This window comes from Helianthus annuus, chromosome 9, assembly GCF_002127325.2.
Source record: "Helianthus annuus cultivar XRQ/B chromosome 9, HanXRQr2.0-SUNRISE, whole genome shotgun sequence".
In the NCBI taxonomy this organism is placed as follows: Eukaryota; Viridiplantae; Streptophyta; class Magnoliopsida; order Asterales; family Asteraceae; genus Helianthus; species Helianthus annuus.
This window is the reverse complement of record NC_035441.2, coordinates 82,317,158-82,389,246: the sequence shown is the minus strand read 5'-3', so window position 1 is coordinate 82,389,246 and position 72,089 is coordinate 82,317,158. Positions and strand designations below refer to the sequence as shown.

At 35.3% G+C, this 72,089-nt stretch overlaps 3 protein-coding genes and 3 long non-coding RNA genes across 13 annotated transcripts; 4 read left to right on the top strand and 2 right to left on the bottom strand.

Moving 5' to 3' along the window:
* Window positions 1-3,430: 3,430 nt before the first annotated feature.
* Window positions 3,431-5,521, bottom strand: LOC110874449. The gene is made up of 5 exons (XR_002555960.2): window positions 5,458-5,521; window positions 5,293-5,378; window positions 4,711-4,912; window positions 4,537-4,620; window positions 3,431-3,561 (listed from the first exon to the last, which is right to left on the bottom strand). It is a non-coding gene; the product is annotated as an uncharacterized LOC110874449 (long non-coding RNA).
* A 6,441-nt stretch (window positions 5,522-11,962) lies between these two features.
* LOC110878002 (L-type lectin-domain containing receptor kinase IX.1) lies at window positions 11,963-14,203 on the top strand. Its single transcript, XM_022126249.2, has one exon. It carries the CDS (start codon window positions 11,979-11,981, stop codon window positions 13,995-13,997), a length of 2,019 nt encoding a protein of 672 aa, XP_021981941.1. The 5' UTR covers window positions 11,963-11,978; the 3' UTR covers window positions 13,998-14,203.
* Window positions 14,204-32,846: 18,643 nt separating this feature from the next.
* On the bottom strand, window positions 32,847-36,084 carry LOC110878001 (receptor-like protein kinase 7). The gene is made up of 2 exons (XM_022126248.2): window positions 33,449-36,084; window positions 32,847-33,362 (listed from the first exon to the last, which is right to left on the bottom strand). The coding sequence occupies exons 1-2, from the start codon at window positions 36,018-36,020 to the stop codon at window positions 33,001-33,003; spliced, it is 2,934 nt and encodes a 977-aa protein (XP_021981940.1). The 5' UTR covers window positions 36,021-36,084; the 3' UTR covers window positions 32,847-33,000.
* An 8,480-nt stretch (window positions 36,085-44,564) lies between these two features.
* On the top strand, window positions 44,565-45,871 carry LOC118482020. 8 transcript variants are annotated; one of them, XR_004866848.1, is made up of 5 exons: window positions 44,565-44,687; window positions 45,017-45,189; window positions 45,281-45,368; window positions 45,535-45,583; window positions 45,838-45,871. It is a non-coding gene; the product is annotated as an uncharacterized LOC118482020 (long non-coding RNA). The 8 variants fall into 8 exon arrangements; XR_004866847.1 differs by having other exon boundaries at window positions 45,535-45,606; window positions 45,838-45,852; XR_004866846.1 differs by lacking the exon at window positions 45,838-45,871 and adding an exon at window positions 45,807-45,834 and having other exon boundaries at window positions 45,535-45,606.
* A 189-nt stretch (window positions 45,872-46,060) lies between these two features.
* Window positions 46,061-48,010, top strand: LOC110877999. Its single transcript, XM_035976962.1, has 6 exons — window positions 46,061-46,095; window positions 46,436-46,654; window positions 46,728-47,244; window positions 47,479-47,531; window positions 47,683-47,752; window positions 47,880-48,010. Exons 2-6 carry the CDS (start codon window positions 46,436-46,438, stop codon window positions 48,008-48,010), a joined length of 990 nt encoding a protein of 329 aa, XP_035832855.1. The 5' UTR covers window positions 46,061-46,095.
* A 560-nt stretch (window positions 48,011-48,570) lies between these two features.
* Window positions 48,571-49,795, top strand: LOC118482019. Its single transcript, XR_004866843.1, has 3 exons — window positions 48,571-48,603; window positions 49,053-49,104; window positions 49,599-49,795. It is a non-coding gene; the product is annotated as an uncharacterized LOC118482019 (long non-coding RNA).
* The last annotated feature ends 22,294 nt before the right edge of the window (window positions 49,796-72,089 follow it).

Here is a 72,089-nt window from a genome sequence, read left to right as displayed (position 1 = left end):
AATGGTTAGACTTAGGGGCCAAAATGGTTAGTTATAGAGACTATGGGGGCATATATGTTAAAAATTCTTATTTTGGGCTAATATAGTAAAAGTGATATAACCACAGGGGCCAAAATGGTTAGTATTTGACTAGATACTGTTATTACATGTTTGAGTTTTACAATTGCTTGATCGAACCAGAATTCGCAAGTAATCACATGTTTCTCATCCGCATAACCAATCTAATTATTATGTGTTTCTAGTTTTCTCAACTTGATACAATCAGTTTAGTTTATTTGTAGTTTTCATCATCAAAACAAAACCACTGAATTTACATTTACAAAACCACATGCACTTATAGCCCTATCTAGGTTTTTGCATTTATAACAATCACACTAAACATGCACTTATAGCCCTAAACTATCTAGTCATCCCCTCTTAATATGACTCAGTTACAAGATGAGATTGGTGAGTAGTCAATGCAAAGCATGGATACAATGATTTAAAAAAATGTTATTGTCTTTTTTATGAATATTATTTCAGTATTGTATAACTATTATTTAAGTTTGAATGTTGAAAAACTCGTATATGTTTAATAAATCAGTTTATTTCAGCAGTTTGTAGGAGTAAAAAAAAACAAACAGTCTTCTTTTACCAGACTGCAGACATTTGGTCCAGTAATTCTGCTACAGATGTCTACAGATGTGGTCCACAGACTGCAGACATTTTACCTCAGAAAAACAAACAACACCTTAAACGTGACATCTAGGCCAACCTAATTATTATAATACGTAAAACTCAAACATTTTGCAAGCTCTGAAGGAAGTTTGTTGCGAAAGGTACAAAGAAAGAAAAATCTGCGTTTATAGTGTATATAGGGTGTTTGGGATTGCTTATTTAACTCTAAAAGCACTTTTTTCTAATAGTGCTTATTAACTTATAACTTTTTGAAAAGTAATTTTTTAAAAAAGTGTTTGGTTTAATTTTTGTGATTAGAAAAGTAAAATGACTAAAAATGATGGGATAAGTTTTCATGTTTAGTTGTTATTTTAATGAGGAGGGATAAATTGGTAATTTAATGATAAAAAAAATCAAAAGCAATTTAAAAGGTTAGGATATTATGGCTTTTGAAAAACAATTTTTACTTCTAATCAAAAAACCAAAATTAAAAAACACTTTTAGCATTTCCAAACATTTTTTTTAACTTATTGTCTTTTGGAAAAAACAATAAGTCGATAAGTCATTTCTAAACTTAATCCCAAACACCCTCATCATATGAGGTTCATTTATGTTACTTACCTTTACCAGTTCTTTTTAGCAATTTGCTCTTTCAAACTATCAATTTCACGTCATTGCATTAATGTGATAATTTTTTTAAGACTCCAATGTCATTGCATATTACTATATTACTGTGGACTATGTTTATCGATTTCTATGCGATAATTTAACACCGATTGTTTTCCATATGAAAATTCGGTCCCTAACTATCATTTCGCCACACATTCGTCGCAAAACTTGTTTGCGGCAAGCCTTCCACAAAACTGGGCGGCATCAAAACTTGTGTTTTATATAATGATATGCGAATGTACCTTTTGTCAGTTATGCGTTGTGATGTTTTTTCGTCTTGACGAATACCGTGTAAACTACATTCCCGTTCAAATAATTAGGTAAGAAAAATAAAGTAAAATATATGATATAGTTCGCATGTATATTGTACCTTTTAACTGTCGTATCTGCATTGTGATGTTTTTTTCGTCTTGACGAATACCGTGTAAAGTATATTCCCTTCAAATAATTAGGTAAGAAAATTAAAGTTAAATATATGGTCTAGTTCGCAGGTATATTGTACCTTTTAACTATTGTATCAGCATTGTGATGTTTTTTCGTCTTGACGAATACTGTGTAAACTACGTTCCCCTTCAAATAATTAGGTAAGAAAACTAAAGTAAAATATAAGGTCTAACTCACAGGTATATTGTACCTTTTAACTATTGTATCATTTTGCCGTGTTGAACGTTTCAAAGTCATTTTATAATATATTTTCTTGATATAATCTATAATTCGATTTACGAACTTCCAATACTTAAGAATATATAAACGATTTTTTATGATCTACGTACGATAGATGAGTTCTTTTTAGAAAGCTAATATGATTTGTTATGATAGTTCGCGGGTCAGAAAATTTAATTTACATTATCACAAAGTGTATAAATAATAAATAATATAAATACAAAAGTAACATATTGCATAAATTACTTATTAACAAAGTGAAAATATAATTAAAATGCATTTAAAGTATAAAACATTATATCTTTTACTTTTATTACGAATTAAGGTGTGGTATTTGAACTCATTTGAGTGAAATTTGATTGTGACAACAATGCAGTTGAGTTTTTAAAGTCAAAATAACAGAGTTTAGCTATAGATTGACAAACGTTGATGCACAATGAGTTGTGTACTATCTAAAAAAGAGGATTCATAAAGATTATACCCTTAATCTTTATGAGATCGTTCCTAGCATTTTTGCTTTTTCGGTTAAAGATCTTCTCGGCTTTCACTCGAATCTAAGGGCTTCGGAGAAAAAGGATGCGGTGCAAGGTATCATTTTGATTGTTTGTTGGAGCATTTGGCGAGCCAGGAACAATCTTATTTTTAATAATAAGCCTGTCAAGGTTGATTGTATTTTGAGTGAGGTCAAGGCTTTGGGATTTTTATGGTTTTCGAATAGGTCAAGATATAAAGGGATAGAATGGAGGGAGTGGTGCTCTTTTGTTAATATGTAATTTGTTTTTGTGTTGTTTGTGTCGGCCCGTCTTGGGCCGTCAGTTCTGTTAATGAAGTTTACTTTAAAAAAAAAGATTATACCCTTCATTGGCCATTTGGTGATCTCTTGAGCCATTGAGGACAGAAAGACGGTCATGGTATTGGGTCTGCTGACATCACCATAGATGATTGGTGGCTTAACACAACGGGACCCATATGATTGCACCCATCTGTTAACGGTGAAGGCAAAACCAGACAATTGGTCACCAAAGTACCCAACCATGTCATATCTCTTAAATATTATACTTAATTTTAGAAAATCATTGTAATCAATTAAAATAGATGGCATGTGGTAGTTGGTACATTCTTCCAACAGTAAGTTGCTTTAAAGTTTGTTTTACCCTTGTAATCAAATATATATATAATCAAATCAAACAGAGAGATTGGAAACCACATTTCAAATACATATATAACCTTCTATAAAAGCTATAGGCCACAGCAACCGTTACCACAGCGCCAACGACAGCAGCAACTGTAACAACATCATGTTTTCCCCATTTGTTTTCTCAACATATTAAACGCACTTACTTTATTTACTTCTTTTTTTGTTTCAGTTTAAGGTGTTTCGTCTCTGCAACATGAGAACCCGTTGGCACCTTGACAAAACCCTCCATTGTTTCTCTCTCTCTCTCTCTCTCTCTCTCTCTTCTATGGTGCTGCTTGCGTGGTGGCCCGCTTCAGAGACTTTTACGTCATTTCCGTTTGGGACTGTTCAATTGCTTTTCAGCTTTCTTGACCACAGGAACTCCCATTTGGCCCCTGCAATGGAGTCAAGTGACTGTAAATTAAATACTTTTGGCAATATGGGCGGGTTGGGTAACCCAGTCAAAACTGGTATGTTCGTACGCGTAATTTTTGTCTAAGATTATTGATATAGTTATCCAGTATTAAATGTTACATTAAGTCCACCCCACATTTCTAAACAGCATTTCTGGTCACCCAGGTATCAATTTGTTATGCTACTTCAACAGCTAAATTGCTAAAAAACGTAAAATAACAAAACTGCCCTTACTTCTAAGTTCTAAATAAAGTGACACAAACAATAGTTTGTTTAACATGTTAACATCTCATCAGGTGTATTTATGTCATTTTGCATGTTTGAGGGGATTTGTGTTATACTCTCATCAAGCAAGGTTTTGGCCTTTATGACCATAAACGAAACCATATAATCCATATTCATACACTTTGGGCAACTTTCAACCCCTTTTCACACATTTACTTTCCAGTCAATTTCCCAGATATATCCTAAGCAGTTACTGCGGTAAAATATCGGGTATCGGTCAACGACCGATATTTGAGATATAGGTTATCATGGTGGGATATCAGTAATTTTAATATCATGCAGATTTTAAGTATATAGCAATTTAACACTAACAATTCTATGTACTCTCCTGCCATTAACAAAATAACTTTTTGCAACTTACAAAACACTTACAGTTGTAGCAAGTAGGAACTGGTTAAGACTTAAAACACCAACATTTAACACTAACAATTAAGAATTAAAACAATAATAGCAACAATAAGAAGAAAGACGAACGGTAGAACTATAAAGAAAGGTAATGATATCGGGAATATCGGTGATATATCGGTCGATATCGCTGACAATATCAGTAATGATATTTTACACGGCCGATATATCACTCATATCAACTGCATAGGATAGATCACACGAAAATCTACAAACAAATGAACAATAACTTGCTAAATGAAAAAACAAACATAGTAAAATTGTACCTCCAAATCCTATCAATGATTTCACCCTTTACAATGTGATTATCAAGTAATTCAGGCACATCACTCGGGGTAACATAACCGTACCTGAAGCACACGAATTTTACAACTATTTAAACATTAAGGAAAACGAATTAAAAAAAACTTTAAATGAGTATAACAAACAAATTATCTTACCAATGACCACAATTTTTTTTTTATCTTGAACGCTATAATTTATCAAGTTCCCTATCAGTCACAGACACGTTATCCAATCCCCTCAATTCAGCCTCCTCTTTGAACTTTTTTATTAGAATTGGCCCACAAAATCCACACCTTTTATCTCGACTACTATGTGAACATACAAATACGTGTGAACCCGTCATTGTCTCCTGCACTCCTGCAGACCATAGTTTTCTATTCACAACCACTTCGTCCACAAAGCTATTAATGTCCGATTCTTTCAATCCACTTCAATCACAACAACTTAAGTAAGTAAAGTACTAAATCGCTTCAAAATTATAGAACAATAGAAGCTTGTAAAAGAAAAAATTAAGAAGTCATTCTTATCAGTAGCCACAGATGCAGAAGGGATTAAATACACAACAGAAAGCCTAAAAAAGATACCTAAACATGTTTTAATGCTAAATTCTATTTATATCAACAAAAACCAAAAGCTCACAGGCATAAACCTAACAATTAGGTCATAACTCATAACCAACAGTATGTAACTAACTAACAAAAATACAAAATCAAAACCCTAAGGCATTATAACATTACCTGTACCTAATCATTTAAGGAAAAAGCAACACATCTCCATCCGATAACTCCGTACCTTCACGTCCCTTGCATATCGTCAACAAAGTCTACAAAATCCAGATTAAATTCACAAATCTCGCATCGAAACAATATAGACACACATACGCGTAATAAAAGTAACCTAACCTTCACAGGAATGTCGTTCTTCCGAGCTTTTAGAGCTCCGGCAAGCACCTTCGGTAGCGGAAAGTCGTCCTTTCTAACTTGTGAAAAGTCATCTTCACCTTCAATTGCAAAGACCTGCCACCATATAAAAATGCATCACCAAAGAGTCAAAGTCAAAGACAAATATTTTCAATATCAAGTTTGATATGAATTTAAAAGGTCTGTAAATATAAGCTTCATTTAGTTTAACTTTATGATGGATATTAATTGATAGCAAAATTGATGTCAAATATCAGAGAAACAATATTAGTAAAAAAACTTCAGTAAAGTGAGAACTTTTTAGACAAAAAAAAGTCAAGCAAGAAAGATTTAGCATAAACGTAAATGAGAACTTACACTATGCAGTGTTTGTGTTTGTGGCACCAAAACATAGCTTGTGCAGAAGAATGGTTCACCATAAACTTGACATCATCTGAGCCTACATGATTTAGCATTAACTACCATTTTAAACTTCAGCAACATAAATGAGATTTATTTTATTAACAAAAAGCATGCAACAAACCAAGGGTGTCCTATAAAAGGAACCAAATACGTATGAATATGCAGAGCAAGCATGATCAAGATCAACAATTATCCACTATAGCTGCAATATCTACGATTAAATATCATGATTGCCAGTCACGGAATGTATAATCTCGGATGAAACTTTAACACCACCACTGCTACCATCCCCAGCGACTTCAACCGACATAATCTTGCTGTATATATACAAACCCAGTATGATATTAAAATTACCGATATGTGGTTTAGGCTTTAGCTTAATGAGATTACCGTAAGGGTTAACCAACTTTTGAATTAGGTGAATAAGTGTAGTTTTTTTGCAGGCGCCGCCACCGTTACAGACCTAATACCCCAAATACACCTCTAACATGACTTTATAGTGACCACTCGCCAGCAAAATGACACCAACGCTATTTTCAAGCGAGTAAAAAAGGCGTCTAATAATAATGCAATGACTCAGTGAATCATCCATAAAAATCATCCATAAAAACCGGTCTGTTATGATTCATTTGTTGCTCCACCACTGTCTACATACTTGTAGTCGTAAATCAATTTGAAAAAAATGTATTTCAAAAGCAGCAAAACCTTTTAGAAGAACAACAGGGGAAAATGCAAAAAGCTATAAACCACATACTAAAGTGACATTAGAAGAAAAACCAAATGATAATCACTAAGAAAATACAAATATGAAGCAACAGAATTAAGGTGTTGACTAATTATTGTTATCCTTATATGGCTAGATAATCAAACCAAAGCATATACATAAAACCTCTTACCTTAAACTACGAAAAGACGTGTACTGGTAACCGGTAAACTTCGTGAACAAAATGAAACCCGCAAAGTCAAAGTATGCTGACCATCATGCACAGAATATGAGAACATAATGCACGAAGGCCGCTAACCGAGCGCTTACCAACCTAAAACAAAGCCAGTTATGCAGGCCTTTATATAAAAGGAGTGACACTCCATTAGCATAACACCCCAAACCACCTCGGATGCCATGCCAAGGTATAGAATATGAGAACATATCTGCAACAGCTGAATACCTAGTGGTTTCCAAGTGAAAAGAAAAACAATAGAATAAGACAGTATCAATCACAGGACCATAAAACTGATTCATGTTAAAATAGATAACCCATACCTATCCGCGCAACCACTTGTGTCGTCGTAACCGACTACGGCTTAAATCGGCTTGCTTAAGAAGGGATGACATGCATACCTAAGATGCCAAGTTAGGTTATAATGTACGTATTTGCTTAAGAAGGGATGACATGCATACCTAATCTAGTTGTCGCCAACTATGTCTCTACCGCCACCAGCGTTGTGAAAGGACCATCCACAAAGATTGTTATTGGAAAACTCACTGCATAAAATAAGAACATCAAACCCATATTATATTCATCATTTTAAGAACAACTTGATACATGTACTTATGAATGAATGATGAACCTTTAAAGACCCGATCAAGCATCTCATCGAACTCGGCGGTTCCACCTCCGATATCAAGCCCTACACATGCAACCACACTATCTATGTCAAATTCAATAGATGTTTATGTGGAACCGTAGAACTACTTATAGGCATCGCCGCTAACCACCTCCACCTCATCTCCCGTGACCTACATAACAACAACCTCAACTCTATTCTAATCTTTAAAATCACATCAAATATTCATACGATAACATCCAGTCGCAAACGAAACACTCGCTATTCTTCTTTGTTGTATACTCAAACCAGCAACCGGCAACTCAAATTCTTATGTTATCACTAAACACCAACAACAGTCCAGCTTCTCTATTCTATATTTTGATTCAGATGACCCAAAACAGTTTTAACAAATCTTTGCAACTTCCGTTCTTCTTTGTTCAGCAAAAACAAATCAAAACAACTTGTCTTTCTTCTGCGTTTTTTTATTATGAACAAAACCTATCAATAGTCTTTACCTTTATGATTTATCGTTACTCAAGTTCAGACAACAACCTCAACTCTATTCTAATTCAGATCTGCGTAAAAATGAAGATTGCGGACAGAATGTACAGATCTGATTCATATGACTAATTCATATCTACTCTTTGAACAATCAAGTATTCACTTCAAAATCGATGTAAAGGTGTCTGATATGTTCAAAACTATTTCAAAAAAAAAAACTGAAAAACAGTATATTCTATAAGAAATCAACTGAAATTGATCGATTTATTCCGAATTTTCAATCGACAATCTAAGCTTCAATCGAAACTTGACCGAAAATGTCCAAAACTCAGATTTCACTCAAACTATAATTCAGATCTCAACAAGCTAACAACTTCTTTACTATCGAACTCAAATTCAGTCGCAACATAATTTTCGACTAACATCTAATTCTCAAATCTGAATCAGGTTTTGACAAAAACATCAACTATAACAATAAACAAAATAACAGAAAGAGAATACAAAGAAAGTGTTTTGTACTTACAGAAGTTAAATGCCACTCAACAACCGGAATATTATAGTCGGTTACTGCAGCTACCGCTTTCTGCGATTCAGCCAACGAATGAGCTATCACAAAAGAACTGCTAGCTGGAAGTTGCACATCTATTGCACGAATTAAGTTGAAATCTATGAGCTTAGCAAACCTAGTTTTGGCCATAATGGATATGCCTATTTCAGTAAACAAAAATTTAGTTATGACATAAAGGTATCATATGTAAAATACAAATAAAAAATTAATTCCATATGTACCTGGTCCATTCCACCAGATTGTGACCCAATGTGTCTTTCCTAGAGACATAATCCGCCGGTGTTAAATAGTTCTTGCAAACCTTACCCCCGCAGAAAAAAAACCTTTCCCGCCTAAACCACCATCAGCCGCCATCACCCACCTCCACCACCATCAGCCCTCACCACCCACCTCCACCTCCATCGCCGCTACCCACCTCCACCTCATCTCCCATGACCCACATAACAAAAACCTCAACTCTATTCTAATCTTTAAAAAAATGATGGTCACTTCAAATCACATCAAACATTCATACGATAAAGTCGCAAACCAAACACTCGCTATTCTTCTTTGTTGTATACTCAAACCAGCAACCGGCAACTCAAATTCTTATGTTATCACTAAACACCAAGAACAGTCCAGCTTCTCTATTCTCTATTTTGATTCAGATCTGATCCGAAACAGTTTTAACAAATCTTCGCAACTTCCGTTCTTCTTTCAGCAAAAACAAATCAAAACAATCTGTCTTCCTTCTGCGTTTTTTTTATTATGAACAAAAGCTATCAATAGTTTTTATCTTTACATCAAAGTAGCTTATGTAGTTATGTTCAAGAGCAATCTAAACTGGCCCAACAAATTACCACCAAAAAGTAAAAGATTTGGCTTATTTACACATAAATCCAAACCCTAATTCCCCGACACAACAAAAATCGAAGAGGAATCAACTTTATAACTCCAAAATCAAATAACGTGTCTTGAATAATCCAAACCCTAATGAAGAACATGCTTCAAATATGATAATTACCCGAATACCAGTTCATAATCTGCTATAAAGTTTATGTGAAAGTCATCTCCAAATAGTTGTGAATAATCTGTATATGAAACAAACTTGCCAAGAAACACTGGAATATCAATCAATTGGGACCAGATCGAATTATCCTAGATGAACGAATCACAAAACAAATCTAAAATAGATGATGAAGAAATCAAAACAACATACCTTCGATTTTCAAAATTGTTTAGAAAAGATAGCTTGAATCGATGGAATCAGATGTTAGTCGCCGACAGAAGAAGGATGCATGATCTCGTTTAGGGTTTGGAGAAAAAGTAAAGCGTGAATTGAGAGAACGGATTTATAGGATCCATATTTGTTACTCGGTTTCTTTGAAAACCCATATATCCGAACCGAATGTAGTCGGATCCCGTGTCCAAAGTGATTTTGTTTGTGTATTGAGAACCAAAATGTGATTTTCCCTCCTAAACTAAATTGTCACATCAGCCAAGATGGCCAAATACAAATGCCACCTAGTCCAAATCCATGTCATTTATATATATATATAGATATAGATATTATACAACATAATAAATTGACAATTAGTTTGGTAAACAAATATAGTGACATAACATTATTAGAGTTGTGCTGGGTCTTTGCCATCTTGAATTTTATAGAAGCGAATTGGTAAACCAAATACATGAACGATTCATCTTTTCAATTGTCAATCAAGATATTTTTGTAATTTTAGTTAGAAGATGGCATTTTTGTAATTTTATCTATTTAATTAAAACATATGTTAATTAAAAAAAAAGCAAAAAATGAAGTATCAAAGGATATGTGAAGTATATAATAGATAAAGGACAATAATTTCTCATAATTTTCTATGGCCGAATATAAGGATTCTCACTAATAATTCTAAACCAAGTGGTTCCTGGAAACCCAATCATTAAATACTAGATTCAACCTAGTCAACATCTACTCTAAAATCTGAGTCTATGATTAGTACTAACGCACAATACATGACCAATATATGCGTCTATGTATAAATACTTGACCAATATCAAATGATATTAGGCTATGCGGTATAGTGATGGTCCTCCCTTGAAGGATGATTCGCCACATAGGATCCACGTAGGATGGGTGTGAGAATGGGGCAAAGCAGTGGCGAAGCTTGAGATTTCCGACCAGGGGGTCGAAAACGTATATTCCCAAAAATTTCTATAAAACGGGGGGTCGAAAACGTATATACCCAAAAAATTTTATACGAAAACTTCATACTCTCCACTACTGAACGAAAAGTCGGGGGGTCGGTCGCCCCCTCCCGCCCCCACTATCCTTCGCCCATGGGACAAAGAGGATGGAGGTATGGAAATGGGAGGATGGACCTAAAATGTATATATCTATATTGTATGTATAGGTGTGTGAGAGGGGGGAGGGCTGGTTTTTGTCCTTTTGTAGCCCGTCACCATCTTCCCCAGCAAGACGGAGAGGACGACGACAGGGGGGCGATGGTGTTCCCACCGGCGTCGTTCCGGGACGAATCGAGGACGCTCCCCATACCATGCAGCCTTAGTGTAGATATAATGATGCTTGATTTTATTAGTGACCCAATGCTTTAATCCAGTTCTTGTGACACTAATGCACTTATACAAATACGAAAACTTTAATTTGCGAAATAGGGAATATTAATGTGTTTTATGAATGTAAAGGAGATTTTCCTTTGCAATTGAGATGAACTAGGCATAGAGTATTTGCAACTATTCTTATGTGTGAAGGTCACTAATTGAAGAAAAAATGGTGGGCTATACATATTGCTCTTACAAGGATATTTGTGTTTACTCTATAAGGAGTTAATTAACGGTTTTTCCTCGTACAATTTTACCTATATTTTTGTGGTTTTTATGGATAGTAATATTGGAAAACTAAATTTTACCCAAGGTTTTTTTTTTTTTTTTTTTTTTAAATTGTAATATTGGAAAATTATATTTTACCGTGTTACTAATTTTGTTGTGTTATTTATTAACAATCTTAAACTACTTGTGTCAATAATATAGGAAATTGGATGTATATGTTAGCGAACTAAAACTATATAACCCGTTTAGAAAACATATCTGGTTAGCATACAAGTAAATAACATGTTTACTTAAACTTGTTATGTTCAGGCCAGTCACAACCTTATAATTATAGTATGTCAACACGCCCATGTTTAACATAAGCAACTCCTTTTTGGAACTCTAAATTAAAGAAAGTTTATTGCAAAATTAACTTATTAAAAAGAAAAATAATATGATTTGTTTTGACATGGTCATGACGTGACATATTGTGCAACATAAATATAGTGATATGGTCTTGAAGTGTCATCATTAGAGTTGAGCCGGGTCTTTGCCGTCTTAGACTTTTATGAACATTCCCAGAAGGTAACGTTTCAGTATCATTAAACTCCTATATAACTGGTAATGCAAAGCCCCTGATTCATCTCTGCAACTATCCACCAAACACGTTTCCACAATCATGGTATCCTTTAGAACCCATTTGATCACTTACTTCCTTCTTCTCTGGATCCCTTTTGCTGTCTCACTTACCTTCAATTTGACAGCAATTACTCCACAAAATCGCGACATAATAATAGAAGGTGTGGGCGCTAATATCACCCAAGGCGAAATCCAGTTGACCCCGAATGTGAGTAAACAAGCCGGACGCGCAACATACTTCAGACCGCTTCATCTTTGGAATAGCACTTCTGGTGAGCTAGCAAGCTTCACTACCAATTTCACATTTGTGATTGATTCAAACGGGCGTGAATATTATGGGGATGGTTTCACATTCTTTCTAGCTCAGAATAATTCTGAGATACATACCGGTGGATCCATGGGGCTGCCGGTTAATGTAACAGTTAAAAGCCAGTTTGTTGCAGTGGAGTTTGATACGTTTTGGAACCGTCTTTGGGATCCATTAACCCCTCAAAATACTTCAATGGGTGACCATGTGGGTATAACCATAAGCTCTCTTATTTCTGTTAGAGCTCAGAAATGGTCCAGCAATGTACCTGGTGGTGGGGTGTGTCAAGCTTGGATCAAGTATGATTCAGATTTGAAGAATCTTAGTGTTTCTTTCACTGGCTTTCGGAATAATGCAGCTTTTCGTCAAGATGGGCTTTATTACAGCGTTGATCTCAGCCAAGTGTTGCCCGAATGGGTTATATTCGGATTTTCAGGAGCTACGGGAGCTCTACAGCAGAATAGTAAAGTTAGAGCTTGGACATTTGATAGCTCGAATTTAGGAGGGGATGAAGATAGTGATGTGCCACCAACCCCAAGCCCGGCTCCAGATCTAGTGAATGGAAAGAATAGCAATGTGGGCTTAATTGTGGGTGTCGTAGTTGGAATATTGTGTGGTATTACTCTTGTTGGTCTTCTTGTGTTTGCTTTGTGGTGGAAGAAGAAGAAGAAGAAGAAGAAGAATAAAAACAAGGAAGAAGTAGAGGAAACTGGATTTGATGTTGATTTGAACAATGAATATCAAATGGGTACTGGACCTAAAAGATTTTCTTACCACGAATTAGCTCAATCAACAGATAACTTTGCAGAGAATAAGAAGCTTGGGGAGGGTGGTTTCGGTTCGGTTTACAGAGGTTTTTTGGAAGATTCAAATACATATGTTGCAGTCAAAAGGGTGTCAAAGAGTTCAAAACAAGGGATCAATGAGTATGCATCAGAAGTAAGGATCATTAGCCGACTAAGGCACAGAAATCTGGTGCAACTTATGGGTTGGTGTCACGAGAAAGGGAATCTCTTACTTGTTTACCACTATATGGAAAATGGAAGCTTAGATTCTCATCTCTTTAAAGGGAAAAGCTTGTTGACATGGGGAACAAGGTACAAAATTGCTAATGGTTTGGCTTCTGCTTTGTTGTATCTACATGAAGAATGGGAGCAATGTATATTACATAGAGATATTAAATCAAGTAATGTGATGCTGGACTCGAATTTTAATGCAAAGCTTGGCGATTTTGGATTAGCTAAGTTGGTTGACCACGAGAAAGGTGGGCAAACAACAAAGTTGGCTGGTACCTTGGGTTACATGGCTCCTGAGTGCGCAATGACTGGCAAGGCAACCAAAGAATCAGATGTTTTTAGTTTCGGAGTTGTTGTGTTGGAAATAGTGTGTGGGAGGAAACCCATTGACTACAAGGCTCAAGAAAATAAAATATGGCTATTAGAATGGATTTGGGAGCTCTATGGGGCCGATACCCTTTTGGAAGCAGTAGATCCACGTCTAGGTTCAGACTTCGATGAAGAAGAAATCAAACATTTGATGATCATTGGGTTATGGTGTGTACACCCTGATTCTGAAGTTCGTCCATCTATGAGACAAGTTATTCAAGTGTTGAACGATGAATCCCCCCTTCCAATACTCCCCACAAAGATGGCTGTTTCGTCTTACTGGAAGCCTTCCGTGGTCGATAACCATTCATCAGCTATGATCTCTAATAGGGATTCCTCAAACCAGTCACTATTTGTTGGTCGTTAAATTCCTGTGTTGACAACCTTTTCAAATCTCAACGAAGTCTGTTTGACATGCGTTATTAGTATTCAATAAATCGTTGTTTTCTATAAGTAAGATCAATTACTAGGTGTGAGTAAGTTTATTATATCTCAAAGTGTTTACACAATGAACTTTTATACATACATATATTTATTATAGCTTAAAGTGTTTAAACAGTAATTTTTTATGTATCTATTTGTTATATCTTTTGGGTATATTCAGAGACCAGAGTGTATGCTTGTCCATAATGGAATAAAACACTCTTAATTGCTACAAATTCCAGAAATTTAGATCTGTGAATCCGATGTCTGTTGAGTCACTAAAACATGAAAAGAACCCCTTAGAAAGTGACAAGCCATAAAATACTTTCAAGTTCATGTCACTAGTAGAATAATGATTATCATATGATTGTGAGCAACAAACTAGTCAGATTTTTAATAAAAAGAAAAGTAGTAGCGCACTAGGATACTCGAGCTCAGGCTCCAAGTTAAACAAGTGCTTAAGTTGGACTCGTTTATTATTAACAAACTAAAATTTGAGTTCGAGCTCACTTGTTTAATTCGAGGTATTATCGTTTATTATTTTTGGATTTGAACTTTTAAATTCTTATATCTTTTGTTATTGTTTATTTTTGGATTTGAACCTTTAAATTCTTATAAATTTTGTTATTGTTTATTTAAAACTAATTTAACATTATTTTATTCTAGTTCTTGTCATTTGCATGCCATACCATCTTTGAATACAATTGTTTATGATGTATACACTTAACTAAAACAATCGTTTATGTTTATGATGTATATGAACACTTTTTTTTTTTAAATACATAATATAATTAGTTGTGATATTTATATAAACTAATAAAACTTAATGATTACGATGGCAAATGTTGAAAACGAAAGTGATATAGTGGTGCTAATACGGCACGATGGAACATTATAATACTACATTTTAGAGCATTATGATTGAGGAGAGCCCATGCTCAAAAGTCCAACACAACCAACCAAAGTTTCTAAAAAAAGCTCATACGGAAAACATTTGACCTAGTCCTAACTCCTATGTGTATATAAACGAGTTTATGCTTACCCGCGCATTGTGGCGGGATGTCGGTTATTAAGTCTTTAGTATCACTACAATAGATGCAAAACTTCTTAAGGTTAATGCAACATATTCTTTCTTTTCGTCTAACCTCCAGCTTACAAAACCACTTGCGCCAAAGAATGTTAACCGTGCATTTTCTCACATTTGTCGAGTCAATTTCAATACCCATAAAATTTTAATATGTAAATAGGCTCCTACAATGCATTATATGCATTGCAATGTTATAAAAGATTTGTCTTTGCATCAACAATACATTTTTACTCATTTAAGCAGATTGTTAGAAATAAGTTTCACCCACGTGACCATATGTTAGAAAGAAAAAAATAAGTAGAAAATAAACATGGGCAAACAACTAACGATTAAATGGATAAAAGAATTAATTTAACATATAAGGTGCATAAATCAAAATAACTCTTTAAATGGCTTTTCATGTTACTTGTTACATTCATAATAAATATATCGATTCATACGAAGCAATATAAGATTTTCCTTTTTCAAGTACTATTTTCTGGCTTTGTAATATGGAACACAAATAACACATTGATTGGAACATGACCTTGCCAATTACTTCCAGAACCATTGAGAAGGAAAAGAAGGACAATTATGGAAAAGGCATGTCACTGAATCAATTGAACAACGTTTAAACAGAACCATTGATGTTGAACGTGACTGATAAATTATTGGTTGATATTAAAGAATGGCGCTTGAAGTGGAAAAACGGGATATGGAGATCTTAATAGGTTTGTCGATAAGGAAACTTCTTGGATCTTCATCTTCTTTCCCAAGAAATCATCAAAGAGTTCATTTTCATCTCTCTTCTTGATCTCTGAAATCATTTCCAACAACTCAATGCCGGACTTGTAAGATTAAATATATTTTATTTTATATTTAATCTAGTAGCCATTATAATCATTTACATTATATGGATCAAAATATATAACAACCTATTAAATAATTAGTTGGTAATTGTTGATGGGCCTAATTACCCTTATTAACTAATTAGGGTTTCCTTTTGGGTGCATATATATAAGGAGACTTATGTGGAGGTTTTAGGATTAGACTCATAACCGACCTCCTCTCCTCAACCGAACACCCTATTCGGTTTTCTTCATCACCATCATTAGGTTGCACCCTAAGGAGGAACCAGATCAAGCTCACAATCATGTCAAACACTGTTGCTGCGTCTCCATCTGGATTCTCTGCTGGCCTGTACTGATGCAATCAAAGGTATGTTTTCATGTTTTCCATTATGCCTAAAACAGAACTGATCAACATGTGGTATCAGAGCATATGTTGATTAGTCAGTTCTGTTTTCGTATCCATTATTCTGGGATTGAAATCTGGAAAACAGAAGTTTTGAAAACTAAGTTTTGTATCAAATACATAGTGTGATAAAGTCAGCTACCATGACTCCTTGAACAGTAAAAGTTCAAGAGGTGTTGCATTAAATTTCGATACGCCATTAATTATTCGTTTATGAACGAATTGAGGAAACTAAGTTTTGTATCGAATACATTCATGATATACTTAAGGATCCTATAACTGAAGGGCTATTACCCATAAGTTTTATTAAGAGAGCTCATAGACGGGTATTAATTAATGGCCGTACGCAATTGCATATCATACTATGAATGACTAAGTATTAGTTAATTTTTCCTCATCAGTTTGATTTTGTATGTCTCTAAGAATATGTCAAGTCGACATAATGGCACATAGACAAATAAAGTTACAAATCAAACAAAGGGCTTATGCATATTTTGTTCATGACGATTAGGTTTTAAATTAAGGCTATAGTATGACTAATGGGGATCCTGAGTCGCATAATGATACAACGGATGTATTTCTCTGCTATAGTACTTGTTTAAGGCTAAAATGAGTGTTAACTCCTGATCTGGCTTATCTAATACTCATAGTAACTGATTACTTGGCTAAGTGGGAGAATGTAAGGTTAAATATATTTTATTTTATATTTAATCTAGTAGCCATTATAAACATTTACATTATATGTGTCACACTCCAACGAATGGCGGAAACATCGGGATGAGACGAAGTGTGAAGATTGCTAGAGTCATCATAACGCTATTTGTGACAATATTTAATAAACCGATTTCATTTCATAAAGTAAATTGTCAACATTACAAGAAATTCTAATACAACAAGTTCAAAAGAAGTACATAACAACACAAGCAAAATTGATACAACATATTAAACCTAAACGTCTAAATGTGCATCTAGGCATCAACGCTACTTCTTTTCATAGCATCGTCATCATCAACCTGTAACATGTTTAAAATACAATTCAATGCAAAAGCAAATGCGAGCATACAAGTTTAAGCATAAGTATAAGTATAAGTTTAAAAGTTTAAAACGAATCCACATGGCAACTTAGTCTATACGAGATCAACCTAGCGTGGCATGCAATATTTCTAGCCAACCTCTGTTTACGCAAGAAAGTTTAATTAATTCAACATGACCCAAGTTTAAGGGGGGCGGTGCGTTACTCTTATAGCGCTATACATGTCGAAGAGAGGCTCGTGAGAGCTAATGACTAAAACATATCACATAAGTATGGTCCACGTAAGCATCAAGTATCATAACATAGTATTCATGTATAAGGATTGTTTTGTGCATTGCATAAAGAATAAGTTTAAGTGTAGTTTAATAGTTAAACATGTTACACCCCAAAAAGTGGTAAACATAAAAAGGGGGTTGCGAGTATACTCACAAATTTGCATATGCTTTCCGATTATCCAATGTGACGAAGTTGATGGGGTTAGAAAGTTGAATGTGTAGGGTTAAAGTTCTAGTATGCTTAGAGTCGAGATTCGGTATTTAAAACAACATAAAAGTAAGATATGAGAATAGCATGTGAAAATAATCATCTTCAACACTTAACCCTTGTATGACACTTGGTAACCACAAGGGTTATGATAATGTTTTCATGAGTTGAACACCCATAAGAATCACAACAAGGTTTAGGTCTTAGGTGATGTTCTACTACTTTAACATATAAACACAAGTTCAACATCAAAGGTTCGAATGAGTGTATATATATACTTAGGTTAGGTACTACATATTATTTAGTCCAATAATTCAAGTAGGAGGTAGAAGATTAGGATCTTCATTTAGGCACCTCGTATTATCATAGATGTCATGTATGGGGTAGGAAGGACATGCTTCCATTTAGGAACCCCTTGAATGTTCACCACTTCACTTGGTGTAACAACAACCAAGGAGGGTCACGAACTAGGATTTGCACAATAACATAAACAACCTAACTATAGAGAAATCATCAAATCATGTGAGGATTGTATGTAGGACAACCCAAGTCGTTCCATAATCACTCATGTATCAAAGGCTATGTTTGACATGATTTGTGGGTTGAAACCCTAAACAAAACACCAAGTTTATGAGGTTTAATCCTCTGATTTTAAATGTCTCAACCTTGTTTTTAAGCTTAACCAACCATGGGATAAGTTGTAAGCATTAGGACATAGGTATGAGATGTGTTGAACACAAGTTACATAGGTTTAAACAAGTTTTTGATGAACATAAAAACAAACAGAAAGTTTATGGACGATTTCGGGGCATTTCCAGGTCTGATTTCTCCAAGGAGAAGTCTAGGAATCGAACCCCATGATTATACAAGTAAGTAGGAAAAAGAATCAAGTGATTTCGTTAAGAAATGAGTGAGTTATGCTCATTTTCGTGAAGGGGTGTCAATCTGCTCGAACCCTTGCTTTCAGCTATGGTTTGGAGGATGTTTTGAGAGTTTTTAGTGTTGCAAAAGTGGTAGGGAGGCTGGTTATAAGTGGTATTTATAGGGGGAAGGATTAGGGTTTCAATGGGTTGGGCTTTGGAAGTGTTTAGAAGGGGTTACACCTTGAAACTAGCCCACAAAGCCAAACTATATGGGGCTGAATTTTGCTGAAGTGGGGCTGCCATATTTCTTTATTTTTTTATTCTTTTAAAACATTATAATGAGTAATTTTGTTAATTAAGTTGTGTAATAATATGCAACAATGTTTCCCCTAACTTGTAACAAGGTGAAATATGAAATAAAACATGATTTAACTAGGTAAAAAGTGTAATGTACAAGTATGTAACATGTTTGTAAGTGACAAGTATATGTCACATATTAGATGATTAACCGTTGTATAAATAAGCATATTATTAGGGGTTTTTAGGTAACAATTTGAGGACAAGCATGGACATGCATCGTGAATAAGTATCGTATAAGTATGAATTACAAATAAGGATTCGATGTACAATGAATTCCAACGTATGAACATGTATGAATATGTAGATGGCGAATTTAAAGAAATACGAATTTCATTTATGATCCAAGTCTCGGATTTTACAACGAAAAGACGACTACAATAATACAAGATTTCCAAAAATAGCATTACAAGGCGAGCTTTCTAATTATGGAAAGTATGAAAAAGCAGGGCGTTACAATATGGATCGAAAGATATAACAACCTATTAAATAATTAGTTGGTAATTGTTGATGGGCCTAATTACCCTTATTAACTAATTAGGGTTTCCTCTTGGGTGCATATATATAAGGAGACTTATGTGGAGGTTTTAGGATTAGACTCATAACCTAATTAATTCTCATAACATCAATCGACCTCCTCTCCTCAACCGAACACCCTATTCAGTTTTCTTCATCACCATCATTAGATTGCACCCTAAGGAGGAACCAGATCAAGTTGACAATCATGTCAAACACTGTTGCTGCGTCTCCAGCTCTGCTGGCCTGTACTGATGCAATCAAAGGTATGTTTTCATGTTTTCCATTATGCCTAAAACAGAACTGATCAACAGGACTATCTTCAAGAAATTGAAACGAAACTCTAGATCTTAAGGATGAATTGTACCACTCGAATTTACACAGTGTGGATGTTGATCACGAGAATGACGGTAGCGAAACGGTTCCGCTTGTGAATTTAATAGGGTCTATTATTTGAATTTGAAGTGGTAAATTGAAACGGTTATCGGTGGGAATATAATTTCAAGCGGCACTTTGTAACGGTTTGGTGCGAATATATAATTTGAATCGGCATGCGAACCAACTGGAAAAGGTATGTCGGTTTGGTTGTGGCTTTTTATACGTCGCCTTGGTGGTTCAGTTGTAAACTCATGACTTAAGTTTGTTTTTGTGGTAGTATATAATGTTTAAGTTGGCTAAGTATTGGTCGTCTTGACTTTTAAGCTTGTTATCAGAAATAAAGACATCTTTATTGTACCTTATTTAATTACAGGGTTAATCGTATAACTTTTTTTTAACGGTAAACAATACTTTTATTTCACACCAAATTTTACATTAAAAACATATTCAAATGGTTAGTAAGAAACTAGCCAACCACCTGAAAATTCCTCACCAAAATTACATATAATTAAAAAATAAAAATAGTAATTTCCTAACCAAATTCAAATTTTAACCATTTATTCCACTCCAGGTTTGATTTTTTTCCCTGCATTGATCCATGAGAAGGATGTTGTCTACATCCCTCCAAATAATTGCCTCTAAATTCACCCTTTTTCCGCTGAAAATGAGTTCGTTTCTCGCCTTCCAAATGGTCCAACACGTTGTCAAAATTATTGTTTTTATGAAGCTTCTTTTCCATACATCAATTTTGCTTTGTTTGTAGATTTCCAGTAAATCCTTCATGTTTGAAAGCGAAAATTTGTTGTATTTTGCACCACGTACTCACTTTGTACCATAGAACTGAAACCACATAACAAGCCGTGAATAAATGATCCGCACCTTCTTCTTATTCCCCACAAAGTTTACATGTCGCCGGACCTTGTAACATTCTCTGCCTCTTTAAACCGCCCAGCGTTGCTAATCGATTGTGAATTCCTCGCCATCCGAAAATGTTGACCTTCTTTGGCACCCATTTAACCCAATCGTAGGGATAAAAAGGCACAACATATCTAGTTAATTCTGACCGAAAAGATAAAACAGAGAAAAGTACGTCTTTTTCTAGTGTCCACACCCACTTGTCGGGGCCTGATGTCAGACTAATCACTGTTAACATGTCTGATAATTGTTGTAGTTCATCAAGCTCTGTTGTTGAATTTGGACTTCGTCTCCATTCCCATTCCGTTTATCTAGCTTCCATTGTCGCCCCGTTTATGTCTCTCTAGCCCATATAGATCCGGAAATCTATCCTTTAAAAGCCTTTCTCCAACCCACCAAACCAGCCAAAACCTTATATTTTCTCATTCCCTACCACACCTTTAAATAATAATCCAATATTCAGATTGTATGAACAAATTTCGTTACCCACTTTTACTACCCCGTTCCAGGTTCCAGTAATTCCTTCTTTAACAGGTAAGTATGATGATGAGTGCATGTGAGCATGAACTGCCATTATTGTTTTTCTTCATAGACTCTCTTTCTCGTGTTTGAACCGCCACCGCCAATTTGAGATTAAACTGATATTCATGTCTTTTAGAGACCCCAACCCAAGGCCACCCTTTTCAGTAGGACCAATTACCTTTTCCCAACAAACCCATGCCATTTTTTATTTTTCATCATTACCCCCCCCCCCCCCCGCGCAAGAACCTCCGACGAAGTGCCTCAAGCTTTGAACAAAGAAAAGAAGTACAAGGGGAGACTATCCAATGTCGCTTTCAAAAGTGTTAGTCTCACCCCAATCGAAAGCGTTTCTGATTTCCATAAGGACAATCACCTTTTGAAGCTATCAATCACCCCATTCCAATGTCTTATTTGATTCATATTTACTCCCACATTTATCCCAAGATACTTACACGGGAACCTCCCAACTATACAGTTTATTGTTAATGCCATTTTGGTTATTGACTCCTCACCCACCCCAATCCCAAAAATGTTTGATTTTTTATAGCTAATTTTCAGCCCAGAAATGTAATAGAAGCATCTTATTAGCCTAACTATATTACTAATCGTATTACCCTCCCAATCACCCATAAAAACCACATCATCCGCGTACATCATGTGTGTTAGTTATCTTTGGCCCATTATTTGGTAAAGAAATACCCTTTATCATACCCAACATCGGCGCTTTTGACATAAAACCGGTTAGTGCTTCCATTGCAATTATAAAAATAAAAGGTGATAACGGGTTACCCTGGTGTACCCCCTATAACATTGGAATTCAAGAGTCGGGGACCTGTTTATTAATACTGATGCCGGAGAAGATGCCAAGATACCCCTTACCCACTTCCTTTGTCTACCTAGAAACCCATTTGTTCAAGAACCTTTTCTATAAAATCCCAATTAATCGTATCACACGCCTTTTCAATGTCGATTTTTAAAATGAATGCTTTTTTTTCGCCCAAGATATAACCTCGTTTAAAATAAGAGGGCCGTCTAAAATGTTTCGGTTTGACAAAAAACATGATTAAACCTCAGACACAACCGACCCCACCACCCCTTTAATCCTATGGGCAATAATCTTGGAGATAATCTTTGAGATACTACCAATAAGACTAATTGGTCTATAATCATTAAAGGAAATAGGATCCATACATTTTGGAATTAATGCCAAGAAAGACGATCCGCATCCTCGATTGATTACTCCATCTTCGTAGAACGCCTCCATTATTTTCACCAATTCTTCTTTGAAAATCTCCCAAAAATGTTTTATAAACCACTACAAAAAAATGCCATATAGTGGCACACATTTTTTATGGCATTTATGTTTTGTGCCACCAATTTAGGTTTTTAGTGGCACTTTACGTTTGATGTATTTACTTAACACATATTTAGCATTTAATTTTATGCCACCAATTTAATTTTTTAGTGGCACTTTACGTACGCCATGTTTGTTCAACACACATCTTTAGTGGCATTTATTATTTTTTTGCCACTAATTTAAATTTTAGTTTTTAATTACATTTCCACTAAAAATTCCCCCCTTTAAACTTTTCAATTTCCCTCCTATACCCTTGGTTATTTTCATCCCTAAATTTATATTTCCCTCCCTATCCAGATTCTAAACCTAACTCATTCCCTTTTCAATTGACGCCTTCACTCTAGTAACTCTCGTAAATCACGTTCATCTCATTCTCTGGACTTGCTCCATTGTTCTAGTACCAGGTTTCCCTGCCTCCGCCGCCGTAGTTTCATGCCTCACTTCCTCTGCCAACCTCTGATTAGGGCTCCAATTTGATAGTTCCACGCCTCACCGCTTCTACTCAGGTAGGCAGTTTGTATAATCTTATTTCTTACGGTGTATCATAATTAGTTGAGTTAATTACTGTTTTCGTCCCTAAGGTTTGTCAAAAATAACGGTTTCAGTCCATTAGTTTAAAAATTGCGATTTCAGTCCATTAGTTTCATTTTCGTAACCATTTCAGTCCACTTTTCAAACGGCGTTTGTTTTATGCAGTTAATGGAAGCACGTGCTTGTCACGTGATGGGCAATTTGGTCATTTCCATTCCAATTCTCACAAACCCAGTTGTATTAAACACCACCTACCCCTTATTCATCCAAACCCTGACCCCCAATTCATCTCTAAATTGCCCATCACGTGATAAGCACGTGCTTCCATTAACTGCATAAAACAAACGCCGTTTGAAAAGTGGACTGAAATGGTTACGAAAATGAAACTAATGGACTGAAATCGCAATTTTTAAACTAATGGACTGAAACCGTTATTTTTGACAAACCTCAGGGACGAAAACAGTAATTAACTCTAATTAGTTTGAACAATCGCTTTCTAAACAATACACATGTTATGTCTTTTGACTTGAACAACGAGCACATGGTTTCATTCATTGTTTCATATTCTTGGTGTTTAATAAAGAATAAAGACTTATTGGGGTTTTTTTATAATGACTTGTCTTGATTATGTAATTTTTTTGCCTTGTTTTAACTGAGGTTGATTAATAAATACTCATTTTCTATGTAGGATATATTAGTTTGGCCCATATTTGAATTAACATGTTGACTGTTGATCTAATCTAAAAACTGCTTGTTAATGTAGACAAATTACAAAACTGGATAAAGAGAAATTTATATTAAATTCAAAGCTAGTAGTGCCTTAACTATCTCGGATAGACAAGAAAATGTAACCTTAGATTGAAAATTACAAAAACTGAGTAAATGTCCAATTTTGGAATGAGGCCTGAGGGGTATTTGCTTGCTTTTTATGGGGTTATTAACATATGATCATTTGTTTGCATCTTTTGAAAGTATTCACTAGTTTATTACTTTCAGTGGCATGCTTTAGATCAATTGTTCAAAGGACATTAAAATTCAAATGATCATCGGACTATGCGCATCCTTGGAGAAGGTCACTTTTTGAATCATACCTGAATAACATTGATTATCCGACGAGGAGGCAAAATGAGTCGATAAAGCACTCTGGGTAACGAGTCAAAACATATAATATTTTGCGCGAGTGCATGTATGCAAATACTATGTTTAAATTTAACTTTTTTTTTGATTGACTTGCTGAGTATTGCTTGCATTTATACAATCAAGGCTTTGATATCTAACAATTGTTAGATCAGTTAAGGTAACAAGCAAAGCTTGTTTTATTATTCAGCATTTTTTGATTTCTTGTTTGTTGTATGATTTGCATAGCGTATATTAAGGATACATTCGCCATTGCATAGACTATACCTGCATTTGTTTATCTACATCTGACATCTGTTGCATTTAGTTACGACTGGATTCCCTGTTTCATATATATGTTTAGGGATGCAAACGAGCCCAAGCTTGACTAGGCTAGAACTCCAGCTTGTTTAACTTATGAAATCTTGAGCTCGACTTGGTTTGAGCTTTAATTTTAATGTTCGACCTCGGCTCGTTTACTATTTATAAATTAATCTATTTAATATAGTTATTATCGTTTTATAAATTTATATATAGTTAAGTTATTTTTCATTATTATATAAATAATAATAATTATTGTTATTACTTAAATGTTTATTTAATATTCTAATTAAAAATTATACCAATAGTGGGCTCGTTTAGGCTCGTGAGCTGGCTTGAGCTCTATACATGAAGCTCGGGCTCCGGCTCTTTACTAAACAAGCGCAGTTTTAAGCTCGGGCTCGAGCTCGTTTAATCAAAGTATGAGACAGAGACAGGCAATAATCATGGCATCAGTTTTGCGATTTAATCAAAGTATCAGACTCTACATCATCGCAACTCGCAAGGTAACATATAACAACCAACGGCTCCTTTAATCTTTTATATACACTCTGCAATAATCAACTGCTCCTTTAATCGATATCATCGTTATACTGATTTCGTCAATCTCAATTGAACAATATAGCGGGTAACAACTAACAGACGACTAGTTTTAGTATTCAGTGTGTGTGTGTGTGTAACGATATCATCGTCATACTGATTCCTTCAATCTCAGCCTCTTGATTTTGATTATTTTATAGTAATACACTGATACTTTAGTATTTCGATTAGCCCTAATTTGGTATTGCGGTCGCACTTGGAAGACAGTGGGACTTAGTTAAATGATTTCATCTTGTGGCTGGCTTGGAACTTGGAAGATAGTGGCTTGGAACTAAGTTTTGCCATTTTGCTCAGGTTAGATATCCTCATTATTTGCTGATTTTAACTTGTTATTTAAGAAAGTAGGGCTTGCTTTTTTTATTCAGTTTGTTATTTAGGCCTTTAAGTCTTATTTGGCTCATTTAATTTGTTGTTAGGGCTCGTCGTTAATCTCTTAAATAGATTTAGATTTTAGCAATGTCAAATCGAATCGCAAGTTTTGAATCTGGTTATGCAAAAAAAAAAACATAAAAGGGCCTCAACTTCGTAGTTCGCTTAGGGTCTCAGAAAACATAGGAACGACTCTGTTTAAGCACGTGTCAGTTTTTTTCAGTGGGTGTGACTTAGGTGCTTGGATAAAGTATACAGGTTAAACGTGGACTAAATGATTTAATACTTTTATAGGTATTTGTTTTCGTGGTGCTGTTTGAAGCTGTTGAATTGAACTAAAATGTGGATTAATACTTTAAAATTGAACTGCTGTTTGATTTTTACTGTATATATCCTTTGCTTGGAATTTAAATGGCGATAAATTATTTGCTTCTCAGAATTGTTATTTTTACTAATTCATGTAGTGATCAGTTGAAAAACAAGGTTTAATCCCACACCAGGTACCCGGTATACGTAGTGCGGATCTAAATACTGCATTAATACCATGGTAACGACGAGCCACCAACATTTTAGATTTAATCTTTAAAGTATTGTATTGTTTATATTATAGAAAAAATCAAAAGGTACAAGCTACATTAGATTATGGTAAATAGTTTTTGTTAATTTTGATATTTATCAGGAGACAGGTGTTTGCTTTTTCACAGTTGTTGTAGTTCGTTTATGTTTCCATAAAGCTATAGGGTGTGGTCATGACCCTCATGATCACCATGACCCTCCATATCAGCCCCCATGTCATCTACTTCTAATCCATCATCCAAAACCACTACCCTAAGGGTGTGGTTATGACTCAAACCACTATTATCTAACTTTAATTTATTTTTGTGAAAAGGAAAGAAAATATTAAATATGGAAAGTAGGCTCATGGTTTCCATGGTTTAATCCATGGGAATCATGATGGATGAGATAAGGGTGTGGTGTAGCAATCCATTAATGGTCCTACGTGGCGATTAATGACCCAACCATGCCCCTCACACCCTATAGCCTAAGAGGGGTTACCGTTTATCCTCCGTTTTGTTTGCGAAGTTAGGTAAAGCTCTAATTTTGATTTTTTTAGTGTTCTCAAATGTAGATAATCTTGTTTGGGTCTGGTTGTTTTAGTTTTTTTTTTTTTTTTTTTTTACTATTCACTGGTGCACCTAGGCGCTATTTTTACATTTCTTTTTGCTGACTTTTATGTTGTTTTTTCTATTGTTTTTTGCAGTTTCACACTAGGGGTTGTGATGGGTTAGGAAGTCAATTTACTGTACCCTTTTTGCTTTTCTTTATGCTGTTTTTTCTGCTATATGTCGTTTTTCCTGCTGTTTTGTGGGAAGAAGTGGTTATTGTGGTCAGCATCTTTGTGGCAGGTCAACAATGATACCCCTTTAATAATATACTTTCATATGGTTGTGTTATGATATTGAACATCTGATTATTACATTTTCAATTTGCAGATAATCAGTAAACTATTCGGGTATGTTGGAAGTGATTTTGATCATTTGATTAAGGCACATGCTGAGTTTATATGGTAATAATTTTTATAAAATGTTAAGTGCCCTATAACGATTACCTACTTAGGATGCCGAGCATTCGTGTATAACTCGATCGACAAAGAGATTTTTTTCCGCAACGGGCGACAAGGATTAAACTAGTTTTTTTTTTTTTTAATAAAGGGATTATAAAGATTGTATGCTGAGCCTTTTGTATGTTTTGTCCATTTTTGCAGCCAGAGCATTGAAGGGATTCTCATGCGATATGTCAGTAAGTTACTTCTCCATGTTTGATATCCACACTTTAAAGCAAAGTTGGTCCAAAATTTATTTTTTTCACTCGTTGATATGATTTTAATTTTTATCATGTTATGTTTTGAAAATGGGTGTTGGAGCATGATGATATGGTTTAATATGCAGTAAATTTTCTAGCTGTTCTTGCTAATAAGTTTCCATTCACAGATGAGTATGTTTCTAGCTGTTCGGACCATTTTTTAATACATGTTTTTCTTTTGAATCAAGAGCAATGAGTTTCATGAATTAAAAAACTTTTAGATTTTTTTGAATCATTACTAATGCTTGTTTATGTTGTTGATGATGGCAAGACAGATATCATGAGAGGCTTTGGAGCTAAGTTTAAAGATAGTGAAATTCTCACCCAAAAGAACGTTTAGACTCCCCGTGTAAACATTTAGAATTTGGTATATGTTTGATGCGGATAGACCTGATCTCTTTAATTGTCTTTTTAATTGAATTTAATATTTTATCTTATTTTGTTTCCTTTTCGAATTATGATTCATATCTTACAAATAGGGTGTTTAGGGTTGATTATTATTCAATTTGACGTTTGTCAAGAAAACCTTTATGGTTTCGGTCTTTGATTAATCGATTGTTCTTGAGCCATTTGAGTACGCTTCCGATCCGTATCATTTGGTATCAGAGCTTTTGGTTTTCAAATGGCTCTACATGGAAAAGAAGAAACTTTCGTTCGTAGATTCGCCGCCGGAGGCAACGACGGAGTTCCTTTTAATCCGTGAGGATATGGTGATCATTCTCGTTGATTCGCCGCCAGAGGCAACGAGATTGTGGACAATGAAAACTTTCGTGAATCATGTGATGGTGATCATCCCCGTAGATTCGCCGCCCGAGGCAACGAGGATCCTGACCTTATCTATGATTCTTCTCCCGCATTTGATGAGTATGAGGATGATACGTGGTATGCTTGGGAAACTGGTGGTTCATATCGTTGTGGTTTCGATGAAGCCGTGAGATTGAATGAGAATTCCTTGAGTCCGAAACAAAAAGCCCAAAATAGTTCAAAAAACATAAAAATGCAAATAAGTAATAGAAATAAGCGTTTTTTGGCCCGGACGATGACCCAAACCGCCGTAGGCCGTTTGCAGCAAGATGGAGCTCGTTCTCGCCTTCGAATCGCCTGGTCGCACGTCCCAAACGGACCCTCGTAGCCCAAGTTAGGGCCATTTTAGTGAAGGCCCTTTTCTTACGCGGTCTTGGGCCTCCAAGTACAAAATAGCCCGTTCCTCCACACTTGGGCCCACATCATTATCTATGATTCTTCTCCCGTATTTGATAAGTATGAGGATGATGTGTGGTATGCTTGGGCAACCGGTGGTTCATATCGTTGTGGTTTCGATGAAGCTGTGAGATTGAATGAGAATTCCTTGAGTCCGAAGATCGCAGCGGTAGAAAACGGTGGTTTTGCTGTGACTTCCGTTGGCGAGGTGATGGCTAATGATGGTGTTAATAAGATCGATGGCGGTGGTCGTGCGATTTCCTTGGCTGACCCACAAATTTCGAAGGTTAGTTTTAATAAGTTTATAAAGGGTGATACGATGGCCAATGGTGGGGATATGATGGTTAGTGGTGGTAATGAATATCTGGTTGGAGTTTATTGTCGCAACCCCCGATCCCTAATCCTCGGGAACGGGCGGCCGCGAGTCAGTTTCGGTGGTATCGCGTTATTGTCTAATTTGGCAGCGGAAATTTTCATCAGGACCGTAGTTAGGAAATATTTTATCAGAGTAAAATACCACATTTCCATATCATTAAATACATGGGTAAAACCCAAGTTTTCAGTACACACAATTTCATAGGGATACACCCTATTTTATTTAAGAAAAACATCTATTTCTTTTAGGTAACTTTATTGCCACTTTTCCAAGCCTTCAGTGCTGTCCAGCTAGCTTCTATTTGGCTTTCACATTTTGTTACCTGAAACGCGTTTTTAAAAACATTTTGTCAATGGGAAATATTGGTAAGTGAATCCCAGTTTAATCAAGTTTAAATAAAACCAATTTACAGTAATGAGGGCGCATCCGCCATTACATTTGTTTCCAAGATATAACAATTAACATCCGTGGTACTGTCATACTCAACTTGTGGAAATGTTACCACGCCAGTAACAAATTTTGTATACAAAACCCCAACATACCCACGATAATTGTATTCTTACAAATACTCAATAACTGTTTAATGTATAATTAATTGTGTGAGGTTTTGTAAAAACATTTAACAAAAAGATGGATTACTCACATTGCTGTCTTAGGGTTTTCAGTAAGGATTTCTTGGGAATAATCTATAAATTACACAAATGCACGTGTGTTAGTATAATAACCCATTTTAACATTAGTAATACCCTCCCCGAGACAGCATTCCAATGACTACGTCGGGCAGAACCATGACAACCGTTACGGAACCCTAGATCAATCGGGTAGAGTATCTAATACGTCTCCAGGGGTTATGATACTTACATCGTAGCAGAACCTCGCTATTTAGGGGGGTATTAGACCCGAGTATAATTTCTACTATTCAGAAATTGAGATTGAGAAAAGAAAATTGAACGAAACAGACTGAAGGCTCGATGCCTCCTTATATAGGGCTGAAATCTGACTTTTACGCGGCCCGCGTAAGAGTAGGCAAGGGCCTACGCGGCCCGCGTCAAACCCCGGTCAAAGCGTAGCTCGTCCGGATCACCAACTAGACTTGACACGATGATGACACGTGTCATCACCGGGCTGCGCCACTATATTGATCTCACGCGGCCCGCGTTAACTAAACGGGGTCTTACGTGGCCCGCCTGAACTTAAGAAATCAAACGAAATCAGATTTCAACCTTGAAACCGCCCGCGTAAGGTTTGGGTGGGGTCCTACGCGGCCCGCCTCAACTTAATATTTCTTGTTTTTAATTTATTTTTAATGTTATATTGTATTTCGGGCTCGGTTTTCACATACGGGTATATTTAAAGACATATATGAATATTTTAAAATATATTAGGTGTCGGGAAAATAATCGAGGGTGTCGGTTTGGTTAGGATTGTTACATTTATGCAAGGTCTTCGGATGACTCCAAAAATGATGGAGATTTGACTTTTTTAAAAAATCAAGATACGAAAAATATTGTTGTTGCCAATTTTGTGGATGAAATTTCCGATAAATATTATAATATTTTGTATGCACCGATCTATAAAGCGTTGTTATCGGAAGTTCAAAGCGGAAACAATATTATTCTTGCGTGTGTAATACATACAAAGGCTACAGAAGATGCATGGGGTAAAGGAATTAACAACCGTAATGGGTTGGTAGTTAAATGCAAATTTCCAAGTGGGCCATTATTTAATTCTCATGTTGGTTCTCAAAATAGTGAACCACAAACAATAGATTACGTAATAAGAATTGGTGATGGGCCATCCATGACTGCTGCTAGTCTAAGGGAAGATAGGGTGGTGAACGATGATGGGCTTAGTGACATAAAAAAAAGCATCATAGTAGTCTGTGGTTTACAACTTGATGGCTTTTTAGTTGGAACGGAAATATTTGAGCAGGTCAAGCCAATAGTGAACGAGATAGTGTTCGATGTTCCTTTCGACCCAGGTGACTTTGGTTTGAAGACAAAACTCGGGGATAAGTTTTTTTTGAAGACGGGGAGAATGATGCGGATAGACCCGATCTCTTTAATTATCTTTTTATTTGAATTTAATATTTTATCTTATTTTGTTTCCTTTTCGAATTATGATTCATATCTTATAAATAGGGTGTTTAGGGTTGATTATTATTCAGTTTATGAAATTTGACGTTTGTCAAGAAAACCTTTATGTTTTCAGTCTTTGATTAATCGATTGTTCTTGAGCCATTTGAGTACGCTTCCGATCCGTATCAATGTTCCTTATTACATAATGTTTAGCTAGCATTTGGAATATGTTTCGGATCAAACGTATTAATGAAGTTATAATATTATGATTTCTACATTTACATTTGTATCAAACTTTTATTTTATATTTTATATTGTATAATGTGTTTTGTGGCATAATTATGTGCACTAAAATAGTACATATGTTTAATTAGAAATAGTTTCTATTAACACAAAATTTATGCCATAAAAGGTTTTTTATATTGTGACAAAAAAAAGTGCCACAAAAACTAGTCGGATATGTAAGAAGGATTACTTTTTAATGACACAAAAATTGTGCCACAAAAGTATTTTTATATATTGTGGAAAAACAAAAGTGCCACCAAGGCTTAGAAACTTTGCGCGGTAGATTGAAAAAGTGTGACTAAAAGGCTTTAACGTCAGCGCTTCTAGTGGCACTTTTCTTGTGTGCCGCACACTCTCACAAGGATCTTTAGTGGCACTTATTTGTTATTTTGTGGCACTTTTTGTGTGTCACTAAATGGCATTTTTTGTAGTGAACCCAAAATTGAAGCCATCTGGCCCCGGGGCTCGATCACTATCACATTCCTAGATTGCCTTTTTTATTTCATTAAGGTAAATGGTTCAACTAAACCGCTCGCCTCCTCATTCAATAATTGTTTTAGGTTTGGCACAATCTTTGCCAACCCAAAATCAACTATTTTTGGCTTCATATCCTCTTCTAACAAAATATTGCTCGACTTCACGTCCCGATGTATCACTGGTCTCTCGCATGCATGATGTAGGTACTCCAACCCCCTTGTTGCCCCCAACGCGATCTCATACCTTACGCGCCAATCCATCTCAATCATGCCCACTATAGGTCATAACCTTTCCAGTTTGCACAATCTTTGCCAACCCAATTCGTATGACCTATAGTGGGCACATCTACAATTGAAAACCCTTGATGACTAGTCTTAGATCATTCCCATTAGATTCTCAATCTATATCACCATAATTTCTCTAAAATACACATTTGTCTTTAAGCTTTGTTTATTTTAAAAAATCTCTCACATCAGATTCTCTATCTCTATTCCTATCTTATTCTCGAACACTTATTCTATTGTTTTTTTTTTTTTTGTTTGGTTTCATATACTCACAAAATTATATTTAGAGATAACTAGTGAATCTTAATACTTAAAGAACTATTCTAGGTTCTCTAAAACTTATCTCTATTTTAAAGGTTCTGATGAAGACTACAAATGGAGAAAATCTTTTTCTTTTTTTTTTTTTTTTGTACTTTTGAGAATTTGACTAAACAGAGAACCTAATGTTAGTGATCTAGTCAATTAGAATCATGGGTGTTTACTGTTTAGTTTCGGTTCTGCACTTTTGCCGAATTTGATGAAAATTTTAAGATACTTGGAAAATATAAATAAATTCGTAAATATATATATATATATATATAACACAATAAAAGCAAAACAAAACAAAAATGGTAAATCTACTTGAACGTCTATTCTATATAAGGTGTACTTTATTTTGTACAAAGATATAACCTTTGACTATCTTTTTCGTCTCCTCTATTTCCTACTCAGTTTTTACAAAGCGATGGTCATTTCCCACAATAGCAAGTGAGTTATACTCAATCTCTTCCAACATTTTAACCACCATCCTCATTGAGGGTCTCAATCCTGGTAACTTCATTGTGCAATGGACCGCGATGCTCAACATCTGAACCGCAACTTCCTTTGCATCCTTTGAAATGCTAGGATCCACCATGACAGTCACGTCCGCACTAGTTTTCATTTCATTGTGAACCCAATAAACTATATCCTTGTTTTCACCAAACTCGGGTTCCATCGGTTTTTTCTTCGTTACCAGTTCCATTAGAACAACCCCAAAACTATAAACGTCACTTTTCTCGGTCACATGACATGTATATCCGTATTCTGTAAAAGATGAGAGTAATATTTAGTTATCAATTTATTAATCTATACTAATAAATTGGGCTAATATAAACACGATAAACATTTACCAGGTGCAATGTAACCATGGGTTCCCGCAATGACATGGGTTGAATCCGTGATAACCTTTCCGGTTTGCACAATCTTTGCCAACCCAAAATCAGCTATTTTTGGCTTCATATCCTCATCTAACAAAATATTGCTCGACTTCACGTCCCGATGTATTACCGGTCTCTCGCACGCATGATGTAGGTACTCCAACCCCCTTGCTGCCCCCAACGCGATCTCATACCTTACGCGCCAATCCATCTCAATCTTATGATGCGTATGTAGCCTGTCCCACAAGCTCCCATTTGGCATATACTCGTATACTAATAGATTCGAGTCCTCACTCGATATGCTACAATACAATTTGACCACGTTCACATGGCGCAACGAGCTCAGCGTTGCCACCTCCGCTTCGTACTCCCGCCTCCAGAATTTTTCTTTCGTTGAAACCTCGGCGCCAGTTTGGTCACTCCTCCAACTACCGGACTCAGGTTCCGACTTCCGCATGTGCTTCACGGCTAGTCGTTCACCGCATTCAAGAACAACTTTGTAAACATTCCCCGAACCCCCTTTCCCGATTATATTCTCTTCTTTGAGAGATGTAACTATTTCATCTTCTTCAATCTTTAGAACATGAAACTGTTTAACATCCCATGAATAACCTCGATCAATCGGGTTTTTGCGATTGATTTTACGTAACTTTACGAAGACATAATACGATAACAACAACAACAACACGAGTGCGCCGGCTATAAAGCCATACACAACAACTTTTGACCCATCAAACTTGTGAGAAACATGCGTACATTGCGGGAGATCTCTACTTCCATCAGCACATAACCCTGGATTTCCGGCAAAGCTGCCATTGTAAGCCATCAACAACAAAGGCTGTGGCACACGCCCGATAAACATGTTATTCGACAAGTCAATAAGCGTTAGCTTCAACGAAGACAAACTCGCCGGAATTAAACCCGAAAGTTTGTTACCGGATAAGTTTAATGAGTTCAAGCTCACTAACGAACCAAGACTCGCCGGAACTTGACCGGATAATGAATTTCGGGCTATGTTTATTACATTAAGAGAGAGACATAAACCCAAAGACTCTGGAATCGTACCCGAAAAAATGTTATCTTGCAAATAAAGCTTACTTAGCTTCTTCAACTCGCCAATTTTTGATGAAATTCCACCAGAAAACCGATTGAAACTCAGATCTATCTCCACCAGGGACGACACATTCGTTATTTCCATCGGTAAGTCACCCGAAAATCGATTTTGAGCTAGAAAAAGTTGTGTTAGTGACACTGCTTCACCAATATTTGGCACCAAATGACCTTCAAACTGATTCATTTCAAGATCAATCATACTTAACTTGGGCAAACTCCATATCCCATCAGGAACTCTCCCCGAAAGAGAGTTATTGCTCACTCTCAACCGAAGCAACGAAGAACAACTCGCGTAATTCTCCGGTAGCTCACCAGTGAAATTGTTATCAATCATCAGAAGCTTCTCCATCCTCCCCAGTTTGCACATATCCGGTGGAATCGAACCGGACAAGTAGTTATTCGATACATCTATGTATTCAAATTCAGCCCATGATCCGGTTTTTGGCGGGAGTTCTCCGGTGAACTGGTTATCGTAAATCGAAAACTGTTTCAAATATTTAAATTCTCCGAATTCTTCCGGAATTGTCCCGGAAAACCTGTTTTGGAACAACTGTAAAGATTCCATCCGAGTTAAGTTTCTTAACTCAGACAGTTCACCTTCGAGATCATTATTCGAAACATCAAACATTTCAAGATTAGCCAGGCTCCCTAACCCGACCGGGAGAACCCCAGAAAGTCCATTGCTATAAAGCTCAAGCATCCGAAGCTTCGTAAGCTTCGTGATCCCGGTCGGAATCTCTCCGACCAGACGATTATCAGCCATCTCAATCCTTTCTAGCATTGTAAGATTCCCTATCTCTTCGGGTATTTTCCCGCCAATACTACAATTTGAAAGATAAAGAGAGTATAAATTTTTAAGGTTTAAAACCTCCAAAGGGAAAGGCATGTCATCAAACAAATTGTCACCTAAACTCAAGAAACTTAAACTAGTAAGATTAGTAAGCGATTTCCACGGGAATTTCCCGCGAAAGCCGCTGTCATTCAAGTTTAAAAAGGTGAGGCGGGTTAAGGAAGATAAATCCGGGACTTCACCGGAGAACAAGTTCTTCCCTAAATCAAGGTGCTGAAGATTTGTGCAGTTGGATACACTAGTGATGATTGATCCGTACAAAAGGTTCGAACCGAGGGAGATTGTATCAAGTGAATTGAGAGAACAAAGTGAGTCAAACGAAAGAGTTCCAACGAGTTGTTGGTTGGGTAGATCGAGTTCTTTGACATTGCTGTTGGAGTTGCAGATGATTCCTGTGAAGTTGCATACAGGGTTTTGGTCATTCCATGTGGTGAAAAGTTTAGGGTTTGAGGTTTTGATGGTGGATTTGAAGTTGAGCAGAAGTTGACGTTCGTTGGATTGGGAAGAAGAAGAAGAAGATTGGATTATTAAGAGAAGTAGAGTGGAAAACAAGAGATGATGAGATATGGGTTTCGGTGACATACTGGCTGGCTGGATGGAGAAGATGAAGTTATGTGTTTTTTGATCGAATATCGTTTGGTATAAGTTTCGGATTCACATGAAGATATGAATGACAAGAAAAACATAGTGTATATATAATAATATTATATGATACAGCAGCTCTAAAAGCAAAGATGCTTAGTTGTTAGTTAGCTTTACTTTATAACATTATTTAATATTAAAACTTTTTGGTTAAACTATATCTTAAACCCTACATATTGGAAACATAGTGTTTATTGAACTACTACGATCAACTCACTAAAAGTTTTAATTGGTTCAAAGTTAAACCACCTCGAACCTAAGATGAAGCTCGGTTAGATCTTGGTTCATCACACGGTCTTGTTTTAATCTAAATGTTGATATTCGCGCTTTCGACATATCAAGTTGTTATTCAGTCGTTACAACTCTAAAGATAAAAATTTTGTTTTGTTGTAAAAAACAAGACATTTAACATTAAGATATATATCCAACGTCACCTTCATACATTCTTTAGGTTTTTTTAATATTTAAAAAAACACCACGATCTACATTTAACTTTTAATATAGTTATATAATTCTAGTAGCAATCTATAATTCAATACATGCCGCCCACGTTGACTACCACCATACAAACCCCACCTGGTATGTGCAACCTTTATTACGTCTTTATAACTTTTTTGCCTACTCTTATTTCTGGTATCCTTTTAAAATTATTGGTTCTTCTAAAATTGTTTTGGGTTAACTTATTTAAGTTGCTTAATTAGTTAGTTCATGTTCGGGTTGTAAATATTTTTTAAAGAAGTTCACTTGTTAGTTGAAAGGGTAACACCGTAAATGGTTCGGACAACATTCGAATGGATTAATCTGGATAGAAAGGTTTGGAACCGTTCCTAAAGTCACGGTACAATTGTTAAGGGATTGTCGAGTAACAATTAAAGGATCATCGAGTAGTTTATAAGTGTGTTCAATATGCAAGATGTAGGCTAACTCGTTAGGGGGTCGGGACCGCCCATGATCAACCCTTCACAGGCGTTATAGTGTGTTATACACCGCCGCCGCCAACATTCAACACACGTAGACTTCAACACGCGTGCTACCTATCACGCGTTGATTTTTGAACATTTGTTACCGTTGTGGATGATGACCGTTACAATTTTACCGTTTGGGGGAGGAGATTTATAAAAAATACCCTTTGTTGTTGCTATATATATACACACACAATCATTCTAACACAAAAAATATATATATATATATATATATATATATATATATATATATAATCTTTTAACCTACAAAAAAAACAATCTTTCAACCTACAAAAAAATAAAATCTTTCAACTCAAGGCGTGTTGCAAGAAAACTGGTGATTGGTCAAGTAGAGGAAAGGAAGCGGTGGCGGAGTCCATCACCGAATTCAAAGCAGGTAAATTGGTGGAAATGGCCGAATCCAAATAAAGAAAAGAAAAACTTGCGGCTTCAAAACTTAAACGTGATGAGGTGTATATTAATTAAACAGTTGACCGAAAACGAAAAAAAATAGTGATTTAACGTCTTGTTACAACCGCACAACACTCTTGACGAACCGTTTAAGTCGATCCTACTTCAACGCAAACGCGAAATATGTGAAAAGTGGGGTTGGGCGATGCCGTAGATTTTTTAAGTTTTTTTAATTTGCAATGTTTGGTTTTTTTAGTTTGTAATTTTTGTTTAAATGAACTTGTTATTGTTAATTTATAATTAAAAAAAAAAAACCATCACTAGTGATGTGCATCCCTAGTAAAATCCATCACTAGTGATGTGCAACCTTACCCCCCTTAGACTAGGTGTTTTTTTAACTAGAAATGACGATCCATTTTATTTTAGAGTAAACTTCCATTTTGCTCCCTGTGGTTTGGTCGTTTTAAAGGTTTTGCCATAATCCTTTAAAAATAGCCATTTTTGTCACACCCTGTCTTTTGCGGAAGCGTATGATGTGTGACTAGCTTGTTATCATTGCATTCAATCATAATAAACAACTACATGATTTAAAACGATGTTCGTCCATTCGGAAAAATTTGAGTATTACAAACACTTGTTATTTAAGTTTTAAAACACAACCTTCATCTAGGTTACAATTCAACAAAAGTGGATGACATCTAAACTTGTAGTCTACTTCTAGTTACGACAGTTGCGCCCAAGATCCATCCTGTCACCTGAAATACATGTAATTTTGGAAAACATCAACATAAAGTTGAGCGAGTTCATGCGTTTTGCATACCGTCTATGAAAACATGGTATGTATCTTGTATAAATAAAGTATTCTTGTATAAATCAAGTTTTCTTGTGTACACCATGTACTAATTGAATGTTTGTACAAGGACATTAAGGCATGTGAGGACATGGGGAGCATTAGTATGGCTCCTTTAAGGCATGTGAGGACATAGAGAGCATTAGTATGGCTCATGCCCTTGTCGATTTTCCTCGACTGTGTCGATTAACCTCGACTGTGTCAATTTCCCTTGACTGTGTCGATTTCCCTCGATTGTGTCGATTAACCTCGACTGCGTCGATTAACCTCGACTGGGACTCCGAAGCACTACTAGGTACTAATTGTAACCATGAGTGGGGTTCGGCCGTACCCGTTAGATCTAACCCTCGTCCCTAATTAAGTATTAATGGCATCTCAATATCTAGTCTATGCTCACATGACCTAGTATTTTATAAGCATTTCTTAAAGCACATCATACTCGGTTCTCGTTCTCACCAAGTGTGCTTCTCGTATTTTTGTATTCTCAATTTGTATTGCACTCGGTACTCGTTCTCACCAAGAGTGCTTCTTGTATTTTTACCACTTGTAAAAATTGTAATATTTGTAACATGTATTTCACCCCCGAGAGTTATAAAACCAAAAACAGTTAAAGAAAAGGGGGAGCATGAACTCACAACTTTGCGTTCCTTGCGTCGTAAACTTCACTGGATTTGCTTAGCTAGCGTCGTGACCTAAACGTGTTTTATTAACGTTAGTCACTAGACTTGTATCGCACAAGTATAGTCACTATCTTTTGTATATGTGTTCTTGTGTTAAAAATATTTTATATTTTTAACTATGTATCTTACTTATATTATTTTCTCAAAAATAAATATAAGTATCTTGTATTTTGCACTTTGCACCCGAATTATATTTTGTCTAAATATGTTGTATGTGTATTTGCAAGTCCTAATATACTAGCACGCATTATACATACCACATACATTTAGCACAAAGTTTAGTAATCAATAAATATATATATTTTTCCTCAGATAACATGCTCGACATTTAGACACGCAAATTACAACTTATGTCATTTCAACTTAAATATCCAAAACTGGGCTGTTTTCGAGCATTTTAATAAAATAGTTAACTTATTCCAAAAATTTCCAAATTTTTACAGAATATCTTAAACGATCCAAATATTATTGTGTAAAAATATCGGGGTCCAGTTCATTGCCAATATTTTATAAAAAATCATTTCCCGGACTGCAATCAGATTCATTACTTTCTGGCTGCAGTCCACGGAATAATTCATTAAAAATTCATTGTAAGTCGGATTGACGAAATTCCAGTGGGACAATTACTACGACATCAGTGTCCATCTACAGTACCAATTTCATGACCTAGTTCTACTCAGGTTTCAAGTTATGATTAAAAATATAACACCCATTTACTACTGTAAAAACTCAGCTTTAGCTGCTGCTACAAATCGGGTCTTTAAAAATAGTAAACGAAGTCCAAAAATTATGATTCCAGTGCCATTAGAACCGTATTTCATAATACATAAATCTAGGCTTCAGAAAATACATTTTTCGTTTTGTTAAGGTCCTGTTACAGCCTGTTGAAGTTGGCTGAAAATACAACTCAGCATGCTGTTTTTAGCTTTTAGTCTTTCTAACTCGTGTTCGATTGATTCCGTTAACATGTTTAGTGATCACAACAACATCAAACATAAATATTAACCAGCAAATCATCAAGTAATCAACATCATGTTCAATACAACATCCTATTATAACATTACATCATGTAAATCTTCATATAAAGCTTTATGTTTGAATCTTTTATGTTCAAGTTTCTAGTTCTTTAGTGTTCTTATCCTTTTGACTATTAACCATCATTAACCACCAAAAACAAGATGAAGATGCAAGGATCTAAGTTCTTACCACTAGCTCAAGGCTAGGGAAGTTCAAGTGTAGAAAAGTGGTGGATAAAAGCTCCTAGATGAGGTCCTTCCACTTCCAACGCTTCGAAGCTTTGTTGTATACCTTCCAACACCTTCTAGTATCCTTAGAATGGAAGGAAGTTGAATGAAAAACGGTGGTGGTATGGTGGTGAATGGAGCCGTGAGCAAGGGAGAGGGAGGAGGAGGTTGGGGTGTAGTGAAAGTGATGGAGGATGATCATGTGCTTAGTCTTGTGGTTTATAAGCAAGTTCCCCCAACATCCTTTTACCTCTTGGTTTCTATGTCTCCTAAGGTACATACATATCAATTAAAGTTTTGCAAGAATATCCCAATTGGGATGCCATTGTAACCGGCCCAACTAGGGGGGGGGGTATTGGTTAGTTTCTAACTTCTAGTTACAATTCTAGTTATTTATAATCCAAGTATTAGTTAGGGTGTTATGTGTGTGGTTAATTCTATAGTGTGTTAGGGTGTTCGGGACCCTAACTAGCTTAGAAAAATAAAAACATTGCTTCTAGCAATATTTTTGTGTTCCGGGTAATGTCCGGTTGTTCGGTTAAATACCGATTCATTTAAGTGCTAAATTGCACCGTTTTGTGTCTTTCAAGTGTCCTTTTGTAACACTTTCAATCCCCGATACTTAGGGAAGTATCTTGGATGATAAAACATAAGTTCTGCATGAAATTTCATTGTCATAATGCTGATTATAGTTGAATTTAAATAAATTCTGCACTTAAAGTGCGTTTCGGGTGCTTTTTAGTGCGTATTTTAGCTTCCGGATGGTATATATGTAAACCCTTGTATGTATTCTTGGGTTTTAATGTATTCTTGTTGTTGGACCCACGCCTAGGCCTAATTCTAATGTCTGACTGCTTTCTGCAGTTTTGTTGATACAGTGTGTCTTACCGGTGAGTTTACTAATTTATGACGCAACGCTCTCGTTTATGCATAAAGCAATATTTTGTTCTATAAAACGTGCATGAATTCACTTGCATGGAATTCAGAAACTTATTTGTCTTGTAAACTAGATCATGTACGTTCATTAAAGCACAGATCACTGTTCATTTAGTGTACGGAATGTACGGAAAAGTGACGGTTGTCACAATTTTACTCCCTGATGTTACTAGTTTTTCTCTAATTTGCTCCACATGTCTAACTCCATCCAAAGTCTCTGTTAATTTGGAGGGTATTTTTGTAATATTATATATATACTAAGCTTTTTATATCTTTTTGTCTTTTTATTAAAGAAAACCTATTAATCTCTCTCTTATCTCACCCTCATATCCTCTCCTCTCCTCTCTGCTAACTTCGCAGGAACCCTAATGCCGTCGCCGTCACCTGACGGCTACAACAACAAACAACAACAGTTCTCGCAGGCCACGAAGTCTCGCTCTCTTCGATCCTACGAATTATATCCAACAACAATTACGGAGGCAAGTTCGCCCACTGACCTTGATCTACCAGCTCCACCGGAGCTACATCCGGCGCAATATGAGACCTCGTTCGACTCCTCTAGTGTCTCCCTTCAATCCCTCTCCCCGAAATACTCCTGATCTCATCCCGCATATCTCTTAACTCGCGCACAGTTCCTTTGAATGACATCATAACTTATCATGTCAATCCAAACACCTTCCCTAAAATCATAAAAATAAGAGTAAATATGTGAGCTTTTGTTATTATTTTATCATTTTTATGAATATAAATCTAAGCAGACGAATCCAGTCACTAAAAGTCTACAGCAACATATCTCAAAATTTGACTCAAATTAAGTCAAAATTAACATATATTCTGAGAAATTTCCACCATAATTTGAGGCTTCTTATTATTATTAACAACATAAATCATGTACTCATAAAATATACTACAAACTAACCTAAAATCTCACTGTGACAAAATTAGGTTTTTCAAAATGCAACAAAATTAAACAATCTAGAGTGAAATTGACACAATAAATAGGATAATAAACAATGACAGACTTTAAAAAATTGATCGAATTGATGTAGAAATAGTCGAATAATACGTTTCAGATCGAACAATCAAACGCTAATCCTGATGAAATCGGAGAAGTTAGGGTTAGAGTAGAAGAGGAGATCGTGATGAATGTTTTCCGATCATGGAAACGCAGCCATTGCCACCGTACAAACCGCCGTAAACTCAGGCGAACGACCGAGATAAACCACTCGTTTTGAGACCTGTAATGTGTGTAATATTATTTTTCAGGCTCTTAAAAATATGCACCTTGAGATGCTATTATTATTATTATTATTATTATTATTATTATTATTATTATTATTATTATTATTATTATTATTATTATATAATCTTTGTTTGTTGTTTTACTAAAATACTCTTAGTTTTATACCCAAAATGTTGGAATTTAGATATTGTGAATGGATATTAGTTTAGTGAGATTATAATTTAATGAAATTATAATTATTTACTAGACTATTCATATGGAACATAAACTCTTAAGTAGATGTTTTATGTCAATTTATTAGTTTTTCTCTAATAAATCTCTAATTAAGTACTAGACTCTTCATATGGAACATAAACTCTTAAGTAGAGTTTTATGTCAATTTATTAGTTTTTTATTAGAGTTTATGTCTCTAATAAATCTCTAATTAAGTGAGACTTTTCTCTACCCCATGTCTCTTGTATTAAAAGTAGGCTATGTGCCTAACTTGATGGTTTTATATATATATATATATATATATATATATATATATATATATATATATATGGGGTGAGGTTTCTCTACAAAGTGTGTTTTTCCTACAAAGTGTAGGAAGTGATCTTGACCATTGGATGAGTGTGTTTGATGGTTGAGATCATCTTGGTGGCATTTTGGTAATATGTGTGTCTTAAAAATAGGATGATTTAATTAATTAGGGATATATGTGTCATTTAGCTTGTTTTAAACATGGAAATAATAGTCATCCCATAAATCACTCCACATTTCTAGCGATTCTCTCTCTCTCTCTCTCTCTTTTTCTTTCCTTCTCTCCTTCATGAAGAAACACAACGCTAAGAAAACACAGCGTGAATCATACAATATCACACATCGTGAAGAAACCCAAGAAAACATATCGTGAATCATACAATATAACACAACGTCATTTAACTTGTATGGTGTGTTATACAACATAACACATCGTGAAGAAACAAAAAATTATATAACACAAGATCAAGAAACCACAAAAGACATGTCATTTGTGAATCATAACTAGTATAACACGTTGTGAATTAACAGGTAACTAGTAAAACACATCGTCAAGAAATTATAAATACATCTCCTTCCTAAAAACACATTAATAATTACAAAATACATCTCCTTCCTAAAACATAAACTGCTATAACACATTGTGAATTAACTTGTAATTGGTAAAGCACATCGTCAAGAAATTATTCATGAAGGATTGCAGCTGGTAAAACACATCGTCAAGAAATTGTTCATAAAGGATTGCAGCTGGTAAAACACATGTTACATTGTGAATGTTTAAAACACAACGACAAGAAATCCTCTAATTAATCCAATTATAAACTCCTAAAGCACAACGGTATTAGTCTGCTTGCTGTTAAAACATGCTGTCAAGAAATCCTCCAACATTAATTCAATATCGTAATCATTGTTAGATAAATCATACAATTGCTACAACACATCAAACAAAAATTCAAGTTATGCAATATCATAAAATTTTACCATCGCCACAATCAAGTGAATCAACCATAACATTTGACGCCATGATTTTGATGAGTAAAGATGTTATGAAGAACCAGATGCAATCTGAATGCTCTAGGAATATGTTGTATCAATTGTATAATTTAAACAAAACTGTTGATTTGATTTCAATGAGATATCTACTTTCCTTAATTATCTGCTTAGTTAGTTAATCTATTAATATAATCCATAATTACAATAATAATTAAATTCCCTTAATACCCTTTTGATTAAAAACTCCAATTGCCACATGTCACATGTAGGAGACTTCCTACAGTTTGTAGGAAAAAATGGCTTTGTAGCCAACTCCTACCCTATATATATATATATATACATATCTATACTAGTTTATAAAGCATATCCAAAGGACTTCTTAAAGTCATAAAAAATCCCTTAAAACACCCCTAAAGCATGCTGTACAACCCTCTAAAGCACAATATAATTTACAATTCCAATTATACCCTCCAAAACTTTTACCCTTCACCCGGATCCATCATCAGCCGTCCATTTTCTTTCAATTCTTCACACACGGATTGTGATCTGACGGACGATTTTGTTTTCACGCGGATCCACCTTCCTTCTCTCTCATCTCTCTCACAACTCACATCTCACCAGATCTTTTCATCAACCTTCTCTCTCTATCTCTCTCTCTCTCTGGCGACTCAAGCACATGCCAACGATTAGGGTTTTGGTAAGAACCGCCAGAAGACTCATAATCTTAATCGGCTTGAAGCGCAGCGTAACGAGCTCAATTCTCGAGGTAGGGTTTGTAAAATCCCCAATTTCTTTTCAAGTAGAACCCTAATTTTGTTGTGTTGTGCGTTTGTGTTGATTCAATGTTTTGTGTGGTGTTGAGATGTGTATGCTTTGTGGAATTAGGAATGTGGGAGTTTTGATTTGATTTTGGATTTGGTGAATGATCTTGTAGTTTTAGAGTTTTTTGTATTGAGGTTAGTTTGTAAGAAAGTTGAAACTTTAAGGTAGGTATTCTTGATATCTGACTTGTGTGTTTTGGCTCTTGTGTAAGGAGTGTTTAAGAAATTATATATCTGGTGTATATTCTGATCTTGTTATCTTGTTCATTTATAGTTGTAGTTCTCAATGCTGGTGATAACAACGAGCATTTCCAGTAACTCATCGTAATTACCTTCCTGTTGCTGGAGGTGTTAGCAGCCACACATGCTATTGCAGTGTATCAGCCCCCGAACTTACTGTTTCAGAGAGTTCCTCCACCTCTATAAAGTAATTATTTTGTAATCTCAGTAAGTTATAAATTTATTTTTTCTGTGGTTTTAATACATAAAATTCTGGTCATGAATTACTTCTTTCTTTAACTTAAAATGTATTTAACAGGAAGAGAATTGTGTCGGGTGTCCAACCAACAGGATCTATACACCCTGGGAATTATCTTGGAGCGATAATAAATTGGATATCACTGCAGGTAAACATGTTAATTATTTATGTTTTTTTTTTTTGGTATTAAAGTGTGATTTGTTCTATTTTTGTGGTTAAATTTGGTATTTTCTGTATGATTTGAGATCAAGATGGTTGTAGAAATTGGTTAACTTGTTGATGGTGCTAATAATTTCTTTTTTGATTTATTTTAGTGAAATTTTGATGGGAGTCAATCCATGGTGGCCGGAGAACTCACCCAGGGTACGTTCATGGTGGAGGGCTAGGTTAGTCGGTAGTCAAATGGCCAAAAGTACTCTAGACTTTGCATACAGAACTGCTTCGATTTCAGTTTTCAACTGGTATCTGGCCAAAAGTTAAAAAAGCCATATATGTGGTTGAGGACAAGAAAATTTTAGATTAATTTAGTGTAACTGATTGCTTTATGATGTTCTCTATTTAATTTGTTAAATCTGTGCACCGGTAGTTTCAGAAAAAGAGAACTCGTGTCTTTAAAGACATCCAAATGAAAGCTATGAAGTCACTCTTCTAGCAAAAGAAGTTCCTTTTGAGCTCCCTAAGCCAGCTCTTGGAGTAAACTTTGCAAGAGATGGCATGACCACAAAGGGTAGATTACGTTTTTACTTTTTAAATACATGCGGTTTAACAGCTTGTTCATTCCATTCCTAACAAAAACTAGCTGACCTTTCACCCTCACCAATCCCGAGGTTGATTGATGGAATTTGCTAACCAAGTTTGATACCATCGATGATAAGGTAACACTCTTAAAACAGATCAGACTTGCTTTCTTGTGTTAAAACATAAAAACTAAAAACACTAATGAACATCTAACATAAACGAACACGTTACCGAACGTTCACGGACATAAATGAACGAACGCTGACTCTGTTCATGTACAGTTCATTTAACTAAACGAACGGAATCGCTTGTTCATGTTCGTTTCTTTATTAAACGAACGAACACACCACCAAACGGTTCACGGGCTGTTCGCTTCGGTTCGTTTGCAGCCATGTAGAACTACAAACCTTGAGTTTTACTGTTGAGTGAACATTAACTGTATTGATAATAATTTGGTGATTGATTGACGTTTCTCAGATGGTTCCAAGAGGACGTATGTACCGTGGACCAGCTAGGAACATAGCAGATGCAAATATGGCGGCGGGTGTCGGCAGCGGAATGCTTCCCGTACCTTACGGCATGGCGGGCGTTGGCGGCTTGCTTCCACTTGATGCCGCTGCTTCCATCCCACAACCAATGCCTATTACAGCGTTGGCTTCTGCTCTTGATAACGCATCACCAGATCAACAGAGGACGGTATATATCTCCGCTACAAATTTGACTTTACTATTTTGACGTTTAATTTAATTAAAATTTTTAAATGTTTTAGATGCTGGGTGAGAATCTGTATCCATTGGTGGACCAGCTTGAGCACGAGCATGCGGCTAAGGTGACAGGGATGCTTTTGGAGATGGACCAAACGGAGGTGTTGCATTTGCTGGAATCACCAGATGCATTGAAGGAGAAAGTTGCAGAGGCTGGTGTTATGGACATGGCTGCAGCCATGAATCTTTTACCTGATTCACCCATGTCTTCCGGGTTCAGTCAACAGATGTCACCATCAGGAAATGGTGGTCAACACTCTTCAGTTGCGTGGCCCCAGCCGAATGTCCCGACACTTCATCTTCCAGGAAGAAATGTACAATCGAGTCGGCTTAGGTCTTCTCTTAGTGCCAGGGATATCCCATTAGAGGATTTGAGCTTGTTGCAGGATTATGAATCTCAACAACTGCTAAACGACTTTACCTGTTATTCAGTCAGCGATATTGCTTTCGAAAAATGGCATATTGGACCAGTCAGCGATATTGCTTTCGAGCTGTGGTTGTTTGACTTGTATGGATTGCAAGGTACTTTTTCTACATGAGTATTTCTATATTTTTTGTACTTTTTAAGGGCTAATTGCATAAAGCGTAACGACTAACAACTTTTTTTGTTTTAACACAAAACAATAAAAAATTTATAAATCTTAATTTTATATAACCGACTTTCAATAGTTCAGTTTGATGTAATTTGACCCGGTAATGGGTCAAAATTTTGCTTGTCGTGTTTTGGTTGACCTTTTTAATCCGTTTGATAAACAGGCAACCGAAAAGATTCAATATGGTTACCTTTTATGCAATTTGCTCTTTTTCAAGTATTAATAAACTTGTTCGCTGCATGTATTCTACAAAATTTACACAATTACTTATTTAATTAAAAGATTCAATATGGTTACCATTGATCCATTAACTAATGCATGCTGCAATAATTATTTTTCTAATTAATGTATGTATTCTGTTCTGCAGTCCAAATTAGAACCGGATCTAGCTAGAAGAGCAGAACATTATTTCTCTGAGAATACACACGTTATTAAAGGTTTTTAGGATGTGAACCACTAATCCAACTATACGAGATACTTTTAACAGCCCCTGGTGTTTATGGAGCGCGGTTCAGTGGAGTGGAGCTTGGTTTCAAGGGTGTTGTGTTGCATTTGTGAATTCAGATTACGCTGATAAAGCTGCTTCATTCGTCAAAAATGAATACTTTAAAGTTCAACCGGAACTGGCTAGCCATCTTAACCAAGATACAGCCGTTGTGATATGCGACTCTTGTGACTGTGCCCGAATCATATGAGATTGAGATGAACCATCTTTTTCATGTTGATCAGATGTGTTCGAGTTGCATCACTTTTTAGACATTAATTGCGATAAATCTTCAAAACGTGTATATCCGGACACGTTAGCCGGGCCTGCAACCCCAGTCCCATCAGGTTGAGGCAGGTGGCCCCTCCAAACCTGCGAATTTCGTGTTCGAAAATGATCATGAAAATTGAAAAATATCTTGGTGGAGCTTTCGATGTCGAGTCCCTTGTTGAAAACCTGCCCAGTCAGCTTGTTAGAAACCAGGAGATTATAGTCAAGGTGTCCGATGTCACCAACATGTCGGATCCTCTGATTATGTACGGCCAACAGACACAAGAAGGTGACCCTACACGTGTACATGTCAACAGGCTCGACTTTGATGATCCGTATATGACGTGTAGGTATCTGCATGAGGCGCCCATATCACGAACTGCGATAATCACTGCAGGTTTGGGCTATGTGATTGTTATCTTAGTGGGTTACATGTTTTATATGGGGGCCATTCATATTGTTCAAGTTGAAGACGCTTTCGACACAATGCAGAAGTTAAAAGTCCGTGCAGAAGCTTATGTCGCCAAATCCCAGGTTAATTCCTTAAACTTTGAATCATTAATGATGTTATAAACTAGAGTAAATTACAAAAATCGTCCTTTATGTATGTCACTTATTGCAAACTGTGTCATTTGTCTTCAATAATTACAGAAAACGTACACAATGTTTGCAAACCCTTGCAAGTTATGTCCTTCAGCCCTAACTCAGTTAATTTTTGTGGTTAAATCTGACCAAATGGACACCGCATGAGGGTATTTGTGAGGTCCATTTGGTCAGATTTAACCACAAAAAATTAACTGAGTTAAGGCTAAAGGACATAACTTGCAAGGGTTTGCAAACATCGAGTACGTTTTTTGTAATTATTGAAGATAAAGGACACAGTTTGTAATAAGTGACATACATAAAGGACGATTTTTGTAATTTACTTTATAAACTATAAAATAAAATGTGTTAATTAATGTTTTATGTGTTTTGGATGCCAGTTTCTTGCTACTGTTTCACATGAAATCAGAACTCCCATGAATGGCATCCTCGGTATCATTCTTGAACTTTGTATTTCAATTTTTTTTCTCGGAATAAAGTATACAGATGGTCCCTGTGGTTTACCAAAATTTTGGATTTAGTCCCTAGCTTTTTTAAAGTATACGGATAGTCCCTTTGGTTTGTACTTTGTAACTTATTTAGTCTCCAACTTTTGCCAAAAGTACATGGTTGGTCCCAGTGGTATGCACTTCGTAATGCATTTAGTCACTAAACGTTGAGGACTAAATGCGTTACAAAGTGCAAACCACATGGAGCATCCATGTACTTTTGGCAAAAATTGGGGACTAAATACGTTACAAAGTGCAAACCACAGGGACCATTCGTGTACTTTTGAAAAACTAGGGGCTAAATCCAAAATTTTGGTTAACCACAGCCCACAGGGACCATGCGTGTACTTTACTTTTTTTCTCCATTGTTTATACATTAACGTGTCGGTTTTGATAAACGCGCGATTGCGGTTTTTGGGATGCTTGCATTGCTTCTAGATACGGATTTAAGTTCAACACAGAGAATATGCTCAAACGGCTCAGGCTTGCGGATGGGCTTTAATCACTTTGATCAATGAAGTGCTTGATCGGGCTAAGATTGAAGACAGGAAGTTGGAACTAGAGGCGGTCCCGTTTGATCTACGGTCCATATTAGATGACGTACTCTCGTTATTTTCTGAAAAGTCCCGAAATAAAGGCAATGAGGTAACAATAATATATACCGTTTTTCGACTTTCGTTCTTGTGATCTATTTTTTTTTCTTTTTTTTGTTGATCTGATTTTTTTTCTTTTTTTGGGAAATTAAAGTTGGCGGTGCTTGTATCGGATAAAGTCCCGCAAATTGTGATGGGTGATCTTGGAAGATTCAGACAAGTGATAACGAATCTTGTGGGAAACTCGGTTAAAGTGAGCGGATTTCATGATCCTGATTCGAATTCATATAGTGAAATCGTTACGAGATTTTTATAAATATTTGATTTTTTTGACAGTTTACTGAACAAGGACATATATTTCTACAAGTCCATCTAGCTGAACATTCTAAAGCAGTACAAGATGCAAAACTCGAGAGTTGTATGAACGGAAGATCTAACGGGCCCCAGTCGAAAACGTTAAGCGGCCGACGACCGGAACAAAAAAAAATACGGAGTTGTATAAAACAATTGTTTTTTAGTTATAAAACTTGATGTCAATATATCTTTGAACTTTCAAACTTTGGCATATAGAAAAACCTTATGATATTTCTAAATTATTAATGCTTTGCTAAAGAGCAGTAAACGACTATGCATGTATCTTTTTCTGCATTGGTATCCATTATTTTCAAAAGTTGACTGCATGTATGCTTTTTCTACATCCAAGGGTTAAGCTAATATTATTCTAATTCCCATTTTAATATTTAGAAACGGGCTGAGTTTGTGGGTTGGGGGTTCAACCCGAACCCGAATATTTAAGTGGAGCTTGAATATAACCTTAACCTGAAAATCATGTCATACATATGAACTCGATGCATCATATTTGGTACCCAACCCTGATCATCATCATCATCATCATCATACCCACTAAATCTCACAATACTTATATAGGGTCTGGGGAAGGTGGGATGTAGACAAGACCTTGCCTCTATCCCTAGGGATAGAGAGACTGTTTCTAGAGAGACCTCTGGCTCCAAAACGAACAACATACCTATACACCAAGTCAAGAATATAGAAAAAAAGAAGTCACCAATACCAAGAAAGTGATCAGAGTGCCAATATAATGTAAATCATGTATAATAGCATGCAACATCATTTGGGCATAAACACAAGAAGACAATCACCGGTAAAGTCACTTAAAGGATAGGAAAACCTACGTCCCTAAAATACACCTAAGACCTTACTGTAATATCCTCTATAAGTCCTTAACTCTAATCCTACGCCTCCACGAAGTCCTATCTTGGACCATGTACCCAACCCCGATGCATGTGAGTAAAAAAAATAACATACATACTATACAATATTTCACAAAAGGATCAATAAACTAACAGAAAAACGAGTGCCGACATATCACGAATAAGAAAACTTAACTTAAATACTATACAATATATCACGAGACGATAGGTAAACTAACGGTAAATAAGTATCCTATTGTAAATCGCTACTCCCGCTGCATCGCGCGGGTAAATGGCTAGTATATATATATATATATATAGTGGAGAGTTCAAATGAGAATAAATTTTTGTAAGAAGAAAAAAGAACAAATTTCAACCAATAAGAATCCTTTATTTTACTTCATTTAATATAAGTATTTAATGTTACTATAAGGGTACATTGGTAAATCTACATAGGTCATTAATTTGTAGTCTTGCTCTTTAATAGCTAATGCATTATTTTTTTTGTAACTTATATTCAAAATATATATTTTTTCAAAAAAATAAAATAAAATAATTTAAAGTGTAGGATAAATTAGAAGTTGTGTAGGATAAATTACGAGTTGTGTAAGATAAATTTCAACGTGTAGGATGAATTTCGAAATATGTAGAACAACTTTTTGATGTGTGTAGGCAAAAAAAGTTAGTGTGGAGGATAATAGCCTTTATGACTAATTAATTAGTCAAAAATGATAATAAATGAGATAAGTGAAAAACTATTTAATGTTTTACAAAATTACCCTTTGTTCTTTTTCTTCTCAATTAAATTTTCTTCTCAAATGAACCTTCCCCTATATATATATATATATATATATATATATATATATATATATATATATATATATATATATAGTGGAAGGTTCAAATGAGAAGAATTTTTTTGTAAGAAGAAAAAAGAAGAAGTTTCAACCAATAAGAATGCTTCATTTTACTTCATTTAATAATTGCATTTAATTTTAATATAAGGGTATATTGGTAAACTTACATAAATCATTAATTTGTATTTTTCCCCTTTAATAACTAACTAAATTAAATTTGTAACTCCTTTTCAAAATATGTACTTTTTTCAAATAAAAAACAAATTAATTTAAAGTGTAGAATAAATTACTAGTTGTGTAGGATAAATTATAAGTTGTGTAGGATATATTTCGAGATGTGTAGGATAAATTTCGACTGTGTAGGATAAAATTCTATAATGTGTAGGGTATATGTAGAAAAATTTTGATATGTGTAGGTTTTGTAGATTATATGTAAGATAATTAATAATTAGTTGACTAATTTATTAAAGAGAGAAAAATTAATGATATGAGTTATAAATGAAATAGTATTTTACTAATATGCCCTTTCTTCTTTTTCTTCTCACATTAAATTTCTTCTCAAATGAACCTTCCCCTATATATATATATATATATATATATATATATATTCATACAAGAGTAAGCATACAAGAAAGAGACCTAAAGATATGCATGAAAAGTCCTTGAAGAAGTACTTGATTACCTATATGTTGGGAACATATAGAGATAAGTTTCTCTACATGATTCAACTACATTTCTATTCTTAATTTCCAAAAGGTCTAACACTATGTTTTTATCCGGTGTAACCTCGGGGGCGTGGCCTTCTCGGGCAGTACAAACTGCTTCGGCTGTTGTACCCTGGGAGACAGACGCGTCATCTTTAGTAGAGGCGTGAAATCTGTTTTAAGGGAAGCGTGTTAAACACGTGCGTTAGTCACAACCGTCAACATTTGCTTGTTCTTTTTGTAGGAAATTATGTACAAGAAGACGTGGTTCAAGACCTTGTTGAAGCCTACAAAACGGACTAAAAACACAACGAACCATACAAGTAGATGCGGTTAAAGATCAAGTTGAAGACTTTATCTTTTGAAGTTATTGGTTTGAATCGATTGTTTTATTAAATATGTTGTAGTTCATATTTATTTTCGTTTGAATTTGTACACGGTTCATGTACTACAATTTCCCAATGTTTAAAGAGAGTATCTTTTTTTTATTAGTTTTATTAATAAAATTGTGACCCATTTCCTACAAACTTAAAACAGATTTTGTGAGATTGTTGCTACAATCTTAAAACCTTATTTATAAGGATTTTGGGTTCACGAAAAGATTTACAATAAAAAAATATTTTTAGAGATTATGATCTTATTAATATTTTTTTTTGGGAAATATGTATGTAGTATAACTTATTGTGTTTGGATTTCTTGAGATTGAGATACAATCTTAAATCCTATACCGTGGTACAAAACGAATAGTTTTTTGTTCAAACGTTTGGTTTTGAAACGATTTTGGGAATGGTTAGTTTTTCTAACTTTTGTGTTAGATCGGGTTTATTAGTGTAAACCATACGTTTTTTGTAAACGTTAAATTCTCTAACATGTGTGTTAGACAGGAAACCATACGTTTTTTATAAACGTTAAATTCTCTAACATGTGTGTTAGACCGGAATTATTGGTGTAAACCATATGTTTTTTTGTAAACGTTAAATCCTCTAAAGTAAGTTTTTATGTCTTTAAATAAGAATTTTATCTTACTTGATTAGAGTTTTATGTCTCTAATTAAGTCTCTATTTAAAGTAGACCCTTCATCCACCCATGGATTGATATGAACAAATAAGTCTTATAATGATTTTTGTAATCATTTGTCTTCTAACATGTGTGTTAGAAACATTCATGAAAAGCGTTCGTTTGGAAGCAAATTTTAAATTGTTTAGTTTCGAACGTGTGTATTAGAAATGACTTATTTATTTGAACCATATATGTGTTTTTAGCGAGTCGAATTAACATTTTGTGGAAATGTTAATATTTCTAACGTGCGCGTTAGAATTTCTTTCATTTTAACATGATTGTTAAAAATGGTTAAAATACAAATGCTTTGAAATGTTTTATGTAAACATTTTATATAAGTAATTTGTTGTAACATTGATTTTAATGCTTTGTATGATTTACAAATAAAAGGTCATATATTGAAGTTGATGTTTGATTGTCTTCAAGGATTTAATCACCATAAAGTGATGGTGTAGTTGTGTGGGATTTATCACCAACTTAATTTGTGATTTCTAAATCCCTTTAAGTGAAATTATAATTACTAATTAAACTCTTCATATGGTGAAACTCTTGAGTAGAGTTTTAATGATAACATTTGATGAGTTTTTGATGCGTGTCAGTGTGTATATAATTTAGGTGTATATTTTAAGCCCTTTTTACACTTTTTAGCCAAGTTTTAAATTTATAAACACGATATTCACTAACACTAAACACACATATGGGCAAGTGCACCCATCGTGGACGTAGTATAGTGTTGGTAAGATACCGAGGTTGTCCAAGGACACAAGAGCTTTTAGTACCGGTTTGTCCTCAACGTCTAATCAAATCAAAATGTTAGAAAAAGGTTTTTAAACTAGAAAAATAAAACTAACTAAAATGCTGAAAATAAAATAAAAGTGAAAACAGATAGACAAGATGAATCACTCGGATCCGACTCGTGTGTAGTGTAACCTTTGATTATTTTCGCACTTTTGCACTTGTTTAAGAGATTATCTTAGTTATTGTAGTAGGCCCCTCTTTGGAATGCGTTACCCTCAACCCAGTAGTTTGAGTCAGCAACGATACAATCCTAAAGGGTCGGATTATTGAAAGATAATTAATTAAGTTATTAATGCATAATGTGGTAGGCCCCTCTTTTGAAGGCGACGTTACCCTCAGCTAAGTAGTCTGAGTCAGCAAGGATACAGTCCTAAGTAGCCGGGTTAAAGTTTTAATAGTAGTTTAACTTATGAGGGGATCAAAGAGTTTGGACCCCCGCCATCCAATACCGTTGGGTATTGAAGGAGGTCCTACTAAATTCGACCTAGGTCCTTTGCAGGATCTATACACTGAACAATGGCAAGACTCTTACCAAACCGTTCCCATAACCCCAGACCTGGTAGCCAACATACTTCCATATAGACCGTGGAGATATGAACGGTGAAAATCTTTTATTTTATATAGACAGTAAAATAATGTCAAGACACCACGGACAAAAGATAAGGAAGAATCACCTTTAACATAAGAAACTAGTAATTAAAGTAATTAATACAAAACCAATTAAAAAGTGCAAAAGATTAAAAAATAAAAAGTATTACACTAAACACTTGTCTTCACCAAGTGATGTAAGAGACTTAGGCAAACATGGCCTTTGATTGTCAAGAACTCTTACGATCAATCTTGGATCCCGAGACGACTCGCACACTCTATGATGGACAATGGATGATGGTGTTGTCATGGTGGTGGGTGGTGAGTGAAGTGTGAGAGAGGTGGTGTGCCAAGGGATGAGTTGCAAGAGCTCCAAGCACTCCTATTTATAGGCTGAACAAAATCTCGGGCACGGCCCCGTGTCCACTCGGCACGGCCCCGTGTCCATCCTCCTCTCTTTCTTCATTAAATGCAGTTTGTCTGCATTAGTTGACCACGCCCCCGTGTCCGCTGAGCACGACCCCGTGTGCAGAAGCATATCTGTACTATCAATATTTGCCTGGATTCCGCGAATCTTATAGTTGACCACGGCCCCGTGTCCGCTGAGCACGGCCTCGTGGTGGACGATGGAAGCGTCTACCACTTTGTCTTTTCTGCTGACACTTGGGCACGCCCCCATGCTCACTGAGCACGGGGCGTGTTCAGTCTTCTGTCTTATTGTTTTGCTTGGGAAGATGCTGTCGGGAGGTCTGGCATGCCACGTTTGTTCCTTTTCTTGTATTTATGTTAGATTTAGCTGCCTTTTTGCTTCTTTTGTCTATTTGAGCTCATTTAATCCTAAAAATACAAAAGGAAGACAAAAGCACACTTTTTCCAACATTAGTACTAAAAAAAAGGTTAGTTTTATGCCACAATTGATGTAATTTATATGTTGCATTTTGTGCACATCAGTTTTATTAGAAATTAAGTCTATAATTATTGAGACTCTTAACTCTTCATATGGTGAAACTCTTGAGTAGAGTTTTATTGATGACATTTGATGAGTTTTAGTGATGACATTTAATGCTTTAATTTGCTCATGTTTTGTATATATAAAATGAATTAAAATTTCTAACACATGTGTTAGAAAATGTGTATCACTAATACGAGGTTAGAGATTGTTCATAATGAACAGAAATGTTTTATGTAAACATTTTATTGCCTATGTGTGCATTAAAAATGATGAGAAATGGTTTATTTTATAAACTACATCTTTGGAAAACGTTTTATGTAAACGTTCGATTCTATAATGTGCTTGTTATAACATTTTTTTTCTAACATGCGTGTTAGAAAATGTTTAGTACATGTGTAGTAAGACTAAACAATATAAAACCATTTGATATTTTGGGTTTTGATCTATGTTTTGCAAAATTCTTTTGAATAATTTCTAAAACAAAGTTTTGCATAACATTGATAATTCAATTGGTTTGCTACTCCTACTAGAAATAGCATGTGGTGAATAAAAGAGAAACTCTTGAATAGAGCTTCTTGATGACACTTAATTAGTCACTTATTTGGTGAAAAACAACTTGGTGTTGTTGTGAACAAATTTAATTATTCAAGTTTATTACTTAAATGTAGTCTTTGTAACAACTTGGTGTTGTTTTGAGCATAATTGTCCAAGTTTAAAGTTTCAAGATGAAATGGGGAACTTGTACTTACAAGTGCATGGAGTCTTATTGAGGGAGTACCTCAAGACATGCCATAGGACAATATCGTTGAGAAGTTTTAGGTCAGATTATAAAGTGTTGAAGATCAAAAAACTTTGATATTTGATGTCTACATATCGTTTATGCTTCCGTTTAAATTTCTAAAGTGTTCGGCACTTATAATTTAATTTCCAAAGTATTTTATTGTTTTGTGTTCAATATCTTCGGATAACACATGCAATTTTTTACAAAGAAATAGATCGCTAATGTTTGTGACGTATAAATTATTTTTGTGAAAATAATTATAATGCCAATTATACATTGTTTAACAGAATATGGTTTTAAACGGATGGCAGATGAAAATTCTTGGACATAAACAACTTAAGAGTTGTTGCATTATTTTTCAGGCTCTCAAAAATATGCACCTTGAGATGCTATTATTATTATTATTATTATTATTATTATTATTATTATTATTATTATTATTATTATTATTATTATTATTATTATTATTATTATAATATAATATAATCTTTGTTTATTGTTTTACTAAAATACTCTTAGTTTTATACCCAAAATGTTGGAAATTTAGATATTATGTATGGATATAAGTTTAGTAAGATTATAATTTAATGAAATTATTATTATTTACTAGACTATTCATATGGAACATAAACTCTTAAGTAGAGTTTTTATGTCAATTTATTAGTTTTTATTAGAGTTTATGTCGCTAATAAATCTCTAATTAAGTACTAAACTCTTCATATAGAACATAAACTCTTAAGTAGAGTTTTATGTCAATTTATTAGTTTTTTATTAGAGTTTATGTCTCTATTAAATCTCTAATTAAGTGAGACTTTTCTCTACCCCATGTCTCTTGTATTAAAAGTAGGCTATGTACCTAACTTGATGGTTATATATATATATATATATATATATATATATATATATATATATATATATATATATATATATATATATAAACTACAAGAGTAAGCATACAAGAAAGAGACATAAAGATATTCATGAAAAGTCCTTGAAGAAGAAGTACTTGATGACCCATATGTTGGGGACATATAGAGATAAGTTTCTCTACATGATTCAACTACATTTCTATTCTTAATTTCCAAAAGGTCTAACACTATGTTTTTATCCGGTGTAACCTTGGGGGCGTGGCCTTCTCCGGCAGTACAAACTGCTTCGGGTGTTGTACCCTGGGAGACAGACGCATCGTCTTTAGTAGAGGCGCGCAATCTATTTTAAGGGAAGCGTGTTGAACACGTGCCCCAGCCACAACCGTCAACATTTGTTTGTTCTTTTTGTAGGAAATTATTGTACAAAAAGACGTGATTCAAGACCTCGTTGAAGCCTACAAAACGGACTAAAAACACAACGAACCATACAAGTAGACGCGGTTAAAGATCAAGTTGAAGACTTTATTTTTTGAAGATATTGTTTTGAATCGATTGTTTTATTATATATGTTGTAGTTCATATTTATTTTCGTTTGAATTGTACACGGTTCATGTACTACAATTTCCCAAATGTTTAAAGAAAGTATCTTTATTTTTTTGTTAGTTTTATTAATAAAATTGTGACTCATTTCCTACACCAAATACCTTTTCACTTAACAAACAATTTGGATAGAGTTAGAGGCGGGGAGCAAAATGGGAAAAACATAGTAAACTATTGGAGGAAAATGACTATTTTTAAAGAATTGAGACAAAACCGTTAAAACGACCAAACCACAAGGAGCAAAACGGAAGTTTACTATTTATTTTATTACTTTCAATATAGAACAGGACTTACTAGCCAGAAGCTAAAAATCATTACATACATTCATATTGTTTGTCACCTCGTTTTTTATTACATCGACTCCCAGGTTGTTCCACTCTTCTGCAGAGATTTGCTCCCACTTTCACCAATGCTTTAGCCATAATATTGAGCAATCTTTGATGTCTTCAAGAATTCTAGAGTTGGACTTGTGTTTGTCTTTGAAAATGCTCTTGTTTCTTTGTATCTAAATCGTCCATTAGACTAGGTGTTGTGGGTTGCTTCTTGAAAAACCATTTCCCGTATGCATGAAGAGGGCGTGAGATGGGCAATATTCCTTGCCCCCTTTTCACATACCCATTTAGTTTTCTTAACCAATAAAAAACTTACACCTTACACCTTTTTGTCTTAATTTATTTTTTGTTTAACTAAATTTAAAATTAGTTATTAAAGTGATTAGTTAAATGTTGGTGCACAGAATGTCTGTTGACTACGTTCATAATGAGTCTTAGGTCTAGATAGGTTAGATTGGAGCTTGAAAGTCAAAATAGGGTTTAATGTTGTAATTTCGCTCATATGTACATTTAGATAGGAGATTTCGCTTATTAGGTTAGTTAGGGTTTCGCTTATATGGTTCCTAGTAATTTTGCTGATATGATCACATGGGATTTCGCTCATAGGACAGCCATAGGAGCGAAATCAGGCACTCTATATAAACCCTGATGTGTGATCTCATTTGTAACTTGGAGCGAAATCAGGTCATGCTTGTGGTGACGAAACTCTGTCAAAATCAATTCAGACATTAATAGAGAAGGAATTAAAGAGGAAAAGCTGTTGTTACTTTGTGTACATTGATTCCGCCTTTATACGCAAAGATGAATTACCTTAACTGACTTTTCAGGGTCGCAAACCGGCCCAACAAGTGGTATCAGAGCTCAGGACGAGGAGTTCATACTACTACAGCTTGATTCTACCAAATTCTCTTACTTCTACTAACTTCTTCTCATATTTTTCTGATTTGAACTGGTTCCTACGGTTGAAATGGCCTGAATTTCGAATATAACGTGTAAAACATAGAAATAATAAACCCTAGAAAGAATCAGGTTAAAATACGGCTTAAAAATGGTAAAAATACACTAAAAACCTGATTTCGCTTTTTCAGACATCGAAAGGTTTCACTTGAAAATACATGATTTCGCTTGTAGGGACACAAATTGACTGATTTCGCTTTTGTGACAAATTGCTGATTTCGCTTTTTGTGACAAGTTGTTGATTTCGCTTTTGTGTCATATAGCTGATTTCGCTTATCTGTCTGATTTCGCTCAAAGTGCATTTTGTTGATTTCGCTGATAGGTACATTCAAGATGGATGACATTTTCTTGAACCCGTTTAGCGACATGTACGCATTTGCTGGAAATTCGGGAGACGATACATCTTCAAGCAACAACAATGAGAACCTGCCAAACGCCAAGAAGAAATTATCGGATGCTTTGGAGGTTGAAAGTGCTTTCGGAACTTACAACAAACCACCGAAGTTGATGGCTATCGAGGAGTATAGTCGGTGGGTAAAGAAATTCGAAGATTGGTTGATGGCTTTTGCGTTTCCGAGTTGGAAGAGTCTCAAAAATGGGTACGATAATGGAGGCAAAGAGGGTGAAACTTTATCAACATCTGATGAGATAGAGTCTTTTGTTGCTGAGCAGAAATTTGTGGCATTGTTGTTTCAATCTGTTCGTGAAGATATTATCTCTCTGATCGAATATTCTAGTGCAAAAGATCTCTGGAAAAAGTTAGAAAAGAAATGTTTAGGACGTACTGAAATCGTGAAAAACAAAAAGAAACTTCTTAGGAAAGAATTTGATTTGTTCGGGTGTTTAAAGAATGAATCAGTTTCAAAAATGATCGAGAGGTTTGGGCACCTGAAGCTGGAACTAGCTAGACATGGAATTAAGTATTCAGAATATGAGCTAGTAGACAAATTGTTCAATTCGTTGCCAGACGAAATGCATTGGCGATATTATGCGCTGATGCTGAAAAATACAATCAAAGAGCCAGAAGTGTTAACTCTAGATTTGCTGATTGAGAAACTCGAGAGTCATGAGTTGGAATTGAAGAAGACACACAAAGTCAATCACTCATTGTACCAGCAGAATTTGGATTTGTATTATCCAAAGAGCATGATGCCAAAAACATCATCTCCCAAAACTGCATTTTCTGCTGAGAATGTGTCTACAACAAGCAAAGAAAGTCCAAGCAATCAAAGCAGTGAATATCACAGTGGTTATCACAGTGGATCTTCATCAAATTCAAACCAGTCTAAGGCAAAGAACTTGTTTCACTGCAACATCGCTGTAGACATGAAGAATGCTCAGAATTTCAGCGAGGGGTCGGCTAAGCAGCAGATGGTTTTCCTAGCGTCAGTATTGGAATCGTATGAAAGCCTTGTAGTTGGGAAAATTGGCAACACTAACCTAACAAAAGAGGACTATGATCAAATAGATCCTGAAGAAATGGAACTAATTGACATAAGGTGGTGCATGGCCAGTGTTGTTCGTCGAGCACAGCGTTTCATGGAAATAACCGGCAGGAAGTCAATTGGTGGACCATCTACCAAGTTGGGGTTTGATAAGTCCAAGGTGACATGCTTCAAGTGTAAGCAAAAAGGTCACTTCAAGCGTGAGTGCAGAAATGCGTATGCTGATGAGTCTGAAAACCCATTCAGGGAAGATTATTACAAGAAGGCTATATATCATCAAAACAAATCGGAGCCGCCAAGAATGAAGCAGATTGAAGAGAACAAAGAGAAATCTAGAGTTCTTGCGGTGATTTATGATGATGAGGGTTATGACTGGAGTGAACTACTACCGGAGGAAGATGCGGTTGGTTACGCATTCATGGCAAAGAATGAACCTGTTCCGTGGAAAGACAAAAGAAATGAAGAACAGAAGTACAATTACAGAAGGTTGTTGGCCACAAACAGAATGATCAGAATATCTGGTATCTTTTCAGAAGCGAAGAGAGCAAATAGATGGGATCCAGATAGGGAGTGTTATCTTGACCCATATGGAAACATTGCTATTGACCACAACACTCTTGATCTAGAGGCCATAATCAAAGAGTTAAAAGATGAAGATGGATTATTGGCAGAATAAATGGTGGGGAATTGGAGACAAGAAAGAGAAAGAAGAGAAAGAGAAGAAGGAGGAAGAAGAGAAAGAGAAGTCAAAGAAAGTTGATACTGGAATCATTGACACTACTCAGGAGTTGACTGCTGAAAATCTCGGAAAAATGGCTGACAAAGTGCTGGCAGCTAAGGCGATTGAGGTAGATTCTAAATCCGTCTCTGAGTCTAAAAGCCAGGTCAGTTCAAACACGTCAACGACTGAATCAGGTAAGAAAGTTAATGGGGATGTTGATTGCAAAAATTGCATCAAAGAATGCAAATTTTGTAATACGATCACGTATCTCAACGGTAAGAAGGTTGAAGATCTGACAGCGAAAGTCAGAAACATTGAGAATCAAATTCTTGATCGTGACAAAATGGTTAAAGCTTCAACTGAACGGATAAAAGAATTAACTAACAAAATTGAAAATGATAAAACTGATCATGAGAGGATTAGACAAGAGAATGAAAAGTTAGTTCTTGAAAACCGTAAAATCGCTGAAAATTTTGAGAAGCTTAAAACCACAATGAAAGATAATGATGATCGAAACGGTAAAATTTATAAAGAAAATATTCAACTAAAAGTCGTGCTTAGGGTAAAAGAAGAATCAATCAACCAACAACTGGATGAAATCGCTAATTTGAAACTTAAAGTTCAAGAGGCTGAAATTGAAAATGAGCGAATCCGGATGAAGCTTAATCGTTACAACTCCGCAAGCTTTGTTTTGCAACACATTCTTCCCAAACCAATCGGGAAAAACAAAGCTGGCGAAGATGTTTATTCTGATGGAACTGGGGTGGGTTTTCATAGAGTTCCACCACCGATTCTGGAAAATTATACGAAAAAGCAATCTGGGTTGGTTGAAATCGAGGAAGAAAATGAAGTTATACTTCCGGAGAACATTGATGTTACTTTTACATCATCTGATGATAGTGTTCAGACAGAGATTGTTAAAAGCACAGCTGAAAGTGTTTTGATGTCTGATTCAGCTGAAGATGATGGATGTTTCTTGGACAAATACATTCCGAAACAAAAGTCCAAAGACAACTTAAATGATGAACCTACTCTTGTCATGTACAAGATGTCGGGATCTGATAAGTTGTTTTCGGATTCAAAGTTTCCAATTGAGAATGTGAATGTGAAAAAGTTAACAAATGTTTTCAAGCTGGTTGAAGTTGAATTGTCAGAAGTGAACAGTCTGAGTCAAACAACGAGACAAATGAATTTTGAAAAAGATAAATCATACTACAAGAAACCTGTTATTCCATCGCGTTTTTATAACAAAAATCAAAACAACTGGTCGTGTGGTTATCAGGGTGGTAAGAATTATCAGAGAAGAAATGTTCAGAACAAGAGGTTTGTTGAAAAGAAAAAGTTTGTGAATAGTTCGAGTTCACTTGCTGATGAAGAGAAAGAATTTTTTTCAAAATCGAATGAAGAGTTCTTTGAGAAGAGAGCTTCACAGTCTCAGTCTGAAGACACGAGTCGGGTAACTGATACTCGAACATGCTTTAGATGTAATCAAGTTGGTCACATTGCACGAAAGAATGTGAAGCCTAAGACTGAAACTGTGAAGATTCAAAAGAAGAAAGTTGACGAGAAGGGTAAAGCACCAATGGTTGTTGAGAAAAAGAGTGTGAACAATGAACCCGTAAAGAAAGTGGTAACTAAAAATGAAAAATTTTACAAACGGGTTGTATTATCTCAACAAGTTTGGAAAACGAAAACTGAGAAAAAGATTTCACCTTCTGAGGATTCTATTAAAATTGATTATGATGCAAATTTTCCACCTCTGAAGGCTGAAAACTTTAAAATTCAAATTGCGAGAGTTAAAAGTGTCAAGGTTACACCCAAGGCTGATGAGGCTTGGGTGGACACCGTGTTCGACTAAGAAGTTTGAATTGCCGGAGCTTCCTTGATCGCGAAGCATGAATCGGCATCTTTATTGAAGTGTTTAAATCATGTTGTTATATGTGCGGGATCTTCCGAGATTGGTCTCACGCTGGATTATGGACAGTGGAGCGTCTCGACATATGACAGGGAAGACTACATTGTTATATGATGTGAAGAATATCAATGGAGGTTATGTTGGTTTTGCGGGTAATCAAGGAGGAAGGATTATTGGTGAAGGAACGTTATCTAATGGGATTGTGATGTTTGAAAGAGTTAATTACATTGCTGAACTGGAGAACAATCTGCTGAGTATCTCGCAGATCTGTGACAGGATGTATACCACTCACTTCACTGATAAAGAATGTTTGATCTTGAAACCAGGATTTGTTATCCCTGAGGAATGGATTATCATGAGGGCACCAAGAGTTAATGATCTGTACGTGTTGGATATGAGCATAGCTACTACAACCACGGGTCAGGCTCATTGTTTTGTGTCCAGAGCAATTGAAAAAGAATCGAGATTGTGGCACCGTAAGATGGGACATATACTTCTTAGAAAAATGAATCATTTGGTGCACAATGATTTAGTTCTTGGAGTTCATGTCAAAGGTTTTCATCTGGAAGGGGAGTGTATGAGTTGTGTTAAAGGTAAGTAGAAGAAAAAGTCACACCCTGCAAAGCAAGTCAATTCAGTCTTAAGACCCCTGGAGAGACTTCACATGGATTTGTTTGGTCCGGTGAATGTCAAGAGTATTACGGGAGACAAATATTGTCTTGTGGTTACTGATGATTATTCCAGATTTTCATGGGTTTCTTTCTTGAAGACGAAAGACGAAACATTTTACAGTTTGATGGCGTTATTCAAAAGAATTGAGAATCTGTACCAAAGGCGTATCAAAAGAATTCGAAGTGATAATGGTACTGAATTCAAGAACAGCAAGATGGAAGAATTTTGTGATGAAAGAGGTATTTTGCATGAGTTTAGTGCTCCGTACACTCCGCAGCAGAATGGAGTCGCAGAACGCAAAAATCAGACACTAATCGAGACGGCCAGAACGATGCTCGCAGATTCAAAGTTACCGATTAATTTTTGGGCTGAAGCTGTTTCCGCCGCATGCTATACACTCAACAGAGTTCTCACTGTCAAAAAGTTCAACAAAACATGCTTTGAGTTAATCAATAACTGCAAACCGAATTTGAAGTATCTTGAACCGTTCAGGTCACCCTGTACTGTTCTAGAGCCTTATGGAAAGTTTGGTCCGAAGTGCATTGAGGGTATATTTGTAGGTTATTCAAGTCCTTCGCGACGTGTCTTCGTTCCAAGTGAGAAGCGGATTATTGAAGCTGCGAATGTTGAATGTCAAGGTTATACTATGCCACCACAAAATCCAGGAGATTCATGGCGATATCATTATGACAAGTTGTGGGATTCGTTTGATATGAGAGAAGAAGAAGAAGAAGATGATGAAGCTTTCTTTGATGAGCTGGATATTTTGCGTGAATATGAGTCACAGCAAAGGTTCCCAGCTGAGTATTCTAGAAGACCTCGGGAAACTTCAAATGACGATGAAGCAGGTCCTAGTAATGTTGGTGATCATGATGATGAAGTTGCTCCTGGTAATCAGTCGGCAGTGAATGATGATCAAGAAGCTGAGAACATGCCAGTATTTGATCATGGTGATTCAGGTTCTGAGGGGGAGCAGATCCAGATTTCAAGTCAAACAAACCAAGTTGGTGAACAAGATGCAGATCAGAATGTTACTAATCTGGAGGGCAATGTAGATGTTCCAAGCGAAGTGATGCCACGAACTCTTTCATACCATCCAGAGGAGTTAATCATTGGAGAGTTGCAAACAGGCGTTCGCACGAGACGTCAAATTGACCAGGGCCTTACATGTTTTTATTCTACAGTAGCACCTTTACAAACTGAATTTTCATTAAGTTGTTTCATTTCGCAGATCGAACCGCGAACTTACAAAGAGGCGCTTACTGAAGACTCTTGGGTCATTGCAATGCAAGCAGAGTTGAGTCAGTATGAAAAGTTGGGAGTGTGGAAGCTAGTGGATTTGCCGGATGGTCACAGAAAAATCAATACGAAATGGGTATTTAAATGTAAGAGAGACGACAGAGGAGTTGTTGTAAGGAACAAAGCTCGACTCGTTGTTCAGGGCTTTAGTCAACAGGAGGGGATTAATTTTACTGAAGTCTATGCTCCTGTGGCACGACTAGAGGCAATCAGAATTTTCCTTGCATTTGCGTCTTGGAAGAACTTCAAAGTATATCAGTTGGATGTAAAATCGACGTTTCTTTATGGGAAGGTTAAAGAGGAGGTTTATGTCGGTCAGCCGCCGGGCTTCACTGACCCAATCCACAAAAACAAGGTCTACTTATTGGACAAAGCGCTGTATGGTTTACACCAGAACCCGAGAGCTTGGTACGAGACGTTGTCTCAACACCTACTAGCCAACAAGTTCATTCGTGGAAAAGTGGATGCCACTCTCTTCACCAAAGTGGTCGATGGTCATCTTCTGATAGTACAGATTTATGTGGATGATATAATCTTTGGGTCGACAAATGAGAATTTGTGCAAAGACTTTGAATCAGTGATGAAGCAAAAATTCGAAATGTCATCAATAGGGGAGATGAAATTCTTTTTGGGTTTGCAAGTTGAACAACTACCTGAGGGAATTTTCATTCACCAGACGAAGTACGTTCGTGATATTCTAGAGAAATTTGGGATGTCAAGTTCTACTCCAGCTGCTACCCCTCTTGCAACAAATCATGGGATTCACCCAGATCTCACCGGAGACAGGGCTGATGAGACATTCTATCGTTGCATGATAAGTTCTTTGATGTACTTAACGGCTTCACGTCCTAATATCATGTACCCAACGTGCCTCGCAGCAAGATATCAATCTAACCCGAGAGCTTCGCATATGATCATTGTGAAGAGGATATTACGCTACCTGAAAGGAACTCCTTCATTGGGGTTGTGGTATCCTAGAAAGGCGACTTTACGCTCGAAGGGTATTCTGATTCGGATTTCGGATGCTGCAAAGTCAATTCAAAATCAACAACTGCAGGATGCCAGTTCTTTGGACCTCGGTTAGTTACCTGGCAGTGTAAGAAACAAACGTCTGTGGCGCTATCTACATGTGAAGCGGAGTACGTGTCTGCTAGCAGTTGCTGCTCTCAGATCTTGTGGATACAGCAACAGATGCGCGACTACGGTTTGCAGTTTCTTAACACACCTCTTTTTGTTGATAATGGGGCCGCAATAAATATAACAAAGAATCCAGTACATCACGCTAAAACTAAACACATAGAAATTCGTCATCACTTTATTCGTGATTGTTTCGAGAAAAAGTTGATACGAATTGAGAAAATCCACACTGACGAACAGAAAGCTAATTTACATACCAAAGCTTTTGATAAAAATCGGTTTAAATATTTGTTAAAACTAAATGGTATGAAGCTTCTTTCGGTGTCGGATGGAATTATCAGCGTTGATGAGAGTACTGTTGCGGATGAAGATGAGAAACAATCTGCAATGGTTTGTCGATTTTTTACTTGTTTTGGTATTTAGGGGGAGTAGATGTAAATAGTATATTTTCAGAAAATACAAAAACAGTAAAAAATGCAAAAATACAAAAACATGATAAAATTTTAAAATCCAAAAACAATAGAAAACTGAAAAAGAGCTTGTGTATATTGGAAAAATGATAGTACATCGGCTAGACAATTACAGTATGCTAAAGAATTGTAAAGTTTAAATCAGTTAAACAGTCTCGCTGATGATGTGTCGATAGGTTTTCGCACATTTAGTAGATTTAGTCGGGATATAAACCTAAAATTTCAAACTTGCGAAATTAGTGGGGAACACTACTTGGATATATAGGTAACCCCTGAAATCTCGTTTGAAAGGTCTCGTATTCTGAGATACTAGGTCTTTATACTCAGTGATATCTGGGGTATTATTCCGGGACTTTTGCTGAATGGAAGTTCTGACCTAGTCCCCGAATAATATTTTCCGCAAATGCTTGAAACATAGCATCGCCCTCAGCAAGCTGATGAAACAATAAAATTGATAGTCGCTGCTGTTGTAACTAAAAGATCCTCTAAAGGGGACACACCGAAAAGTCGAAGCCGTCATCTCTCTGCGTATACGGAAGTATCGACCTGAGCTCTCATGGCCCTCGCATATAACCCCTGACAGATATCATCTGTGGTATACTCACCTGTAAGACTGAATATTTGGGATTCTGGATACGGGAGTATATTCAAGAGGTGGGACACATGAATGAGCTAATTTCATAAAACATCTAATTCGTATCCTGAGTAAATTGAAATTTGTGTGAGAATTTAAGATGGATCAGTATATCGACAATCGAGGTGAATTGTTTAAGTCTGAGTATGAAATGAAGCTTAACGTTACTTGTAATTTGTCTGAAAAGCTGATATGATTTCCTGACACGCTCACAAAAAAAAAATAAGTTTGTAAATAGTTTAATTTCTGCAATTTCTGCAATTTAAGTTTCTGTATTTCATTTCTTAGTTTATAACACTTTATTAAAAATCCAAAAAGATTTTATTTCTGCTTTATTTTTGACAAACCAAAGTGGAGATTTAATCATTGGATTCTCGAAGATTGAGCAGATGCAGGAAGTTCTGAGCTGAAGAATGAGGAGAGCTTACTTTGATAGTGTTTGAGTTATTTTCAAGATTAAAACAAGTTCATTAATTTGATGCTTGTTACATTTTTCAGAAAATGTTTGAAAATGTTTTACAAAATCAGTCTGTTTTGTCAAAAGATCAACCAAGGTCATTAAATTGGACTTGGTAGATTAATTGAGTAATCAGGGTCATTAACTTGGACCTGAACACTTGAGTGGATTTCTAGTACTGATAGACTGTGTGTTATTGTTAAAAGATAAGTTTGTAATTTTGATGTTTGAGACACAGGTTTTGAACTTTATCATTCCCACGGATGCTAATTGTCAAAGCTTGAACCAGATCAAGACCTCAGATTCTAGCATACTGAGAGGGGGAGTCTGTGAAAGGGGGAGTCTGAATCAATGGTCAAAGGGGAGTTTGAAGATGGAGCTAGGAAATGATTCTGAACTTGTGAAGATAGAATGTTTACGATGAAAAGACAGAGTTGGAGAAAAGACCAAGACTGAAGACGAGGAGCCGAAGACTTCGTCAACATCCAAGGGGGAGTCTGTTGGTGCACAGAATGTCTGTTGACTACGTTCATAATGAGTCTTAGGTCTAGATAGGTTAGATTGGAGCTTGAAAGTCAAAATAGGGTTTAATGTTGTAATTTCGCTCATATGTACTTTTAGATAGGAGATTTCGCTTATTAGGTTAGTTAGGGTTTCGCTTATATGGTTCCTGGTAATTTCGCTGATATGATCACATGGGATTTCGCTCATAGCACAGCCATAGGAGCGAAATCAGGCACTCTATATAAACCCTGATGTGTGATCTCATTTGTAACTTGGAGCGAAATCAGGTCATGCTTGTGGTGACGAAACTCTGTCAAAATCAATTCAGAAAGCATTAATAGAGAAGGAATTAAAGAGGAAAAGCTGTTGTTACTTTGTGTACATTGATTCTGCCTTTATACGCAAAGATGAATTACCTTAACTGACTTTTCAGGGTCGCAAACCGGTCCAACATTAAAGTATCACACATTTTTATGGATTTAGTTAGTAAGAACATTCTATCTACGTTACATTGTAGGAGTCAATTTTTTTAGGTCATTAACTGTCGAAGTTGAAAGAGTATTAAAGACTCACGGAAGTTTAGAGAACTCTTTTCTTCAACATCCGCCCAGTTTTTATATTGTTGTGTCACATTAGACTGGAGGGTATGGTGATGGAGGATGGGCCGCCACGTCACCCGTCACGTCACCGAAAGTAAGGATGGGCCTAAAGGGGATGGACCAAGGGGGTAGAGGATGGGGCTATATATATATATATATAAGGATCATGTGAGAAGTAGTAGGCTAATTGAGAAACTTAAGAAGCATTCTGGACCACACATTTTCCCTAAGCAAAAAAATGCAAAAAAGGGTTAAAAAATGTTTTTTTTTTGTTTTTTTTTTGGAAAAATCGCAGCTTTTTCTTTAAGTATTTAATTTTTTTTTTTTGGGATTTATACACATGTGTATATTGTTAATCTTTTAACTATATATATATATATATGTATATTGTCAATTATACATATATGTATATACATGTTTAAAATTGAAAAATAAGTGTTATTTAGGGTTTAGCATTAGTATTTAGGGTTTAGCTTTAGGGTTTAGGGTTTAGCATTAAGGTTTAGCTTTATCTTTTGGGTTTAGCTTTATCTTTAGGGTTTGCATTAGGGTTTAGCTTTAGTGTTTAGTTTTAACTTTAGGATTTAGCATTAGGGTTTAGCTTTAGGGTTTAGAAATAGGGCTTAGCTTTAGGGTTTAGCGTTTGGGTTTAGCATTAGGGTTTAGCATTAGGGTTTAGGGTTTAGCATTAAGGTTTAGCTTTAGTGTTTATGGTTTAAGGTTTAGGATTTATAACACATATTTTTTCAATTTTAAACATGTATATACATATATGTATAATTGACAATATACATATATTTATAGTTAAAAGACTAACAATATACACATGTGTATAAATTCCAAAAAAAAATTAAAAAAAACAATCCTTAAAGAAAAAGCTGCGATTTTTCCAAAAAAAAAAAAATTGCATTTTTTTCACCTTTTTTTTTTGCATTTTTTGCTTAGGGAAAATGTGTGGTCTAGATTGCTTCTCAAGTTTCTCAAATAAGGTGGACTTCTCTTAGGATCCCTACCTTATATATATATATATATATATATATATATATATATATATGTATGTATGTATGTATGTATGTATGTATGTATCTATAGCTGTGTGTGTGAGGAGAGAGAAGAGAGGCCTGTTGTATGCGTCGTGTGGGAGCCGGTTGGGACGAGTCGGGCATGAGGGGGGCAGTGTGAGGGACCGGCGCCGGGCCTAAGCCGACCCCCATACCCTTTAGTCTTAGACACTCAAAGAAGTCTATAAAACTCTTTTCTTCAACATCAGTCCACTTTTTATATTGTTGTGTCACATATATGAAATAAATCACATTTTCATATGAAATAAATCACATTCTTTTTTTCTTTGGGTAAAGGAAATAAATCACATTCACATCTATCTACTATAATAAAAGAAACCAATTTTTACACACATATCATTCATTGAAGGTATCCTCAAATTTATACTTATCTTATATTAACTAAATAAATAAATAATAAATTAATATTAAATCTTATTATACTTTAATAAAATATTATCCTCAAATCTAAATTTTTAATTTAATATATTTTTAAAACAAATACCTCTCTTTCCTACTTATCTTATATTAAATATATAAATAATAAATTAATATTAAACGTTATCCTAATTTATTAAAAATATAACTTTTTTTATTATTTGGTATACAGAATTATATTTATTCAATTTGTGTAAGACGCGGGTTTTTAAAAATAATTTTTTTATTATTTACTATTCAAAGTTACATTTATATAACCCGTATAATACACGATGTTTTTAAAGATATAATTTTTTATCATTTGCTATGTAAAATTAGATTTATTCAACACGTGTAATACACGTGGTTTTTTAAGGATAAATTTTTTTTATTATTTGGTAGATTTTTCAACCCGACTATACATGGGTTTTTTTTAAATACGACATTTTTAGTATTTAATATACAGAATTACATTTATTTAAACTGTGTAATACACATGGTTTTTAAAGATATAATCCTTTTTTAGATCTATTCAACATGTGTAATATACGGAGTTTTTAAGGACGTAATTTTTTTATTATTTGGTAGATTTATTCAACCCGATTATACACGGGTTTTTTTAAAGATACGAAATTTTTAGTATTTAGTATACAAAATTACATTTATTTAATCTGTGTAATACACATCGTTTTTAAAGATATATTTTTTATTATTTGATATATAAAAATATATTTATTTAACCCGTACAATATATGAGGTTCATAAAGATATAACTTTTTATTATTTAATATATAAAATTACATTTATTCAGCCCGTGTAATACATGGGGTTCTAACCTAGTTAGTTATATATAAATATTATTACTATTGCTTTTTTTTTCGTGACAATCCTATTCAATCCGATTAAAGTGATTTGAGTTCTGATCAAGATAAATTTCTAAATTGCTATAACACGAGTTCATATTTTATTTATATTTTGTGTAATTACGTATGGTTTCATTCAATAATATATTTTATGCTTACGTCTTGTAACTTATGAAATTCATATCGTAAATAAGTATTATACACTTATCAGAAATAATTTATTACTATTATAAATGTATCATTTATATGGTGACTTTCCACATGTATAACTCCTATAACTCCTATCTCTTTGATTTATTTTCTATTAATGCATGTGCCTATATATAGTGGCATTTGTATATGATGTTGAGATATCAATCAATAATATTTACATTCTCTTTTTCTCTTATTCTTCTTTTTATATTGCTAATAGGTTTAGTTGTTTTACAACAAGG

Bases quoted from the DNA above. Each gene is read 5' to 3' on its own strand.
- LOC110878001 (XM_022126248.2), bottom strand. From the start codon at position 36,020: ATGTCACCGAAACCCATATCTCATCATCTCTTGTTTTCCACTCTACTT. The intron at 33,363-33,448 runs GTAAATGTTTAT...CATCTTTTACAG, and splicing joins CCATGGTTACATTGCACCTG to AATACGGATATACATGTCAT.
- LOC110877999 (XM_035976962.1), top strand. From the start codon at position 46,436: ATGGTTCCAAGAGGACGTATGTACCGTGGACCAGCTAGGAACATAGCA. The intron at 47,245-47,478 runs GTACTTTTTCTA...TTTGATAAACAG, and splicing joins TGACTTGTATGGATTGCAAG to GCAACCGAAAAGATTCAATA. The intron at 47,753-47,879 runs GTTTTTAGGATG...TTGTGAATTCAG, and splicing joins GAATACACACGTTATTAAAG to ATTACGCTGATAAAGCTGCT.
- LOC110878002 (XM_022126249.2), top strand. From the start codon at position 11,979: ATGGTATCCTTTAGAACCCATTTGATCACTTACTTCCTTCTTCTCTGG.